The 72,089-nt window shown below is 47.8% G+C and overlaps 2 protein-coding genes across 2 annotated transcripts; both read left to right on the plus strand.

Moving 5' to 3' along the window:
* Positions 1-21,973: 21,973 nt before the first annotated feature.
* LOC136618062 (gastrula zinc finger protein XlCGF66.1-like) lies at positions 21,974-23,677 on the plus strand. The gene is made up of 3 exons (XM_066594301.1): positions 21,974-22,055; positions 22,127-22,234; positions 22,306-23,677. The coding sequence occupies exons 1-3, from the start codon at positions 21,984-21,986 to the stop codon at positions 22,438-22,440; spliced, it is 315 nt and encodes a 104-aa protein (XP_066450398.1). The 5' UTR covers positions 21,974-21,983; the 3' UTR covers positions 22,441-23,677.
* Positions 23,678-24,011: 334 nt separating this feature from the next.
* Positions 24,012-41,753, plus strand: LOC136617658 (zinc finger protein 300-like). The gene is made up of 3 exons (XM_066594276.1): positions 24,012-24,695; positions 25,454-25,544; positions 40,598-41,753. The coding sequence occupies exons 1-3, from the start codon at positions 24,507-24,509 to the stop codon at positions 41,662-41,664; spliced, it is 1,347 nt and encodes a 448-aa protein (XP_066450373.1). The 5' UTR covers positions 24,012-24,506; the 3' UTR covers positions 41,665-41,753.
* Positions 41,754-72,089: the final 30,336 nt, after the last annotated feature.

A 72,089-nucleotide genomic window follows, 5' to 3' on the forward strand; every position in this document is an offset into this window, starting at 1 on the left:
TTGGATGTAAGCTGTCTGTTTAGAAGGGATCGTAAAAACCGGAAAGGCGGAAGGGCCTGTCTTTATGTAAAATCCTGCTTAAAACCCACATTACGGGAAGAAATATGTGAGAGAGATGAAAATGTGGAGTCTTTATGGGAGAAAATACAGTGGGGAAAAAAGTGTTTAGTCAGATACCAATTATACAAGTTCTCCCACTTAAAAAGATGAGAGCGGCCTTAATTGACATCATAGGTAGACCTCAACTATGAGAGACAACATGAGAAAACACATCCAGAAAATCACATTGTCTGGTTTTTAAATAATTTATTTGCAAATTATGGTGGAAAATAAGTGTTTGGTCAATAAGAAAAGTTCATCTCAATCCTTTATTGGCAATGACAGAGGTCAAACGTTTTCTGTAAGTCCTCACAAGGTTGGCACACACAGTTGCTGGTATGTTGGATCACTCCTCCATGCAGATCTCCTCAAGAGCAGTGATGTTACTCCCTCCAAAAGTTTTCTATAGGGTTGAGATCTGGAGACTGGCTAGGCCACTCCAGGACCTTGAAATGCTTCTTATTAAGCCCCTCCTTTGTTGCCCTGGTGGTGTGCTTGGCATCATTGTCATGCTGAAAGACCCAGCCACATTCCATCTTCAGTGCCCTTGCTGATGGAAGGAGGTTTGCACTCACGATACATGGCCCCATACATTCCTTCATGTATACGGATCAGTCATCCTAGTAACAGCCCCAAAGCATGATGTTGCCACCCCCATGCTTCACAGTAGGTATGGTGTTCTTTGGATGCAACTCAGCATTCTTTCTCCTCCAAACACGACGAGTTGTGTTTCTGCCGAACAGTTCTACTTTGGTTTCATCTGACCATATGACATTCTCCCAATACTCTTCTGGATCATCCAAATACTCTTTAGAAAACTTCTGGCACTGCAGGTGCCTGGTGGCATAGTGTGTTACTGATGGTAGCCTTTGTAACGTTGGTCCCAGCTCTCTGCAGCTAATGCACTAGGTTCTCCCGTGTGGTTCTGGGATTTTTGCTCACCGTTCTTGTGATGATTTTGACCCTATGGGGTGAGATCTTGTCTGGAGCCCCAGATCGAGGGAGATTATCAGTGGTCTTGTATCTCTTCCATTTTCTAATTATTGCTCCCACAGTTGATTTCTTCACACCAAGTTGCTTGCCTATTTCAGATTCAGTCTTCCCAGTCTGGTGCTGGGCTACAATGGTGTTTCTGGTGCCCTTTTACAGCTCTTTGGTCTTCACCATATTGGAGTTTGGAGTGTGACTGCTTGAGGTTGTGGACAGGTGTCTTTCAAACAGGTGCCATTACTGCAGGTAATGAGTGGAGGACAGAGGAGCCTCTTAAAGAAGAAGTTACAGGTCTGTGAGACCCAGAAATCTTGCTTGTTTGTAGGCGACCGAATATTTATTTTCCACCATAATTTGCAAATAAATATGTTAAAAATCAGACAATGTGATTTTCTGGATGTGTTTTCTTATGTTGTCTCTCATAGTTGAGGTCTACCTATGATGTCAATTACAGGACTCTCATCTTTTTAAGTGGGAGAACTTGTACAATTGGGATCTGACTAAATACTTTTTTCCCCACTGTACATGGAGGGAAGAACAATAATAAAATCCTCAAAGGATTTTTCTTTAAACCATCAAATATAGAAGCCACAGAAAAAAATCTGTTTCTGAGGCAAATAGATGAAGCAGCAAATCACAATGAGGTAATTATTATGGGGGACTTTATCTGGATATAAACTGGGGAGACGAAACTTGCAGATGCCATAAAGGTAACAAGTTTCTGCCAAATACTAAAGATAATTACCTTACCCAACTTGTACAGGACCCGACCAGAGGGAATATTGTGGACTTATAATTAACCAACAGATCTGACAGCATAATGGGGATGCAGTTTGGGGGTACCTGGGAAATAGTGATCATAATATAAAATTTCCACTTGTCTTTCACAAGAGTTTTATAGGGGAGCTACAAAAATACTAAATTTAGGAAGGCAACATTCGATCAGCTCAGAGATGTCCTTAATCCAATAGACTGGGGTTAATTTCCTCGAAAAGAAGAGTACAGACAATAAATGGGAAACTTTAAAAGCATCCTAATTACTTACTGTGAGCGGATCATGCCTTACAGGAATAAAAGGGTAAGAATAGAAGACCAATGGGGCTAAATAAAGATGTAAAGGAGGCAATAAACAGCAAAAAGAAAGCGTTTAAACTACTAAAACAAAAAGGCAGCAAAGAAGCGCAGAAAACCTATAAGGAAAAAATTTAATTATGTAAAAATCAGATAAAAGCAGCAAAGATGGAGACAGAGAGGCTTATTGTCAAAAAGAGTAAAACTAACCCTTAACTGTTCTCCAACTATATAAATAGTAAAAAGATGAATACTGAAAGTGTTGGCCCTTTAATAAATAATGTAGGAGAAACTGTAGAGGTTGATGTGGAGAAAACAAATCTACTAAATAGTCTTTGTCCAGTGTATTCATAGAGGAATATAAAGTGTCAATGAGTGATGAACTCTCCACTAAATTTCACCAGTCTAACCCAGGAAGAAGTGCAGAGCCATCTTAAAAAGATTAAAATAGCCAAATCGCTGGGTCCCGATGGCGTACACCAGAGTTCTAAGGGAATAAAGTAATGTGATAGACCCTTGTTTCTTATAATTAAGGACTGAATAGTGGTCTGTTCCACTGGATTAGCACATAGCTAATATGGTGCCGATATTCAAGAAGAAGTCAAAAATTGACCCTTGGAACTACAAAAGGGTAAGTCTTATTTCTATTGTGGGTAAAATGTTTGAGGGGTTTGTAAGAGATGACATCCTGGAGTACCTTAAGGAAAATAGCTGTATATCTCCGTATCAGCATGGGATTTTGAGAGATCGTTCATGTTAAACCAACTTGATCAGCTTCTATGAGGAAGTAAATTCTAGACTGGACCGAGGAGTCACTGGATCTTGTGTATCTTGACTTTTCGAAAGTGTTTGATACTGTGCTGCACAAAAGATTGGTATATAAAATGAGAATGCTTGGGCTGGATGAGAATGTGTGTAAGGGGGTAAATAACTGTCTCAATGATAGAGAGCAGAGGGGGGTCATAAATGGGACATACTTTGATTGGATCATCATTACTAGTGGGATACCACAGGGGTTAGTATTGGAGGGGTCACTGTTACTATTGGGGTACCGCAGTTGACAGTATTAGAAGGGTTACTAGTGGGGCCCACAGGGGTTGTGCAGTAAAATGTCAATATTTGCTGATGATACAAAACTATGTAAAGTAACACACAAGAGGACAGAACGCAATTGCAAGAGGATCTGGGTAAGTTTGTTTTTTGGCAGAAAAATGTCAGCTGAGGGGGTAACACTGATAAATGTAAGGTTCTGCGCATGGACAGGAAATACATGTCACCATTACACACTACATGGGAACGCCAACCTGGAGAAGGACTTGGAGGTTTGATAACTGTAAGCTTAACTGGAGCAACCAGCTGCTGTCAAGGCAAATAGGATCATGGGGCATCAGAAGAGCTCTAGGGGCGAATGATGAGAACATTGTTCTTCCTCTCTGCAAGTCACTGGTCAGACCACACAAGGAACATTGCGGACAGTTTGGGGCTCCGGTACTCAAAAAGGACATATCAGAGCTTGAAAGAGTTCAAAGCGGACTGCAATACCCAGAGAAGCTGTCAAAATTTGGGTTATTTAGTTTGGAAAAGAGACATCTTAGGGGTGAGCTGATAACTATGTATAGATATATCAGGGGTCAGCACAGAGATCTCTCCCATCATCTATTATACCCAGAACTGTAGCAAGGGGGCGCTCTAATAACTATGTATAATATATCAGAGATTCAAGCTTCAGAGCACTGGAGTTCTGTAGAAACTGTTTGGGTAAGAATACAAGGAGAGAACAGAAAGATGGCCAAGCTCTCAAAGAAGCCCAACATAGTGATCATGGGAGATTTTACCCATCCAGACATTTGTTGGGAATCTCTCAGGTAAAAGTAATGGATCCAACAAATTCTTATCTGCTCTTGCTGACAACTTTATCTTCCAGAAGGTCGAAGAGAAAACAAGGGGATCTGCTATCTTGGACCTAATTCTTACCAACAGGGACGGAATGGTTGATCCTTGGATGTTGGATAACAAGAGGAGGAAGACCTGAGAAGACTCAGACCTCAAGGTTGGATTTCAGAAAGGCAGATTTTACTGAACTCAGAAAGAGGATAAGAAGAATCCAATGGCTGGATGTTCTTTTGAGATTCTCAAAGCACAATTGTTAACAATCCCTAAAAGAAGGAAGAACGGGAAGCATTTAAAGAGACCCGGATGGATGAACACAGAACTTGTACACATGTTAAAGAGGAAGAAAAATCTGTTTTATCAAATGGAAAGAGGGGGAAATATCTAAAAAAGAATATAATGCGGTCTGCAGAAACTGTAGGGGGAAGTGTCAGAAAAGCTAAAGCTAATAATGAATGGAGGCTAGTAAGAGAGGTCAAAAGCAATAAAAAAGAATTTCGAGGGTTCAATAGCAAAAGAAAAGTCAAAGATGCTATTGGATGCTTACAGGATGACAACGGTGAATTGGTTAACAATGATGTTGAGAAGGACGGACTTTTAAATTCCTATTTTTGTATGTTTTCTCTCAGAAAGTAGATGTAACATCAGCTGATCTTCCCTGTATTATTGGGGGAATAAAAGAATGTAGGCTATCTATAAGCAGAGAGATGGTGAGGGAACACTTAGCTAACTTAAATGAATTCAAGGAGATTGAGAAGTCCTAAAAGATTGGAAAAGGGCAAATGTTGTCCCTATCTTCAAAAAAGGGACAAAGATGGATCCAGGAAACGACAGGCCTGTGCGCCTGACCTCTATACTGGGAAAGATCTCTGAACACATTATTAAACAGAATGTATACAAGTACTTGGATAAAAATGGAGTAATTAACCAGAGCCAGCATGGGTTTGTAACAAACAAGTCATGCCAGATGAATCTAATTTCCTTCTATGATAGTATCTCTGACTAGGTTGATCAGGAAATGCGGTGGATATAGTATATCCTGACCTTTTAGTAAAGCATTTGACAAAGTATTTCATATCATACTTATTGAAAATATGACCATATCTGGGATTGACAAGACAACTGTTAGGTGGATTCACAACTGGCTGAGTGATCGTACTCAAAGAGTGGTCATAAATGGCTGCACATCCAAGTGGAAGAATGTATCAAGTGGGGACCACAAGGCTCTGTCCTAGGACCAGTGTTTATTCAACATTTTTAGCATTTTGCCTCCCAAAAAATGCAACAAAAGTGATCAAAAAAGCTGTACATTCCCCAAAATGGAACCAACAAAAACTACAGCATGTCTCGCAAAAAATAAGCCCTTATAGAGCTCCGTACATAGAAAAATTAAAAAGTTACAGGACTTTGAATGCAGCTATAGAGGAAAAAAAATAGATTTCCAAAAAAAAGGGTGTTTATTCCAAAAAAGTGTAAAAACTAGGGATGAGCGAGCGTACTCGGAAAAGCACTACTCGCTCGAGTAATTTGCTTTATCCGAGTATCGCTGTGCTCGTCCCTGAAGATTCGGGTGCCGGCACGGAGTGGGGAGCTGCAGGGGAGAGTGGGGAAGAACGGAGGGGAGATCTTTCTCTTCCTCTCTCCCGCCCGCTCTCCCCTGCTCCCCGCTGCGACTCACCTGTCAGCCGCAGCGGCACCCGAATCTTCAGGGACGAGCACAGCGATACTCGGATAAAGCAAATTACTCGAGCGAGTAGAGCTTTCCCGAGTACGCAAGCTCATCTCTAGTAAAAACCTAATAAAAATATAAGAATTTTGGTATCGTTGTAACCGTACCGACCCGCAGAAAAGATTTTGTGTCATTTATGCTGCATGATTACCACTGTAAAAAAAAAAAAAATCTATGGCAGAATTGATGCGTTTTCTCTCCCTGTTTATCATAAAAAAATACGTTTTACGATATAGTCTATGTACCCAAAAGTGGCACCGATTAAAAACTACAGCTCGCCATGCAAAAAACAAGCCCTTTAACGGCTGCGTCGCCGGAAAAATAGAAAAGTTATGGCTTTTGAAAAATGGAGATGGAAAAATACCAAAAATCGCTTGTTCCTCAACGCCAAAATAGGCCATGTCATTAAGGGGTTAATAGATCATAGACTGAACCTGAGTCAACAATGTGATGCAGGGGCTAAAAAGGTAAACACAATTCTGGGATGTATTAAGAGAAGCATAGAGTCTAGATCACGTGAGGTCATTATCCCCTCTACTCTTCCTTAGTCAGACCTCATCTGGAATACTGGGTGCAGCTCTGGGCACCCCACTTTAAAAAAGACAAACTGGAGCAAGTTCAGAGAAGAGTTACCAAGATGGTGATTGGTCCACAAATCATGTCCTATGAGGAACGGTTAAAGGATCTGGGAATGTTTAGCTTGCAGAAGAGAAGGCTGAGAGGAGACCTAATAGCTGTCTACAAATATCTGAAGGGCTGTCACAGTGCAGAGGGATCAGCCATATTCTGATCTGTACAAGGAAAGACTAGAAGCAATGGGATGAAACGGAAAGGGAGGAGACACAGATTAGATATTAGACAGTGAGGGGGATCAGTGAGTGGAACAGGTTGCCACGGGAGGTGGGGAGTTCTCCTTCAATGGAAGTGTTCAAAGGCTGGACAAATATCCATCTGGGATGATTTAGTAAATCCTGCATTGAGCAGGGAGGGGGTTGGACCCGATGACCCTGGAGGTCCCTTCCAACTCTACCATTGTATGATACCCAGGACTGTAACAAGGGGGCGCTCTAATAACTGTATAGATATATCAGGGGACAGTACAGAGATCTCTCCCATCATCTATTCTACCAAGGACTGCAAAAATGAGGTGGTCTGATAGCCAGTGTGAGCTGGTTCTCAGGGAGTGCTGACATGTCTGGAGCCTCTCCCAGAGGAAGGAGGTGGATATCTAGGCTGCTAATGCTGTCATCTGTAGCACCAGCAAAAGACAGTGAAGAGCAACTGGCCCTGAATGCTAATCGGGAGTTAAGGAGATCTCAGTGCATAAAGGAGAAACCAGCCAGACACAGCTGCCCAGCGGAGGAACTGTGGCTGTGGGGCGAGAGGCGGAGCCATGACCGGTGGCACAGTATAGCGCCCGTGTCTCCCGACATATTAAGGAATATGAGGCAATCTGTTAAACTCAAACAGCTGCAGAAGGAACTCTAAGGGCAAAAGGGCTGGTAGAATCCAGCCAGAAGAATAAAAGGCAATATTATATTGAAGAAATGAAGCGTGTTAAAGAGGAGATCATCTTGAGCAGCAGTGGGCCAATGGCAGAGCATTTACAAAGTAAAGAGCGCTTTGACAGCTGGCGCTTTTATCAGGAATGAAGCTTCAGAGCCCCACCTCTCCAGTAGCTAGCATGACAGGCAAAAGTGGGGTCTCCAAGCAGCAGGAGATGCCAATGTTATAGGCAATGTCAGCAAACCTACAAGGGTCGCAGCGGGAATCCCAGCGCAAAGGGGAGGCCCACCTCAACATTGTCAGAGGAGAGTGGGAAGGAAGGTAAGGCCGGCGGCTTTGTAGTGGCCCCGTACAACGGGGCCACTCCATAACAGTATGCATGCAATAGTCTAATGTCAGTGTCTTCTGTGTAGCAAGAATGATGTGCATTGCATAGCTGCAGCACTGAAAGAGTTAACTGTCTTGTATGCAAGTTAACTGTCGGGGTTATGTATTTTTTTGTCTCTCACGTGACCGTACTTTATATATGAGAGAGATTCTGTCTGGGCGAGGGAGTAGCTAGTCTGTTCTGTTCTGGACCTGCAGCAGAGAGGTCTTCAGGAGTTCCACACAGGTACCTTCAACCTGTGTGGTTCAGAATGGAAGAGGCAGAGAGAATAGCCTAACGACTGTCGTGGACTACTACCCCCCCGCCCCCAAGAGTTCGGCAGCGTGAACCTGACCTTGAGTGTGGACTGGTAGAGATTAGGAGAGACAAAGTGTGGTACCGGGCCAGGACCTACAGAGAACTGTGGCTGTAGTTTCTCCTGACGTCCTGTGAGTTCTCCCTGTCGCACCACCTGTCCAGGAAACTGCTGAACTAGTGGGTTATACACTTCTGTATGGCCATATTAATGCACTTTGTAATGTACATCGTGCATTAAATATGAGCCATATAGAAGTTATTCACTTACCTGCTCCGTTGCTGGCGTCCTCGTCTCCATGGTGCCGTCTAATTTTCAGCGTCTAATCGCCAGATTAGACGCGTTTGCGCAGTCCGGGTCTTCTTTTCTGAATGGGGCCGCTCGTGCCGGAGAGCGGCTCCGTGTAGCTCCGCCCCGTCACGTGCCGATTCCAGCCAATCAGGAGGCTGGAATCGGCAATGGACCGCACAGAAGAGTTGCGGTCCACCGAGGGAGAAGATCCCGGCGGCCATCTTCAACCGGTAAGTAAGAAGTCACCGGAGCGCGGGGATTCAGGTAAGCGCTGTGCGGATTTTTTTTTAGGTCCCTGCATCGGGTTTGTCTCGCGCCGAACGGGGGGGCTGTTGAAAAAAAAAAAAAAAACCTTTCGGCACGGGACAACCCCTTTAAAGTTGAGTAAAACGACTGGTCGCCTGTCCGTTTCCAGAGGCCGTGTCTTAAAAAGTACCCGTGTGTGGATTTACTTCAACAACCAGGAGAAAGGATTTACTCCACCATCTAGAAGAAACGGTGGCGTCACGAGTGACTAAAAAGACTCCCTAAGTGGGTTCCTGTTCATTAACCTACCCTTGGACATGTCACTGGTTACCCTCCAGGTGGGAGATGGTAGAGCCACTGTGACAAGGCCAAACTTTACCCCTCTGTCTCATAGGCCGTGGCGCTGCAGCTTCCTGTTGGCAGAGATGCGAAAGATGGAGGCTCCCATGGAGCTACCTACCATGTTTCCCTGAAAATAACACCCTGCCTTATATATTTTTGCCCCAAAAAGGCACTAGGTCTTATTTTCAGGGGGGTTCTTATACTTACCTAGCAGGCTCCGTCCATGTCCCTGAGCCGTGGCATTGATTGGTCAATTCATAAATCTCGCCTCCACAACGTGATGGCTGTGATTGGTTCTCAAGCTCTACTCAGCTAATCAATGCAGCGCTGGATGAACCAATGACAGCCATCACATTGGCTGAGCAGCACTTGAAAAACAATCAGTGCAGCGCTCGATTAAGCAATCAGTCATCGCTTCATGGAAGCAGGATTTATTAATCCCTTAACCAGGAAGCGATCTTCTGTGGGCGGCAGAGGAGTGCGTGGAGCAAGCCAGAAAAATCAGAGTAGGGCTTATTTTTGGAGAAGGTCTTATTTTCAGGGAAACAGGGTAACTTTAACATCGAATATGACCTGCCTCAGGAAGATCGCCGGATCTGGCAGAAGCAATGCAGGAAGAAGCAGGTGGAGGTAGTGAATACCTGCTATGTACCCAGCTCCTGGTCTCTAGACAAGGCTGCACTGGCAGGCAGTGTGGATGCCCAAGGGTCTTAGGTTCAGCCTGCCCGGATAGCTGCGGTGCCAATGTCTGGGCGGAACAGGATGATAGAGGAATGTGTGGAGGATTATCTAGTAACATAATATGTTAGGCTGAATGAAGACAATGTCCATCTAGTTCAGCCTGTTTCCACCCCTTCCTTGTTGGTCCAGAGTAAGGCAAGTCCTTCCTGACTCTACAATGGCAGCCAGAGTAATCCCTGGATCAACATTTGAGAACATCAACCCCACTGGTCACCTAATGTCTATATCCTGTAATATCATAGTAATCTGCCAATCTGATCCGCGATATGTTGAACTTGAGTGCCAGGACGATGGTGTTTGTGGCAGATTGCCCTATCTGTCCCCCTTATAATTGAGTCCCCCACCACTAGGACCTGTCCAGCCTGCCCTGCGCTCCCCTTCCCCGTCTCACCGGAGCAGTCATCTCCCTGGCATTCAGAGGGCATGTCGTGCTGCAGCGGTGCTGGCTCTGTAATGGCATCCCCCTCATCTGCCAACTTTACAGACTTGTTGGGTTGTGCCAGTTCAGGACCAGGCCTCCCTATCTTGACCTCATGCCTGCGGGAGGTGTGCAGTGATTGGTGGACCCTGCCACCCAGAGTGCTCTGCAGCAGCGGTGGTGCTGGCTTCTGGGCAGGGAGACAGAAAAGGCAAAACCGAGTTTACAACCCAAATGATATGCAAAGGTGCAGGGGAAAATGTGCATAATTCAAATGAGCAAAGTTCTACAGGTGGCAAAATGGCTCTGGAGGTTTCTGTTCAGTGCATGTGGCCAGGGGGCCCTCTATGCGAGTCCGCCCAGTGGCAGTTACAGCTGCTGGGGGATCTGTGCAGGGGCTCTACCAAGGTAAAAGTAAAATGGGGACCCCGGCTGAGACGTTTGGGGTGTCAGAAAAAGAGGTCCAAGAGGGGTGTTCAAGTAATGTGGATGGAGGTGTGAGTGGGGAAAATAAAGCAGCAGGTGGGAATGGGAAAAATGAGTCAGAAGGCCTAAAAAATGGAAGAGTGAGTCGAAAAAGTGCAGCTAGAAAATCTGCGAGCCAGCAGATTGATGGAGGTAGCAAAAAGGGAGAAATGATTGAGTAGGAATGAAAGAGGTGAGCGGGGTCAGGAATGTGATAAGGCAGTTGTAGAGGTAGAGGAAAATATGGTTGGGGCTATGCCAGGTTCATCCTCCCAGTGGCCCCTGGCGTGAGGAGTTATGTCAGTGTGGTCACTGAAAACAAAGGTTTGTTCCGGTGTCACCAGAAGAGCAAAATGTGATTGTTCCCAGCAGGAGAAACGACGTCATCCTGTAGATAGGAGACCTTTTAGTGGCTACAAAAATACATGATGTTACAGCGAGATCCGAGCCAACGCAGGGCCCTGCTTCAGGCTTATAGATGGGATGTGAAGAGGCCTGGATATTTATACACACTTATAACACACATACTTATGACACGGCACAGACATGGATATATATATATATACATATGACAAGGCACAGACGGGGATATATATATATATACTTATGACAAGGCACAGACGGGGATATATATATATACATATGACAAGGCACAGACGGGGATATATATATATACATATGACAAGGCACAGACGGGGATATATATATATACATATGACACGGCACAGACATGGATATATATATATACATATGACAAGGCACAGACGGGGATATATATATATATATACATATGACAAGGCACAGACGGGGATATATATATATACATATGACACGGCACAGACATGGATATATATATATATATATATATATATATATATATATATATATATACATATACACTTATGACACGGCACAGACATGGAGACATATATATACACTTATGACACGGCACAGACATGGAGACATATATATATATATATATATATATATATATATATATATATATACACACATATATACTTATGACAAGGCACAGATATGGAGATATACACACATACTTATGACAAGGCACAAACATGGATATATATATATATATATATATATATATATATATATACACACACACACACATACTTATGACAAGGCACAGACATGGATATATATATATATATATATATATACATATATATATATACATACTTATGACAAGGCACAGATCTCGATATATATATACTTATGACATACATACTTATGACACGGCACAGACATGGATATATATATATATATATATATATATATACTTATGACACAGCACAGACATGTGTGTGTGTGTGTGTGTGTGTGTGTGTGTGTGTGTGTATATATATATATATATATATATATATATATATATATATATATATATACTTATGACAAGGCACAGATATGGAGATATACACACATACTTATGACAAGGCACAGACATGGATATATATATATATATATATATATATATATATATATATATATATATATATATATATATATATACACACACTTATGACAAGGCACAAACATGGATATATATATATATATATATATATATATACAGACATACTTATGACAAGGCACAGACATGGATATATATACATATACTTATGACAAGGCACAAACATGGATATATATATATACATATACTTATGACAAGGCACAGACATGGATATATATATATACTTATGACAAGGCACAGATATGGAGATATACACACATACTTATGACAAGGCACAGACATGGATATATATATTTACTTATGACAAGGCACAGACATGGATATACACACATACTTATGACAAGGCACAGACATGGATGGATATATATATATATATATACACACACACACACACATACTTATGACAAGGCACAGACATATATATATATATATATATATATATATATATATACTTATGACAAGGCACAGACATGGATATATATATATACTTATGACAAGGCACAGACATGGATGTGATTGGTTTGCACTTAAAAGGAATTCTGCAACAGCAAACAAACTTTTTTGTCTAGGGACTGATAACAGAGTGAAAGTTTTATGGTCCCTGAATTACTGTTGGGGGGTCAGGCCAGGAATGCTACAAGAGGTGCACAAACATTTTTAACTAGACACTGATAAGGAAGTAATAATAATAATAATAATCTTTATTTGTATAGCGCCAACTTATTTCGCAGCGCTTTCAGGCATGGATAAATGTAAAACAATACAACAATTACAATATAAGGTACATTGGGTTAGACACAAATGGGTTGGGGGGGTACAGGAGGTGCAGGGGGTGGGGAACACAGGCAATAGGAAATTTTATGTACAGATCATTTATCAGAAGGCAAACAGGGTGGAGCACCATAGGGAGGAGCGAGGGACTAGGTCAGGAGATTTGGTATGCTTCCCTGAAGAGGTGCGTTTTTAAGGCACGTCTGAAATTTCGTGCATTAGGAATTGTCCGGATGCCTCGGGGTAGAGCATTCCAGAGGATGGGTGCTGCTCTAGTGAAGTCCTGTAGGCGAACATGAGAGGTTCGTATTACAGGGGTGTTTAGTCTGAGTGTGTTAGCCGATCGGAGTGAGTGGGCTGGGTGGTGTACTGACAGGAGGGAGGCGATGTATGGTGGTGTACTGACAGGAGGGAGGCGATGTATGGTGGCGCAGCGCCATACAGAGCTTTGTGAGTGAGGTAGAGGAGTTTACATTTAGTTCTGCAGTGGATGGGCAGCCAATGCAGCGACTGGCATAATGCAGAGGCGTCTGAATAACGACTGGATAGAAAAATGAGTCTAGCTGCTGCATTTAGTATGGATTGGAGCGGAGCGAGTCTAGTGCGGGGGAGGCCAATGAGTAGCGAGTTGCAGTAGTCAAGCCGGGAGTGGATGAGAGCAACCACGAGCGTCTTTAGCGTGTCCGTGGTTAGGAACGGACGTATTTTAGCAATATTTCTGAGGTGCATGTGGCATGTTTGGGCCAGAGATTGGATATGGGGGGCAAAGGAGAGGTCAGAGTCCAGTGTGACCCCAAGGCATCGGGCATGCCGTCTGGGGGTTATGATGGTGCCAGACACTGGAATGGAGATGTTGAGGGGAGGTCGGTTAGAAGGTGGAAAGACAAGGAGGTCAGTTTTAGAGAGGTTTAGTTTGAGAAAAAGGGAGGACATAGTGTTAGAGACAGCGGACAGACAGTCGGTGATATTTTGGAGGAATGGTCCAGAGATGTCACGAGAGGAGGTGTATAGTTGGGTGTCGTCAGCATAGAGATGGTATTGGAGGCCGAATCTGTGGATGGTTTGTCCAATTGGGGCAGTATAGATAGAGAAAAGAAGGGGACCAAGGACCGAGCCCTGGGGTACCCCGACAGCGAGAGGAAGTGGAGCAGAGATAGAACCAGCAAAGGAAACACTGAAAGAGCGGTCAGAGAGGTAGGAAGAGAACCAGGAGAGAGCAGTATCCTTTAGACCAATATAGCGGAGCATAGTGAGAAGGAGATTATGGTCGACAGTGTCAAATGCAGCAGACAGGTCAAGGAGGATTAGTAGGGAGTAATCACCTCTCGACTTTGCAGTCATCAGGTCATTTGATACTTTTGTACGGGCAGTTTCGGTCGAGTGTAGAGAGCGGAAACCAGACTGGAGGGGGTCGAGGAGTAAGTCGTCAGAGAGAAAGCGAGTAAGCCGGGAGTAGACCAGGCGTTCCAGTAATTTGGAGATAAAGGGGAGGTTTGAGACGGGTCGGTAGTTGGCAGCATTAGTCGGGTCCAGGGTTGGTTTTTTAAGCAGAGGGGATATAATGGAGTGTTTGAATGAGGAGGGAAAAGTGCCAGAGGTTAGGGAGAGGTTGCAGATTGTGGTAAGGTGAGTAATGAGTGCTGGGGAAAGGGAGCGGAGGAGGTGAGAGGGGAGAGGGTCGCTGGCGCAGATGGTAGGGCGGGCAGCGGAAAGGAGCCTGGAGACTTCTTCCTCTGTCGTTGGTTCTAGCGTAGATAGTGAGTAGGTGCTGGGTGCAGTGCTGATGAAGCTGGGATCAGGGCCAACCATGCAGCTTTCAGAGATTTCTTTTCTAATGTGGTCGATTTTTTTTTCTTTGAAATAGGCAGCTAATTCTCCAGCAGTCAGGTCTGTCACCGGGGCCTGTTCCTTGGGGCTGAGGAGGGAGTGAAAGGTCTCAAAGAGTTGTTTGGGGTTGTGGGATAGTGAGGAGACAAGGGAGGTGAAATAAACTTGTTTGGCATGGTGAAGGGCTAGGTTATAAGTTTTAAGCATGAATTTGAAGTGGAGGAAGTCTGCTGGCAGCTTTGACTTTCTCCACAGCCGCTCGGCGCACCTAGAGCACCGCCGGATGAAGCACGTTTGGGACGTGAGCCAGGGTTGCCGTGGTCTGCGTTTGACAGCTCGCGTCACGGGCGGTGCCACTTCATCCAGGGCACGGCTGAGGGTGGTGTGGTAGTATTCAGCTGCCAGGTTAGGGCAGGGGAGGCAAGAGATGGTCGATAGGGAGGACTGAATAGTTTCGGCAAACTGTTTAGTGCGGACAGACTGGAGGTTCCTAGAGGTGCGATAGATAGGAGGGTCAGGAGAGATGCTAGGGTGCCTGATGGAGAAAGAGAGAAGGTTGTGATCCGAGAGTGGAAGTGGGGAGTTAGTAAAGTGAGAAGCAGAGCAGAGACGGAGGAAAACTAAATCGAGAGTATTACTATCTCTGAGTGGGGGAGTCAGAGATTAGTGATAAGCCAAAGGAGGAGGTAAGTGTTAAAAGCCGGGAGGCAGATGAGGAGCTAGAGTCATTAGTAGGGATGAAATCACCAAGGATGAGGGTTGGGATTTCACAGGATAGGAAGTGGGGGAGCCAGGCAGCAAAGTGGTCTAGGAACAGGCGGGTGGGACCTGGGGGGCGGTAAATAACTGCGACACGCAGAGGCAGTGGGCGGAAGAGTCGCAGGGTGTGGACTTTGAAGGAGTGAAAGGTAAGCGAGGGAGCTGAGGGAATGACCTGGAAGGTACAGTTTGGGGAGAGGATGATGCCTACTCCTCCGCCGCGTCTGTCATCCGATCTGGGGGTGTGGGAGAACTGCAGGCCATCATAGGACAATGCAGCGGGGGAGGTAGAATCGGACTGCTGTATCCAGGTTTCCGTGAGGGCGAGCAAGTTCAAGTGTTTACTGGTGAAAAGGTCATGGATAGTTGGGAGTTTGTTACACGCAGATTGGGAGTTCCATAGGGCGCATTTGAATGGGGCAGGGGGGGCATTTTGGTAGAGAACAGTAGGGGGTGGGCCTGGGTTGGGGGAGATGTCCCCTGCAGCTTGGAGTAGCAGGGTAGCAAGGGTGAGCGCATGGCTAGGGGATTTGTGTGGGTGTCTGAGGTGTTTCTTTGCAGTATTAGGGGGTTGAAGGCGTCTTAGGAAGTTGAACAGTGCCTGGGAGCCATACATGGGTAAGGAGAGGAGGGAGGGGCTGATGTGGATGGAGTGTGTTGGGGCCGGGCGTTGGAAGAAAGTGTGAAGGCTTGAAAAGAGGATAGTGAAGGAGATTAGTGCAAAGAGGAGAGCATTTCCCTCCAGGCTTTGGACAGTTGTGTATGATACCTGTCTCCTGCTCTGTCCAACTGCGCTGTATAACTGCATCATTCAACAGCATCAAACACTTAGTGCTGGACACATCAGGTGAGGCATGGAGGGTAGAACTGACTTTAAAGTTCTGGCTATAGGACTTCAGCTGGGAGGGACTTGTTACATTTCACTAGTCAACCAGCTGACCCACCTTTAGATGGCTAATGAACAAGATGGGGGGGGGGGCGCTTTATTGCCCTCTTACAAAAACAAACTGTGTCCAGCAACACTAAGATGAGACGGGGAGAAAACTATTTGGGGGCGGTGATGAGGAAAATACATAGAGTACAAATAGAGTCAATTCAATTTATATGAAGCAATGGGACATACCACTGCACACAGATTATGACAAATTTAAAGGTATCACAGCAGGGTCACTGGAAGGAAGGCGGAGCAATCAAATGCAGATGGAGTGGAGCAATGGATGAGTGAAAGTTTATGGTCCTCGAATTACTGTTGATGGGGGTTTTCACCAGGCCAGCAGCCTTATCTGTGCTATAGATGTCTCACACCTCCCAGTCACCCATAAATCCTCCTGAATAATTTAACCCAGTATTCAGCGTGTCAAGTTATCAATTTATATTCCCAAATTCCCCAAGCCATAGAAGAATTTGGGAATATAAATCGATGCGTTTTTGCACCGGAGGTCCTCTTAGGGGATCAGCACTGCTCTGTTCCAGGCCGAAGCACACTTAGTGCTGTGTCAAGTGTCCGGGAGGCTGTGGAGCAAGGTAGGGCTGGAAACTGGAGGGACTTCTTGCTGTCCTTGGATCACACAAAGGCTTTTGATAGGGTTAATCGTGAGTACCTTTGATCAGTCCTACTGAAATACAGTCTACCACGGGGGTTTGTTAATTGGCTAAAGACTTTGTATTTGGAGGCTGAGAGTTTCCTGCTGGTAAACGGTTGCATCAGGTGCCCCTTTGCAGTGGGGTCCAATGTCCATCATGGCTGTCCCCTGATTTCCCTGCTGTACATGTTTGCGATCGACCCTTTTTTTTAAGGAGGTTGGGTCATACACCGTTTGTGGGGCTCAGGGTGGCGCTGGAGGGGCCTTTCAGGAGAAGGCAGGATGGGTGGTGTCGAAGGTAGATGGGTATTCTGAGGCTTCTGGATCCTGACTCAATTGGGTAAAAAAGTGTGAAAGGCTGGGAGGAGGAGATCCTGATTTTAGTCTCCCAGACACCCGGAGCCCAAAGATTCCGAAAAAGTTCTGGGCATCCATTTTGATCCAGATGATTACCCTGCAAAAAATTGGGAGGGTAGGCTGAAAGATGTGTGGTGCGAATATAATTGGCTATTTGTAGCCCTCCATCTTGGGCCATCTGCAAGCGAAACATTCCCAGAGCCTTAAGGCCCAATGTCCATGGGCAGATTTTATTTAGAAAAGCCGCGCGTGGCCCCCGCATGGGAGATCCATCTGTCTTGCTGCCCATAGGGATGCATTAGCATCCGTAGGGCAGCTAAAAGCATGCGGATGGGTTTTCTTCCCAGCATGTGGGTCACACGCATGGAAAGAAATCGCAATATGCTCCATTTTCCTGCGGGTCTGCTGCACGGACGGCTCCCGCGGCTTCCATTGAAGCCTATGGAAGCTGTCCATATCCACGGCACACTCGCAGCTGAATTTCTGCTCTGCCGCGGAACCGTGGGAAAGCACAAATTAAAAAAAGAATGTGCACGGCGCATGCGCGTGGCACGTTGCTGGCATGCCGAGCACTTCCGCCAGGTCGAAAAAAGAACCACCGGTCATGACGTAGGGGAGATCCGCAGCGTCCAGACAGGTAAGTAATAAGGATTTTCTGGCCTCATGTCTGCAGGAGAGGAGGGATCCGCGGTTGTATTCTGCATGAAGAATCCGCACGGGCCCGAATTTTCTCGTGGACATTAGGCCTTAACCGTTCCTCATGGGACATGATTTGCAGACTGCTCTCCCCCATGCTTCACTGCTGCCTGCAGACACTCATTATTGTATCACTCTCCACCGTGCTTCACTACTGCCTGCAGACACTCATTATTGTGCCACTCTCTCCCATGCTTCACTGCTGGCTGCAGGCACTCCTAATTCTACCCCTCTCCACCATGCCTCACTACTGCCAGCAGACACTCGTACCGCTCTCCACTATGCTTCACTGCTGCCTGCAGGCACTCATTATTGTACCATTCTCCACCATGCTTAACTGTTGCCTGCAGACACTCACTATTGTATGGCTCTCTACCGTGCTTGACTTCTGCCAGCAGACACTCATTGTACCGCTCTCCACCATGCTTCACTGCTGCCTGCAGACACTCATTATTGTACCATTCTCCACCATGCTTAACTGTTGCCTGCAGACACTCACTATTGTATGGCTCTCTACCGTGCTTGATTGCTGCCTGCAGACACTCATTATTGTACTGCTCTCCACCATGCTTCACTGCTGTCTGCAGACACTGATTATTGTACAGCTCTTCAGCTTGCATCACTGCTGCCTGCAGACACTCATTATTGTATCACTCTCCACCATGCTTCACTGCTGCCTGCAGACACTCATTGTGCCACTCTCTTCCATGCTTCACGGCTGCCTGCAGACACTCATTATTCTACCCCTCTCCACCATGCCTCACTACTGCCTGCAGACACTCATTATTGTACCGCTCTCCACCATGCTTCACTGTTGCCTGCAGACACTGATTATTGTACCACTCTCCACCATGCTTCACTGCTGCCTGCAGACACTCATTATTGTGCCACTCTCTTCCATGCTTCACGGCTGCCTCAGACACTCATTCTACCCCTCTCCACCATGCCTCACTACTGCCTGCCGACACTCATTATTCTACCGCTCTCCACCATGCTTCACTGTTGCCTGCAGACACTCATTATTGTACTGCTCTCCACCATGCTTCACTGCTGTCTGCAGACACCGATTATTGTACTGCTCTCCACCATGCTTCACTGCTGTCTGCAGACACCGATTATTGTATTGCTCTCCAGCCCCTTCACTGAACAACCTGCCCTCTGTTACTTCTGTTTTAGCCAAATATTCCACATTGTGACTCCTCAGTCCAGAGCGCCCGCTGCCATGTTTCTTTACCACAGTTCCTACGTTTTGGTGCATAGTTGAGTTGCTCTGCCTTGATTCTACATTGAAAGTATGACCTTTTAGCATAATTCTTCCCTAAATACTACACCGTATTCCTCCAATTAGTAGCTGGGTGTACCTGGTCCCACTGGGTTCTGCCAGTTCTGAACTCGTGACACTGCTGCACATCTTCCAATTTCAAAGGGAAGTAAGGATGGTGTCTTTCATCTGCTGCACTAGGTTTCCTTGGCCGACCACTGTGTCTACGGTCCTCAACGTCCCACGCTTCTTTGTGCTTCATCAAAAGAGCTTGACCATCAGATATTGAACCCTCCAACTGCTGTTTAATCGTTATCGAGCAGAGACCTTGCTGATACAGTATAACCACTTGTGATTTCTTGCTGTGCTCAGTCTTGACATGGTGTATGACCTATGACATGCTGTCTTCCACAACCTCACCTTTGTAGCAGAGTTTTGCTGTTCCTCACCCAGTTTTAAACCTCCTACACAGCAGTTTCTGTTTCAGTTAATGGCTCATTATCACCTGTCTGATATACTTGGTTAATCATACATCTAACTGTAATCCTACAAAATCCCTGACTGTGTACAAGTGTCCCGAGAAGAACTGATGGAGGTGAAGAGTGTCACACCGAATATGGATGGGGGTTACATTTCTCTTCTTCAGTCGCTTAGATGATTTTTGTCAGTTAACAAAATACAATTAACGCTTCTATTTCTGGAAGCTTTCTAGCTCTGTATTTCGTCCACATCTTTTGCAGACTGCTGTGTATATGTATATATCCTCTGATAATAACACAGCACACCAGGATCGGCTCTGTATATGCTACAAGAGTTGGAGGACCTATGATGACATCACTGTCATGTGGTCAGCGGGTGGGGCTCAGCCATAGACAATATTAATAACAAGTCCTTTAAAGGGGTTGTCCCGCGGCAGCAAGTGGGTCTATACACTTCTGTATGGCCATAATAATGCACTTTGTAATGTACATTGTGCATTAATTATGAGCCATACAGAAGTTATAAAAAGTTTTATACTTACCTGCTCCGTTGCTAGCGTCCTCGTCTCCATGGTGCCGACTAATTTTCGCCCTCCGATGGCCAAATTAGCCGCGCTTGCGCAGTCCAGGTCTTCTCCTGTTCTCTATGGGGCTCCGTGTAGCTCCGTGTAGCTCCGCCCCGTCACGTGCCGATTCCAGCCAATCAGGAGGCTGGAATCGGCAGTGGACCGCACAGAAGAGCTGCGGTCCACGGAGGCAGAGGATCCCGGCGGCCATCTTCACAGGTAAGTATAGAAGTCACCGGAGCGCGGGGATTAAGGTAAGCGCTCCGGTGAGCTTTCTGTACGTCCCTGCATCGGGGTTGTCTCGCGCCGAACGGGGGGGGGGTTGAAAAAAAAAAAAACCCGTTTCGGCGCGGGACAACCCCTTTAAGCCTAGTTTACATTAGTTACTCCACAAAGAAAAAATGTTTCTTTTCTCTGTTATTCCACTCACATCTACACTGTTCTTTACACTGCCCTCTACACTATCATCTACACTGCCCTCTACACTGTCCTTGCCCTTTACGCTGCCCTCTACGCTGCCCTCTACACTGTTCTTTACACTGCCCTCTACACTGCCCTCTACACTATCATCTACACTGCCCTCTACACTGTCCTTGCCCTCTACGCTGCCCTTTACGGTGCCCTTTACGCTGCCCTCTACACTGCCCTCTACACTGCCCTCTACACTGTCCTTTACACTGTCCTCTACACTGTCCCCTACGCTGTCCCCTACGCTGTCCCCTACGCTGTCCCCTACGCTGTCCCCTACGCTGTCCCCTACATTGTCCTCTACGCTGCCCCCTACGCTGCCCCCTACGCTGTCCCCTACGCTGTCCCCTACATTGTCCTCTACGCTGCCCCCTACGCTGCCCCCTACGCTGCCCCCTACGCTGCCCTCTACACTGTTCTTTACACTGCCCTCTACGCTGTCCCCTACGCTGTCCCCTACGCTGTCCCCTACGCTGTTCTTTACACTGCCCTCTACACTGTTCTTTACACTGTCCCCTACACTGTTCTTTACACTGCCCTCTACGCTGCCCTCTGCACTGTTCTTTACACTGTCCCCTACGTTGTCCCCTACGCTGCCCTCTACACTGTCCCCTACACTGTCCTTTACACTGTCCCCTACACTGTCCTTTACACTGTCCCCTACACTGTTCTTTACACTGTCCCCTACGCTGTCCCCTACGCTGTCCTCTACGTTGTCCCCTACGCTGCCCTCTACACTGTTCTTTACACTGTCCCCTACGCTGCCCTCTACACTGTTCTTTGCTCTGTCCTCTGCAGTATGCTTGGCTCTGGACCCCTACCTCTACACTTTCCTATACACTGTCCTCTGTGATGTCCACAATGCTGTTCTTTACTCACCTACTGCCATCTACATGACTAGGGAACCGCACGCCCATGATCACATGACACTGACGTTTCCACAGGTCCTCCAGCTGCTACAGAGTCTGCAGATTCAGACGGTGCGCTGTTCTCTCTGTTATCGGGTAGTATCAGAGGATATATATATATATACAGCAGTACAGTAAGCTGACAACGGGGTTGTGCTCTCTGTTATCAGCCAATATCAGAGGAGATTTATATATATATAAACAGTACAGTAAGCTGACATGCAGGTTGCACTCTCTGTTATCAGCCAGTATCACAGGATATATATATACAGCAGTACAGTAAGCTGACATGGGGGTTGCGCTCTGTTATCAGCCGGTACCATGTGACCTCTCTCTCCTCAGGCCCCCATGGACGGCACGGAGATGAGCGGAAGGATATTAGCCGTCACCTGGGAGATCATCTACCTGCTGACCGGAGAGGTGAACTTCCCTCCATTCCTCCCATCTGTCTTGTATTTGTGCCATCCCTGAGCGTCTCCCTCCATCCACAGGAGTACACAGCAGTGAAGAAGACAGCGACTCCCATCATCCATCCTCACTCCCTGATCCAGAAGCTTCTAGAACTCACCAACAAGATGACGGAGCTGCTGACAGGAGAGGTGACTGCGGGGAATGTGGGGGGACATTCTAGCGGGGGGCTCTGGCTGATGACTGGATATTGTGTTGTCAGGTTCCTATAAGGTGTCAGGATGTGGCCGTCTATTTCTCCATGGAGGAGTGGGAGTATGTAGAGGGCCGGCGCGATGTGTACGGGGCCGCCATGCTGGAGGCGGGGTCACCAGGTAAGAGGAGTGGGAGTATGTAGAGGGCCGGCGGGATGTGTACGGGGCCGCCATGCTGGAGGCGGGGTCACCAGGTAAGAGGAGTGGGAGTATGTAGAGGGCCGGCGGGATGTGTACGGGGCCGCCATGCTGGAGGCGGGGTCACCAGGTAAGAGGAGTGGGAGGATGTAGAGGGATGTGTACGGGGCCGCCATGCTGGAGGCGGGGCCACCAGGTAAGAGGAGTGGGAGTATGTAGAGGGATGTGTACGGGGCCGCCATGCTGGAGGCGGGGTCACCAGGTAAGAGGAGTGGGAGTATGTAGAGGGATGTGTACGGGGCCGCCATGCTGGAGGCGGGGTCACCAGGTAAGAGGAGTGGGAGTATGTAGAGGGCCGGCGGGATGTGTACGGGGCCGCCATGCTGGAGGCGGGGTCACCAGGTAAGAGGGGTGGGAGGATGTAGAGGGATGTGTACGGGGCCGCCATGCTGGAGGCGGGGTCACCAGGTAAGAGGAGTGGGAGGATGTAGAGGGCCGGCGGGATGTGTACGGGGCCGCCATGCTGGAGGCGGGGTCACCAGGTAAGAGGAGTGGGAGTATGTAGAGGGCCGGCGGGATGTGTACGCGGCCGCCATGCTGGAGGCGGGGCCACCAGGTAAGGGGAGTGGGACTATGTAGAGGGATGTGTACGGGGCCGCCATGCTGGAGGCGGGGTCACCAGGTAAGAGGAGTGGGAGGATGTAGAGGGATCTGTACGGGGCCGCCATGCTGGAGGCGGGGTCACCAGGTAAGAGGAGTGGGAGTATGTAGAGGGATGTGTACGCGGCTGCCATGCTGGAGGCGGGGTCACCAGGTAAGAGGAGTGGGAGTATGTAGAGGGATGTGTACGCGGCCGCCATGCTGGAGGCGGGGCCACCAGGTAAGAGGAGTGGGAGGATGTAGAGGGCCGGTGGGATGTGTACGCGGCCGCCATGCTGGAGGCGGGGTCACCAGGTAAGAGGAGTGGGAGTATGTAGAGGGATGTATACGCGGCCGCCATGCTGGAGGCGGGGTCACCAGGTAAGAGGAGTGGGAGGATGTAGAGGGATGTGTACGGGGCCGCCATGCTGGAGGCGGGGTCAGCAGGTAAGAGGAGTGGGAGTATGTAGAGGGATGTATACGCGGCCGCCATGCTGGAGGCGGGGTCACCAGGTAAGAGGAGTGGGAGTATGTAGAGGGATGTGTACGCGGCCGCCATGCTGGAGGCGGGGTCACCAGGTAAGAGGAGTGGGAGTATGTAGAGGGATGTGTATGCGGCCACAATGCTGGAGGCGGGGTCACCAGGTAAGAGGAGTGGGAGTATGTTGAGGGATGTGTAGGCGGCCGCCATGCTGGAGGCGGGGTCACCAGGTAAGAGGAGTGGGAGGATGTAGAGGGACGCGTACGCGGCCACCAGGCTGGAGGCGGGGTCACCAGGTAAGAGGAGTGGGAGTATGTAGAGGGATGTGTACGCGGCCGCCATGCTGGAGGCGGGGTCACCAGGTAAGAGGAGTGGGAGTATGTAGAGGGATGTGTACGCGGCCGCCATGCTGGAGGCGGGGTCACCAGGTTAGAGAAGAGTGGGGGTATGAAGAGGGCCGGCGGGATGTGTACGCGGCTGCCATGCTGGAGGCGGGGTCACCAGGTAAGAGGAGTGGGAGTATGTAGAGGGATGTGTACGCGGCCGCCATGCTGGAGGCGGGGTCACCAGGTAAGAGGAGTGGGAGTATGTAGAGGGATGTGTACGCGGCCGCCATGCTGAAGGCGGGGTCACCAGGTAAGAGGAGAGGGAGTATGTAGAGGGATGTGTACGCGGCCGCCAAGCTGGAGGCGGGGTCACCAGGTAAGAGGAGTGGTAGTATGTACAGGGCTGGTGGGATGTGAACGCGGCCGCCATGCTGAAGGCGAGGTCACCAGGTATGAGGAGTGGGAGTATGTAGAGGGCCGGCAAGATGTGTAGGCGGCTGCCATGCTGGAGGCGGGGTCACCAGGTAAGAGGAGTGGTAGTATGTACAGGGCTGGTGGGATGTGTACGCGGCCGCCATGATGGAGGCGGGGTCACCAGGTAAGAGGAGTGGGAGTATGTAGAGGGATGTGTACGCGGCCGCCATGCTGGAGACGGGGTCACCAGGTAAGAGGCGGTAGGTATGAGGTCACCTACATTCTCCCATCACTGTGTGTTTCCACAGATGGAGCCGGGAGGAGAAACCCACCAGAGAGATGTCCCCGTTCTCTATATTCCCAGGACCGTATAGATGAAGATGTCCTAGAGAACCAGCAGGTAGGTGGTGCTGAGCCCTGTAGTACATTTATATTGGGGGCGGAGCTCTCTGGCCCTGCTGTATATAGGGGTGGAGCTCTCCGCTTCAGCTCTATATAGGGGGTGGAGCTATGTTCTCCTGCTCTATATAGGGGGGTGGAGCTCTGGTCCTGCTCTATATAGGGGGTGGAGCTCTGGTCCTGCTCTATATATGGGGTGGAGCTCTGGTCCTGCTCTATATATGGGGTGGAGCTCTTTAGTCCTGCTCTATATAGGGGGTGGAGCTCTGGTCTTGCTCTTTGCAGGAGGTTGAGCTCTATGGTCCTGCTCTATATTGGGGGTGGAGCTCTTTAGTTCTGTTCTATATAGGGGGTGGAGCTCTCTGCTGCTCTATATAGGGGGTGGAAATATGGTCTGGCTCTATAGAGGGGGTGGAGCTCCGGTCCTGCTCTATATAGGGGGTGGAGCTCTTTAGTTCTGCTCTATATAGGGGTGGAGCTCTGGTCCTGCTCTATATAGGGGATTGAGCTCTGTGGTTCTGCTGTATATAGGGAGTGGAGCTCTCTGGTACTGGTGTATATAGGGGGTGGAGTTTTGTCACAGCTCTTTATAGGGGTGGAGCTCCGTGGTCCTGCTCTATATAGGGGGTGGAGCTCTGTGGTCCTGCTCTATATAGGGGCTGGAGCTCTGGTCCTGCTCTATGTAAGGGGTGAAGCTCTTTCCTCCAGCAGGCATAGATTCCACCATATTGTACTGAATTATTCCATATGACACATCAGGGTGAAGATGATATTAAAGTGGAGGTAGAAGAAGAGAGGATGAGGGGCGATCACCCGTGGAAGAGTGAGGTGGAAGAGGACGTTCCCGCAGGTAGGTGATGATGAGCTGGGGGGTTCCTTCAGGTTCGGTTGCTCCTCAGCGCTTTAGTAACCCCTTCTTGCAGCTTTTCTGACAGCCCCATTTTCCTTTACTCTGACACGGCACTTTGTGGTAATAACTTTTGGCGCGCTTTTCCTTATTAGAGTGATTTTTCAGAGGTTTTCCCATAATGCATCATACTTAAAGGGGTTGTCTCATGAAATCAAGTGGGGTTATACACTTCTGTATGGCCATATTAATGCACTTTGTAATGTACATCGTGAAGTTATTCACTTACCTGCTCCGTTGCTGGCGTCCCCGTCGCCATGGATCCGTCTAAAATCGCCGTCTTCTGGCGATTTTAGACGCGCTTGCGCTGTGCGGTCTTCTATGCGGTGAATGGGGCCGCCTGTGCCGGAGAGCTGGTCCTCGTAGCTACGGCCCGTCATGTGTGCCGATTCCAGCCAATCAGGAGGCTGGAATCGGCAATGGACCGCACAGAGCCCACGGTGCACCATGGGAGAAGACCCGCGGTGCATCGTGGGTGAAGATCCCGGCGGCCATCTTAGTAAGGTAAGGAAGAAGTCGCCGCAGCGCGGGGATTCGGGTAAGTACTAAACGTTTTTTTTTTTTAAACACATGCATTGGGTTTGTCTCGCGCCGAATGGGGGGCCTATTGAAAAAAAAACAAAAACCCGTTTCGGCGTGAGACAACCCCTTTAATGTTAGGGGTAAGTTTTTGTTTTTTTTTGTTTTTTTTCAAACTCCTTTTTATTGGTATTTAGGAAGATCATACATGAACAAGTCAATCATCAAAGATCATGTCCATAGGACACCCATTTACAGTAGTGACATTGCCGCTAGATGTTAACATAGATTTCTGTTCGGTGTTTACAATGTAGATAACTTATATCTTCTATTTTCCCCAAACTCCCCCCTCCCCTAATTCCCCAACTCTCTTAATACAATGTTACAAAATCAATAAGATGGGTGCACTTGGAATAATCCCCTTATCCACGGTTATCTCATCAGCACCCACCCCTCCCTCTCGTCCTGCCATCTGATCTTAGGGCTTCCTGGTTGGGTGGTATCCTTCTGGATATACGGGAGCACCACGAGGTGTTAGTGAATTGGTTTCTGGAGGATTGAGGAATTTCTCTATAAATCCTCTCCACATTTTAAACCATTTTGGGCCTTGGGATTCTACTTTCTATCTCTATGCTGTTTTCGTTGGTGTCCAATGTCTTTAGCTGACCTCTTGCTGATCAGTAGAATAGTGTGAATCATTTTAGATTTTCTCGTCTGGTGGGGTAAATGGTGAAATACAAATGTTTGCAGAGTCAGCTGTAGGAGCCGCCCCCCTATATCCTGAATTAGCTTTTGTGCATCATCCACCCAATAGTTTTGGATTTTAGGGCAGTGCCATATGCCATGCAAGAAGTCAGACTTTGGGTGAGATCACCTAGGGCAGGCTTGTAACCCTTAGGATTAGGTGGCTTGTCAAACCCATATATAGCTCCATGGATTATTATAAGTAGGTTCCCCTCCATCTCTCATTATGTATCGCCTGCTTCACAGACGACCAACTCTCAATCATTTTCTCGGGTGACTCCGTATCTTGGAGTTCTCGTGCCCATTTTTTGAATTAATTAGGGTTTGAATTGTTTTTCATCCCCCTCCCTCTCTAAGTTTGGTATATAGGTTTGAGATTGAATGTTTATATGAATAGTCTTTATCTATTGGGTTATGTATTGACTCTTTAGCTATGTCGGCTAGTCTTTCCCTGAGGAAGCTACGTACCTGTGCAAATGGTAGGAAGTGAGACGGAGGTAGGTTGTATTCCTCGCAAACTTCCTTAACCCCTTGAGCGGCACGCCCGGAAATTTTCCGGGACGAGCTCCCCAACCCATAGCGATATAGCCGGGAAGATTTCTGGGCTATGTATCGCTATGGGAGCTGCAGAGCACAATGCCATAAGCTGTGACAGTGTGCTCTGCCTGCACAGACCCACACAGAGCAGTGCAGGACTTTGAAATAAGAAGCTGAGAGATACTGCCGATCTGCCGGCAATCTCCCGCTTTTAATTTTAAACTCTTGCACTGCTTTATTTACAGGTTGCCATAGAGACCATTGGCTTGTCAGAAGCAAGCCAATGGTCTCTGTGGCAGGGAGAGCTGGTGCTTGGCTGTCAGAGGATAGCCGGGCACCGGCTCTTACAGCAGAGAATGGAAAAAACCTCCGATCTCTGCTGTGTTAACCCTGTACATGCTGCAGTCTATGTGACTGCAGCATGTAAAGCGCTGACAGAGGGAGGGGGCTCCCTCTGTCAGAGGACAGCCAGGCACCAGCTCTTATTGCAGAGATCAGAGAAAACCTCTGATCTCTGCTGTGTTAACTCTTTACATGCTGCGGTCTATGTGACTGCAGCATGTAAAGGGCTGTCACCATCGGACCCCCGGAATGTGATCAGGGGGTCCTGATGGGTCTCTGTGGAAGTCCCCGTAAAGGGACAAAAAAAAAAAGTTTTAAAAAAGTGAAAAAATTATTTAAAAAATAAAAAACAAAAACATTTGTCTCCCTTTAATTTGTAAAAAAATTAAAAATAAAATTACACATGTGGTATCCCTGTGTCATAATGACCCAGAGAAGGAAGTTAGTACATTATTTAACCCCTTAATGACATGGCCCCTTTTTTTCTTTTTTCCCCATTTCTTTTTTTCCTCCCCCTGTTTAAGAAATCATAACTCCTTTATTTATCCATCGCTGGCGCTGTATGAGGGCTTGTTTTTTGCGGGACAAGTTGGATTTTTCAATGGTGCTATTTAAAGTACCATATAATGTACTGAAAAACTTTTACAAAATTTTAAGTGGAGTAAAATGGAAAAAAAATGCCATTCGGCCATCTTTCAGTGCGTTTTCTTTTTACGGCGCACAAACTGCAACAAAAATGACCTGATAACTTTATTCTATGGGTCGGTACAATTACTGCCATACCAAACTTGGATAGTTTTTTTTTTGCTGTAGTACTTGTATTTTTTTTTAAATACATTTAATTTTTAAAAATTATTTTCTGCTGCATCTTCTGCGCGCAATAACTTTTTTATTTTTCCATCGACTTACTTGATTTTTATTGCATTGTTCTGGGAGACAGGGTGACTGAAAGTGCATTTGTGGCGTTATTTTTTTTTCGAACTACGTTCACTGTACGAGGTTAATAATGCACTACTTTGATAGATCGGTCATTTACGGACGTGGTGATACCAAATATGTGTTTTTCTTTTATGATTTAGATTTTTTATTATAGATACGGCAAAAGGAGGTGATTTAAACTTTTATTACTCTTTTTTTTTTTTTTTAAAGTGTTAAAAAGTAGTGAAAAAGAAAAAAAATTATTACAATTTGGTATTGGCATAATCGTACTGGCCTGAAGAATTACTTTAATACATTATTTATACTGCTCAGAGAATGCAGTGGAAAATAAAAAACAGCCAGAATTACAGATTTTGTTAATCTTGCCTCTAGAAAAAATGGAATAAAAAACTATCACAATTTTACATGTTCCAAAAAAATGAGATAAATGAAGACTGGAGTTTATCCTGCAAAAAACAAGCCCTTCTGGGGCTCTGGCGATGGGAAAATAACATTAATACGGCTCTTGGAATGCGGCGACACAAAAGCAAACCTTTAAGGAAAAAAAATGTTTTAAATGTACAAAAATAGCAAAACCTAAAAAAACTGTATAAACTTGGTGTCGCCGGAATCATGATAACTCAGAGAATAACTTTATCACGCTATTTATTCTGCACGCTGAACGCCGTAAACATGAAATCCAAAAAACGGCAGAATTTCTTTTTTTCCCCCAATCTCCCTACAGATTTTTTTTTTAAAGTTATGCAATACCTTATATATATCCAAAAATGATGCCATCAAAAAGTACAACTTGTCCTGTAAAAACAAGCCCTCCTTTGGCTGTGTCAATGGAAAAATGAAAAAGTTATGGCTCTTGGAACGCGACTGGAAAATGAGTTGAAATTAAACGATTAGACCATTTAAAGAACCTGCCCTGGTGGGTCTAGCAGGGGGTAAGAAACCTGCCACTGAGGGGGTTAAAGAACCTGCCCTGGTGGGTCTGACAGGGGGTAAGAAACCTGCCACTGAGGGGTTAAAGAACCTGCCCTGGTGGGTCTGACAGGGGGTAAGAAACCTGCCACTGAGGGGTTAAAGAACCTGCCCTGGTGGGTCTGACAGGGGGTAAGAAACCTGCCACTGAGGGGGTTAAAGAATCTGCCCTGGTGGGTCTGACAGGGGGTAAGAAACCTGCCACTGAGGGGGTTAAAGAACCTGCGCTGGTGGGTCTGACAGGGGGGTAAGAAACTTGCCACTGAGGGGGTTAAAGAACCTGCCCTGGTGGGTCTGACAGGGGGGTAAGAAACCTGCCACTGAGGGGGTTAAAGGTCTTATATCTAGGACAATCTGGGTGGATGAGATGGCGAACTTTCGTAATCCCCAAATTTGTGGCGCCAAATTTCAAACATTCTATTTTCTCTCCCCTCCTTAAATTCTGGGTGTTGCCACAAGTCCATGTGCTTGGAGAGCCTAGACGGCAGACCGTGGGCCTTTCGGACTATTTTCCAAGCTGCTATAGTGTCTTTTGCCATAATTGAGTGTTTACATTCTATTGGAAGGCTGGAGTAGCTTGTATGTAGTAAGGTGTTTAGACTCCATGGGGTGAACCGTTCCCTTTCTATGTCCGTGTTCGAGTAATCATTAGAGTTCCGCAGCCAGTCCAAAGAGTGCCTCATGAGACTGGCCACGTTGTACAATGGAATGTCTGGGAAGTTAAGTCCTCCTCCACTTTTGGGGAGCATTAAGTTTTTCAAAGCTATACGAGCTCTTTACCATGACCACACAAAGGTCGTGAAAGCTGTTTGTAGTTTCGCTAGATCTCGCCTTTGGAGTAGGAGTGGGATTGTCTGCAGTGGGTAGAGAAGTCTTGGAAAACTGATCATTTTGATCAAGTGGCATCTGCCCATGAAGGGGAGCGGGAGATGACTCCACCCATCTAGCTCCATTATTGTTTTAAGTATTGTAGGGGGATAATTTAGTGTATAAAGAGGCTTTGGCTTTTTGCCTATGTTTATGCCCAGATACTTGATATGGGTCTTTGCCACACTGACAGGGTAGCTTCCAGTATTTGCATCTGTGAGTTTGCCCCGAGTAGAGATATCTAACAGCTCACATTTCGTGGTGTTTATTTTAAACCCTGACAGTTTTCCAAAGGCTTCCGTGGTAAATCGGATTTTGGTCGGGAGAGCGCTATCAGTATATCGTCCGCAAATAGCATGCTTTTTATAGTTCTCCCCCGGACCTTTATGGCCTCAATCTCAATATTGCCCTCTAGCTTTCGTGCTAGTGGTTCGATTGCCAGGTTAAATAAAAGTGGTGATAGAGGGCATCCTTGCCTAGTCCCTTTCTGTAGAGGGAAACTTGATATAAAACCCGGGGTGTAAATTCGTGCTTGTGGAGAGGAGTAAAGTTTCCACAGATAGGCGCAAAGGGGCCTTTGAAGCCCATCCTATCCATCACTTCCCTCAGCCAAGACCATGAGACATTGTCGAAAGCCTTTTCGGCGTCTATCGTGAGAAGCGGAAGGGTGAGCATTCGGGTGTATCTTGATATCGTCCAGGACTGTCAAGATCTTCCGTATATTTATTATAGCTGAGCGTCCTTTCGTAAAACCTGCTTGCATTGGAGAGACTGAATGCGGCATAATGTTAGCCGGGCGGTCTGCCATAATTTTGGCCATCCTGCATATATCCGTTAAATATTGTCTCCAGTAGTGGGGTCGTCTGGTCTTTTAGTATTTTATAAAATTCGCCCGTATATCCGTCTGGCCCCGGGGCTTTATTATTTCCCATGCTTTTGATACCTTCTTTAATTTCCCATTGGGATACAGGTGCGCTTAATGTATTGATTTGCTCTTCAGCTAGTCTGGGCCACACTACATCTGAAAATAAGTCTTCCCCAGTAGCGATGTGTGTTTGCGGTTGAGAGTAGAGGTTTGAGTAGAATTCAAAAAATATATTATTAATTTTTGGGGGCGGGACTGTCGTTTTCCTGTAGGTTCTTTCAAGCATGTCATATTGGACCTCTGAAAAGGCCCTCTTGCTAAATTGGCCATAAGTTTCCCTGCTTTGTTCCCATATTTAAATAGTTTAGCTTCCTTTCGCGAATATGTTAGCGCTTCCCTCTTTTGTAGCCAGGTCTCATACGATTCCTTTGCTGATATCCACTTTTGTTTGTGTTGGCTATTTGGTTTTTCCTGGAACTGGGTATATGCCTCGTGTAGTTGCTTACTGAATCTACTAATATTGTCTTTGATGTTTCTTTTCAAAGAGCTCACGTATGCAATTATCCTGCCCCGGATGACTGCCTTGGCCGTGTCCCAGAGCAACTATAAATACTCCGATAAGTACTCCAACCACCACCCCTTTAGTAGGGCGCAGAATGTCTCGTCTTCTGCTAGATATGATGGGAACCTCCAGATATAATCTGTGCCCCTTGGGATTTCCTCGCATAGCGACAGTATCACTGGAGCATGGTCAGAGATCACCATGTCTCCTATTGAGATTTTTGTGAGTTTTGGTAACAAAAGGGATGGCCTAAGTATGTAGTCTATTCTAGACCATGAGTTCTGCACATGTGAGAAATGGGTAAATTCTCGACCCTCCGGATTAAGTTCCCGCCAGGTGTCTTTGAGGCCAGTTTTATTTATAAAATTTAGCATATTGGACTCGTGATATCTAATGCGTTCGCTTTGGGTTGTTTGGCTGCGTCTATCTTCTCCCGTTTTAATAACCGCCTTAAAGTCCCCTCCTATTACTTTACGTTTTTCGGTGTCCGCTAGTAATTTGTCTGATAGGTTGATCAAGAACGGTTTGTTATTAGCATTTGGACCATAACCGTTGTAGATGTTAGAGCTTTCCTTTCCTGTTTTGATCTGCAGAAGTGCTATTCTCCCCTCCGAATTATGCCATTGACCTTCTACTTCAAGGGAGCCAGGGAATCTGATAAATTATATTGTGCCACGTGCACTAGTAGAACTGGAGGCACTCTGAGGGACTGGCAGTATGGTTTTGTGGCGTTTCCAACCCTCCTTGTCTGAACCTTGCTGGGCTTTATGATTTTGTTCAGGGAGAGGCAATCTCCACACTCCCTGTCCCCTATGGAGCTTTACAGTGTTAGGGTAATAAAATTCTAAGTACAGCACCAATCAGGCCCACCCCACTTGCCCGCTGCCGGCGATAAGAAGAAAACACCACACGGAGGTCTGGTATAGTTTCTCACACGGGACATGGCTCTCGGCTGTGTTTTATTACAGATTACATGAGATCTTATACCCTTTGTCCCATCACCAGCAAGGGGTGATGGGCTCATAACCATATATGGGAAGTCCGGATTTCCGGCCTGAGACACTGAAAACAGCCGTTATCTTGATATGGCGCCTCTGGCTTATGTACAGAAAATCACGTATTCAATTAACTCCAGTACAAAGAATCACCCACTCAATTCTAAGAAAACGGCCAAGCATGCATTCTCCATATATGGGAAGTCCGGATTTCCGGCCTGAGACAGTGAAAATTATGTACATAGTGGAACATCTTGATACGGCACTTCTGGGAAAACAGCCAAGTACATGCGGCCTTCATGTCTGGTTCTTCTTTGCTGTGTTTAAGATACATTTTGTTCAAGATACGTTTTTGTCTTCGCCTGGCAAGGCCTCTTGGAATATCTGATGTAAGGCGACATATAAGTTTTTTTCATTTGGAATTGAATAGAACTTGCATACAGGTATAAAGCATAAAAAAAACCATATGGCAATATATACATATACCCTCACAAACCCCCCTAAAAAACTTAATATGGAGATCAAGCACCAGACCTTGCACTCTTCCTCGGTCGCCTCTCCCTTGCGTCAGGGTTTCTCCACTGCCCGTAAGTCCCTACTTCTAAAAGGGAGGGATCCCTACCTCACCTCAGAAGGAGGCCATGGATTCCCTGGGCTTATTTCCGGGCATCCATACCCTCTATCTGTACGAGTTAACACCCCGCAGGGTGTGCCCTCGCCGGAACCTAAGGTCTTCTGCACTTTCCCTAGGCAATTGGGAATTCCACTGACAGTCCATCTTAGAAGACCGGGGCGGCGCAGTACTAGTACATTTCTCCATTCTTCTGGTAACGTATCTGGTTGGCATTATCGGAACTGGCTCTTCATCTTTTTCAAACAAGGGAAACGTTGGTGTCACATTATGCAGTCCCTTACTCATACTCTTTTTGATCAAAGGGATAATACACATACAGGAAATTACATACCCCACCTCTTTCTGCTAAAATCATATCCAGGGCCACTCTATTTTGGAACGCCATGGATGCAGTGGGCCCTAACTGGTCAGCTAACCCTTGTAAAGCATCTCTGGTGTAGTTTACAAACCTCTGCTGATTGTAATAGATATAATTCATCCAATCTACATTATTATTAACAGTGACAATAGCAAATAAGGACTCAAAACCTGCTTTAGCCTGATCTCTAGAATCAAATTCATCTGGCACCCCCCTTGGCACTCCTATTGCATCTAGGTATGCATGTGGATTAAAGTTACCACCTGGAGTGTCAACGTCTCTCTTAGCACGATGCGGTGTTGGATTCTCACCCTCAGTGTAGGCTTCATATTGCACATTTGATTGTATTAATTTGTTCTGAAACAGGGGGCTAGTGTACAGTAGTCAAAGGTGTGTGTTAGAGGAATTGTACCACATTATAGCATGTAAAGGATATGCAGGATCATTAGTTTTTGCAGTGCGAAGTGTGGATCCAAGTGGGCTTTCCTTCGAGCTTGACTGCAGTTGGGGTGGTGAGCAACATCTGGTAAGGACCTTTAAACAGGGTTTTTCGCTCAAACTTTTTTACATAGACCCTGTCACCTGGTTTTAGATTGTGACACTCATCTGTAGGACCTGGGAGAAAAGCAGAGACTGCAGAATGGATTACTAACAATTCCTTGGAGAGGCCTATGACAAAATTAACAGGAAAATCATTCCCCAAACTCTGATACTGTGGCATGTACCCTCCTAGAAAAAGAAAAAACTAATGAAAGACACTCAATTCAAAATTTGCCCATTTTCTTCATTGCCTTTTGTATCTACTTTCCTCCTACTCCGTGGATGGTAGGGTGTGTGAAAAACCTGGAATATACCCAAAACAGACATGATGTATTGCATTATTTCACCTGTGAAGTGTGTACCTTTGTTTGACTCAATCACTTCTGGTACCTCATATCTGCAGATTACCTCATTCATGAGCTTCTGTGCGGTTACCTGCTTATTTACTTTGGTAACAGGGTAGGTCTCCAACCTGAAAAGAAATCAACAACAAGCACATATTCATGCTTCCCAACAAGTGGGAGCTGAGTGTAGCCAATTTGCAATCCCTGAAATGGGTAGAGTGGTCTAGGCAAGTGTGGTGTGGCAAATTTACTTCTGCCCTGTTGCTTACGGCAAAGATCATGCAAAATTGGACAAATGATGCAGCAGCTACAGAAAACCAAGGAGCCACCCGTCCTTGTTCAAGCATCGACATCATTACTGCTTTGAGAGGTGCGTCTTTCGGTGCGTCAGCTGGGCCATCATGGGGCACAGGGACTATGGTGGGCAAGTGCTGTTGACTGTTCACCATACGCCGTCCCTTTTTAGTCCATTTGTCTTTTTCTTAACTGTAAAGTCTATAGCATATCAAAGTCCAAGTTCATATCAAAGTCCAAGTTTTGTCAAAGTCCAAGTTTTGTCAAAGTCCAAGTTTTTATCAAAGTCCAAAATTTTTATCAAAGTCCAAAGTTATTATCAAATTCTTCTTTTCTTCTTTCTTCCACGGCTTGAGGGCCGCTGCCTTTGCTGTGTGGTCTGTGATGGCGTTGCCTCTTGCTTCTCCGGTGTAGGAATTGGTGTGAGCTTTCCACTTTGTCAGGTAGAAGTAGGGTCTCCGTGAGACTGCACCGCTGCATCATTCTTAATTGGCTGTCCTGCTGAGGTAAAAAGCTGTCTGGCCTTCCATGTTGGGCCGTAATCATGAGCTATGCCAAATGCATACCGGGAGTCAGTGTAAATGTTTGCCGTCTTACCTTCCTCCACTCTACACGCCTCAGCGAGGGCTTTTAGTTCCGCTTCTTGTACTGCGACATGCGGAGACATTCTGCTTTTAGGACATCTTGTTGTGTAACCACTGCATATCCAGTGTGGAGTCGTCAATCACCCTGGGTACCATCTATAAAAAACAAATCAAAATATGCATTATTAACAAGGGCTTTCAGTAACTTTTTTAAAACTTAAATTTTCTTGTTGCATCAATGCTAGACAATCAGGCTGGTATTCTATTTAAAAAAGATCAGAATCTTGTTGCAAAAAATTAAAAAATGGCTTGCAAAAAATTTAAAAATGGCTGAATTTAAAAATGGCTGACTTGCAATACCTAGATCACCTATGCCTTCTCCTCCCCCCCTTTAAACCAGGGTACTCAATTGGAACAATAGTACCCGGTTTAAGTTAGTACCACATTGTAAAAAGATTTGATGGATGCAGATAAGGCCTGTAAGATGTTAGCATGTATAACAGAAACATGAGTTACACCGGGGCAGAATAATCTACAAAACATCTACTAATATTGGAAATGTGAGATCCCTTTAAGTGAATTCATTATTAGTCTGTTCCTGCCTGCAATGGAATGTATTCTGCAGAGAAAAAACAAAACAAAAACTTTTACTAGCTGCTCAAGCTCCTCACCCCCTCCCTTGGACAAGAAGGATGAAACATTACGTACTATTACATCATCTAGCTCCACCCCTTCGATATTGGCTCCGTGCGTCCGTCTTCTCAGCTCCATTTCAGCGTAACAGTCCAAGCATCCACATCTCAACCAAGCAAAGTCCCATGCATGGGGAGGACTTTTATCCCCAGTCATTACCTGCATCACACATTCCACACAGCCCGAACACGGGTCACCAACTCTCATCCATCCATGCTCTCAAGTCTGCTCCGTCACCCCCCTTGGAGGTGTACCAGTACACACAGATGCACGGACAAAAAAAGTTTGGCAAACATACATACATCAGTTGAAAAACATTGAGGTGAGTGCTATAATGTTATAAAGTACATGATTCTATTGAGATGAGATTGTGAATGAGCGCTATTTATGACAAATTATGTGAAAAAAAGTTTGCTGATACATTCTATATTTCTTATTTACTGAAGCTATTATATGCTGTATTAAACGCTGAAGTATTTTAGAATCTCTGGGTATTTTTCTGCCCCCCTTGTGACCCTGAGCTCAGAGTGAATCTGAAAGCCCCCACCTTTTTAAAACATCTCTTATCTCTCTACGAATATGAAACACAGACTGAATTGTTTTAGCGTAAACTATTGCCTGCATTTTGAAATCATAATTACAGCGCAACATGTTCTTCATTTTCAACCCCTGTATAAGTAAGAATGTACCTTAGAAATTACTATATTTCCTGTCTACTAAGACAGTATAATTAATTAAATTCATTTCAAGCCTCCATTCCATTTACGCAAGCAGAGATATTATCCAGGGTTATTATTGCATTTTCTCTCGCTTCGTTATCTCTTGACCTTGAAGACTAAACAGACTGAACACAAGGTCGCAGCTACATGTCAACAAAACTCTTCTCCCCTAAAAGCAAGCTCATTTAACTATTTGCACATACAGTATATATATATATATATATATATATATATATATATATATATATATACACACACACACATATATATCCATATCTATTATCTATCTTGTATTATACACATTTTTCTCCTTTCTTTGCCAACAAATCACATGCATTGTAACTTTCTTCTCGACTTTGCCTGCTCCCCTTATTTCTCTCCCCTACCTAACTGCTAATATAACCTTCAATAGACACTCTCCTTACGCCCTCTTGATCACTTACTGTACTTTTCAACATTTCACTTACGGATATTTTCTTAAACAAATAATGTGTATATACTTAACTTTCTCTGACTGTCTCTCTCTCTCTCTAGCACTTTCTAGAAAACCTTGATCTTCCAAGGCACCTCTCGGTCCTAAAGACCTCCCTCCCAGACACCATTTTGTAATCTGCCGTGCGGGTCGGTGTCACACATTTTCATTAGAGTTTTCTTACATTTTACAGATTCATCCACACGGCGGCAGCCCTTGAGGGGCTCTATCTTCTTTAATAAGATCTTACGCATATTAGAACATCAACAATAATAATAATAACACGCTCCATAGAGTGCATCCCTCTTAATTTTCAAATTGTCAGCCCCTTATATACCGGCAAGACAACCGAGGGTCCCTTCTCCTTATGGAACCAGCCTCATAAAATGCATCCCTCTCTGCTAAACCATTAACAACTAACTAAACTAAACTGAGGGTCCCTTCTCTTGTGAGACTAAATGAAAAGAAAGAGAAAAAAAAAAAAAATTTCTGCAGATACAACAATCTCCACTATTATTAAAACGTTAAAACTTCAAAGTACAAATAAACTACAGACTAGTTTCCGGGTGACCGATTGGTGCACATATCACGGTCAGTGGTCCATGACGGCAAACCCGAAGCCCACACGAGTTACCGTGTAGAACTCTTAACCCAACCCGTCCGGTCACAAACCACAGATAGTCAGTCCCGCTGCAAAACTCTCAGTGTAAAACACAACATAAATATATGCTGGCCTTACCTGGAGTTCTAAGTGAGTTGATCAGGCTCGGTTTGCAGCAGGACGGCTTCCCCGTGGCGTGGATCCGGGTGAATTGCGCTGTAAGCTCCTGGTTTTACCGCCCCAGTTGGTTGCGCCATTTGTTAGGGTAATAAAATTCTAAGTACAGCACTAATCAGGCCCACCCCACTTGCCCGCTGCCGGCGATAAGAAGAAAACACCACACGGAGGTCTGGTATAGTTTCTCACACGGGACATGGCTCTCGGCTGTGTTTTATTACAGATTACATGAGATCTTATACCCTTTGTCCCATCACCATCAGGGGGTGATGGGCTTATAACCATATATGGGCAGTCCGGATTTCCGGCCTGAGACAGTGAGGCGCCTCTGGCTTATGTACAGAAAATCACGTATTTAATTAACTCCAGTGCAAAGAATCACCCACTCAATTCTAAGAAAGCGGCCAAGCATGCATTCTCCATATATGGGAAGTCCGGATTTCCGGCCTAAGACAGTGAAAATTATGTACATAGTGGAACATCTTGATACGGCACTTCTGGGAAAACGGCCAAGTACATGCGGCCTTCATGTCAGGTTCTTCTTTGCTGTGTTTAAGATACATTTTGTTCAAGATACGTTTTTGTCTTCGCCTGGCAAGGCCTCTTGGAATATCTGATGTAAGGCGACATATAAGTTTTTTTCATTTGGAATTGAATAGAACTTGCATACAGGTATAAAGCATAAAAAAAACATATGGCAATATATATATATATCCTCACAACAGGAGTCTCTTGCTAGCAAGGGTAGGGACTAAAATGGCCGCCGCCGCCACCACCACCTGGGGGGAGGGGGACACGTGTCTCCTACTGTCCTCCGCTCCTATCGGTTCTCAGCGGCTCCATCCACTCTGCAGCAGGAGCAGCATCAGGAGCTGTGTTGGCTGGACTCCGTGGAGCTCTAATCCTCTGCGGTGATCTACCCGAGCGGGTTCCGAGGGTGCTGGTAAGGGTTGCTGTGGAGTAGTGCTTTGCCGCGCGGCCGGCAGGCAGCGGGGCTAGTGAGGTTAGCGCCGCTGTCTCCCTTCACTCTCCGGTGATTCATGCTGCTTCCCTGAGGCAGCGGTAAAGCTCTTGAAGGGCCAACAGCAGCTGTGGTTGGGGTAGTATCTGGAGCGGGGTTGCCGGAGCTCTGTGTTCCTGCTGCTTACTCCATGGCGCCAGAACCGGAAGTCCAGAGGTGAGTTTTGATATACTTTTATGTTCATAGAAAACATGTAGAAAATAGCAACTTGTGAATTTCTCAGCTTGTAGGACAGATAGTCGTAGCACACAAAGTAGTCAGGGAATAATTTACTATATGTTGGCGTCCTTTTATAAATGTCCCTTTGCATATCAGAAATCTTATAAGTATTGCAGCAATTGTTCCCATTAGAGAGCGCCTCCCATCCGGACAGGAAGTGGGGTCCTCCCAGATCTCTTTGAAGGCGGCAACAGCCTTCACCTCCTCATTTTCTGTTTCCTGTGAGTGGGAGTGGTTGGGAAAAGGATTCCCGGGATTCCTCCAGATCTCTAACAGTAGGGAACTGCAGGGACTCTGTGCCCCAAACTATGTAGGCACGGAGGTTACCTGTCTGGTGTAAGCACCTCCAGCAGCCACTGGATAGGTCTGAAGAGATGGGCGCCCAGAGGCTCTCCAGCCCGTCCCGTGTGGAATCACCGTGCATGAGGGGTTGGATTCCAACTGTGCCTTAACCCTGCGAGAATGCAGAAGAATACGGCGGCTGTCTGTGTGTCAAACCTCCAGATCCAGGACCTGATGACAACACAGTGGTCTGGAGGGGTAAGAGGGGCTTCACTTCTGAGCTTTGGCTGGGTCTATGGCCTCTTGGGCATGGTCTGTGGCCTAAGAGCTCTTCGTCCAATAGAGCCAGCAGAAGCTCAGATGTTGCTCCCGGTTATGAGCCTCTAGATCGGCAGATTGCTACAAGGTCTGGTAGGACCAGTGTGAGGTCAGTCTATACTTCTGGCCTGCAGTTATTAGATGGGCAGTCTAGCGCCTTGTCATATGGGAGACCCAATAACTGTGTAATGATTTCTGGTTTCCTGTCGAAATTGATCTGGGTAAAGAGTATAGAGAAGATTTATGAAAACTCCCTATAAGAAAAACTGTCTCTATTGCCCATAGCAACCAATCACAGCACATCTTTCAAATTTCAAGAGCATTAAAAGGAATAGAAACTGTGCTGTGATTGGCTTCTATGAGGAATTAAAATCACGAAATTCATGCTTTATTCCTCACAGACAAACCCGGTGAGACCTCTGAGGGAAATTTCCTGTTATCAGTAAATTATAAGGTGGAAGATGAAGTTATCGTGCAGCGCTCTTCAGGAGAAAACCTCATTACCCTTAATGTATCTCCAGGACTTCACAGTACAGATCCATCATATAATCCCCCTAATCACGAGGAACCTTCTCCTGACCAATCACAGGTTGTTACCCCAAGTGTGGGGCGGAATGGGGGGAAAAGGTTTCAATGTGGTGAATGTGGAAAGCAATTTACAAGAAGCTCAGGTCTTATTATGCACAGAAGAATTCACACAGGAGAGAAGCCGTATTCATGTTCACAATGTGGGAAATGCTATACTCGTAAGTCAGGCCTGGCTAAACATGAAAGAGGTCACACTGGTGAGAAACCATTTGCATGTTCAGAATGTGGAAGATCTTTTAAGGATAAATCAAGTCTTGTTACACATCAGAGAATTCACACAGGAGAGAAGCCGTATTCATGTTCAGAATGTGGGAAAGGTTTTACAGATAAATCATATCTTGCAATACATGAAAGAATTCACACAGGAAAGAGGCCATATGCATGTTCGCAATGTGGGAAATGTTTTACATATAAATCACATCTTGTTGTACATGGGAGAAGTCACACCGGAGAGAGACCGTTTTCATGTGCAGAATGTGGGAAATGTTTTCTAGATAAATCAAGTCTCGTTACACATCAGAGAATTCACACAGGGGAGAAACCATTTACATGTTCAGAATGTGGGAAATGTTTTATGCAGAAATCACATTGTGTTAGACATGAAAGAACTCACACAGGAGAGAAGCCGTTTTCATGTTCATTTTGTGGGAAATGTTATACAGATAAATCAAATCTTGTTGCACATGAGAGAAGTCACATAGGAAAAAAGCCATATTCATGTCCAGAATGTAAAAAATGTTATACAGATAAATCAGATCTTAATAGGCATCGGAGAATTCACACAGGAGAGAAGCCGTTTTCATGTTCTATATGTGGAAAGTGTTTCACGAGGAAATCTAATTTTGTAACTCATCAGAGACTTCACATAGAAAAGCTGTAGTCATGTTAGGAAAGTGGGAACTGTTAAAGATGTCAAAGATGAGTTTTAGCCATCAGTTATTCACAGACATTAAACAGCCAATAAGAACATTTATTCTTTGGGTGGAATCATTCTGGATCTGCCCAACACTCAAATTCTATGTTCTTAAGGTGACCTGTGAGCGCGATCCATGGAGGAAAAGTATTGTGGATGGACGGAAGAAGAAAAGATCCTGGTTTACTACAGCAACACTAAATGGTCTCCATGAGCCTTTCTTTTTATTACTGTAGTCATAAACCACCCAAACTGATAGGGGGGATCATGGTGAAAATGTAAGGACAAATGTGGACTTCAAGGTAGTGTGGAAGCAAGGACACTGAACACAACTGATTGCAGTGAATAACCCAGTGACTTTACTAAACAGAAATAATACAGCGTAAGCAGTGCAAATGAAAACCGTGAATGTCATTAAATACAGAAGTTCTATATATGAGCCTTGGGCTTGGTGCTGTTCTTCAAATGCTGCTTTTTAAGTGCTAATTCAAAAATTGAGCCAGAAGGTAACAAAACGTCTCTAATCTGCATCTTCCACAACCGCCTTCACACTCCTTATGTTTAAGCCAGCAGTCCTTTTTGTGCGCATGGCGCTTAAACGCCTTCATTACCCCCAAACCCCGAACTTAGAAAGGGTCTACTTATTTCTTTGTCCCTTCTACCATGTCACTGGACTTTCACTGCTAACTTCTTCCTAAATCTCAAAGCCTAATTTTACAGACCCACTGCACACCCTCTCCTATCTGCACCTGCTATATCCCCAAATCATGCCTCCTATCACCGACTCACATCTGTAAATTCTTCTCTCAAACCTCAAAAAGGTCTATCTGCCCCCAATCCTCCCTTCTGTCTGCCATAAATTTCCTGGTATTCACACTTTCCTTTCTGCGTATAACAGACACGTGGGTGACCTCCTCTGACACGGCCTTCCTGCAGCTCTCTTATAGTGGCCCTCAATTCACCCACACTCCTCGCCCTGGAAACAAAGATGACGGAGGAGATAACTGCACCTTAACTCTCATTATTAGAGATGAGCGAGCACCAAAATGCTCGGGTGCTCGTTACTCGGGACGAAATTTTCGCGATGCTCGAGGGTTCGTTTCGAGTAACGAACCCCATTGAAGTCAATGGGCGACTCGAGCATTTTTGTATCTCGCCGATGCTCGCTAAGGTTTCCATTTGTGAAAATCTGGGCAATTCAAGAAAGTGATGGGAACGACACAGCAACGGATAGGGCAGGCGAGGGGCTACATGTTGGGCTGCATCTCAAGTTCCCAGGTCCCACTATTAAGCCACAATAGCGGCAAGAGTGGCCCCCCACCCTCTCCCAACAACTTTTACTTCTGAAAAGCCCTCATTAGCAATGCATACCTTAGCTAAGCACCACACTACCTCCAACAAAGCACAATCACTGCCTGCATGACACTCCGCTGCCACTTCTCCTGGGTTACATGCTGCCCAACCCCCCCCCCCCGCATGACCCAGCGTCCACACCACTCACAAAAGTGTCCCTGCTCAGCCTTCAGCTGCCCTCATGCCACACGCTTGTTCATCTTGATGAGTGTAAGCCTGTCGGCACTGTCGGTTGACAGGCGGGTATGCTTATCTGTGATGATTCCCCCAGCCGCACTAAACACCCTCTCTGACAAGACGCTAGCCGCAGGACAAGCAAGCACCTCCAGGGCATACAGCGCGAGTTCAGGCCACGTGTCCAGCTTCGACACCCAGTAGTTGTAGGGGGCAGAGGCGTCACGGAGGACGGTCGTGCGATCGGCTATGTACTCCCTCACCATCCTTTTACAGTGCTCCCGCCGACTCAGCCTTGACTGGGGAGCGGTGACACAGTCTTGCTGGGGAGCCATAAAGCTGGCAAAGGCCTTGGAGAATGTTCCCCTGCCTGCGCTGTACATGCTGCCTGATCTCTGCGCCTCCCCTGCTACCTGGCCCTCGGAACTGCGCCTTCTGCCACCAGCGCTGTCGGATGGGAATTTTAACTTCAGCTTGTCCGCCAGGGTCCTGTGGTATAGCATCACTCTCGAACCCCTTTCCTCTTCGGGTATGAGAGTGGAAAGGTTCTCCTTATAGCGTGGGTCGAGCAGTGTGTACACCCAGTAATCCGTAGTGGCCAAAATGCATGTAACGCGAGGGTCACGAGAAAGGCATCCTAACATGAAGTCAGCCATGTGTGCCAGGGTACCTGTACGCAACACATGGCTGTCCTCACTAGGAAGATCACTTTGAGGATCCTCCTCCTCCTCAGGCCATACACGCTGAAAGGATGACAGGCAAGCAGCATGGGTACCCTCAGCAGTGGGCCAAGCTGTCTCTTCCCCCTCCTCATGCTCCTCCCCCTCCTCCTCAACGCGCTGAGATATAGACATGATGGTGCTCTGACTATCCAGCGACATACTGTCTTCCCCCGCCTCTGTTTCCGAGTGCAAAGCGTCTGCCTTTATGCTTTGCAGGGAACTTCTCAAGAGGCATAGCAGAGGAATGGTGACGCTAATGATTGCAGCATCGCCGCTCACCATCTGGGTAGACTCCTCAAAGTTTCCAAGGACCTGGCAGATGTCTGCCAACCAGGCCCACTCCTCTGTAAATAATTGAGGAGGCTGACTCCCACTGCGCCGCCCATGTTGGAGTTGGTATTCCACTATAGCTCTGCGCTGCTCATAGAGCCTGGCCAACATGTGGAGCGTAGAGTTCCACCGTGTGGGCACGTCGCACAGCAGTCGGTGCACTGGCAGATTAAACCGATGTTGCAGGGTGCGCAGGGTGGCAGCGTCCGTGTGGGACTTGCGGAAATGTGCGCAGAGCCGGCGCACCTTTCCGAGCAGGTCTGACAAGCGTGGGTAGCTTTTCAGAAAGCGCTGAACCACCAAATTAAAGACGTGGGCCAGGCATGGCACGTGCGTGAGGCTGCCGAGCTGCAGAGCCGCCACCAGGTTACGGCCGTTGTCGCACACGACCATGCCCGGTTGGAGGCTCAGCGGCGCAAGCCAGCGGTTGGTCTGCTCTGTCAGACCCTGCAGCAGTTCGTGGGCCGTTTGCCTCTTCTCTCCTAAGCTGAGTAGTTTCAGCACGGCCTGCTGACGCTTGCCCACTGCTGTGCTGCCACGATGCGCGACACCAACTGCTGGCGACGTGCTGCTGCTGACACATCTTGATTGCGAGACAGAGGTTGCGGAGGAGGAGGAGGGTGGTTGAGTGGAGGAAGCATACACCGCCGCAGATACCACCACCGAGCTGGGGCCCGCAATTCTGGTGGTGGGTAGGACGTGAGCGGTCCCAGGCTCTGACTCTGTCCCAGCCTCCACTAAATTCACCCAATGTGCCGTCAGGGAGATATAGTGGCCCTGCCCGCCTGTGCTTGTCCACGTGTTCGTTGTTAAGTGGACCTTGCCAGTAACCGCGTTGGTGCGGGCGCGTACAATGTTGCGGGAGACGTGGTCGTGCAGGGCTGGGACGGCACATCGGGAAAAGTAGTGGCGACTGGGAACTGAGTAGCGCGGGGCCGCCGCCGCCATCATACCTTTGAAAGCCTCCGTTTCCACAACCCTATATGGCAGCATCTCCAGGCTGATAAATTTGGCTATGTGCACGTTTAACGCTTGAGCGTGCGGGTGCGTGGCGGCGTACTTGCGCTTGCGCTCCAACACTTGCGCTAGCGACGGCTGGACAGTGCGCTGACAGACATTGGTGGATGGGGTCGAGCACAGCGGAGGTGAGGGTGTGGGTGCAGGCCAGGAGATGGTAGTGCCTGTGTCCTGAGAGGGGGGTTGGATCTCAGTGGCAGGTTGGGGCACAGGGGGAGAGGCAGTGGTGTGACCCGCAGGCGGTGACCGGCCTTCGTCCCACCTTGTGGGGTGCTTGGCCATCATATGCCTGCGCATGCTGGTGGTGGTGAGGCTGGTGGTGGTGGCTCCCCGGCTGATCTTGGCGCGACAAAGGTTGCACACCACTGTTCGTCGGTCGTCTGCACTCTCAGTGAAAAACTGCTAGACCTTTGAGCACCTCGGCCTCTGCAGGGTGGCATGGCGCGAGGGGGCGCTTTGGGAAACAGTTGGTGGATTATTCGGTCTGGCCCTGCCTCTACCCCTGGCCACCGCACTGCCTCTTCCAACCTGCCCTGCTGCTGCACTTGCCTCCCCTTCTGAAGACCTGTCCTCAGTAGGCGTAGCAAACCAGGTGGGGTCAGTCACCTCATCGTCCTGCTGCTCTTCCTCCGAATCCTCTGTGCGCTCCTCCCTCGGACTTACTGCCCTTACTACTACCTGAGTGATAGACAACTGTGTCTCATCGTCATCGTCCTCCTCACCCACTGAAAGCTCTTGAGACAGTTGCCGGAAGTCCCCAGCCTCATCCCCCGGACCCCGGGAACTTTCCAAAGGTTGGGCATCGGTCACGGCAAACTCCTCCGGTGGGAGAGGAACCATTGCTGGCCATTCTGGGCAGGGGCCCGGGAACAGTTCCTGGGAGTCTGCCTGCTCCTCAGAATGTGTCATTGTAATGGAGTGAGGAGGCTGGGAGGAAGGAGGAGCAGCAGCCAGAGGATTCAGAGTTGCAGCAGTGGACGGCGCAGAATTCTGGGTGGTCGATAGATTGCTGGATGCACTTTCTGCCATCCACGACAGGACCTGCTCACACTGCTCATTTTCTAATAAAGGTCTACCGCGTGGACCCATTAATTGTGAGATGAATGTGGGGACGCCAGAAACGTGCCTCTCTCCTAATCCCGCAGCAGTCGGCTGCGATACACCTGGATCAGGAGCTCGGCCTGTGCCCACACCCTGACTTGGGCCTCCGCGTCCTCGCCCGCGTCCACGTCCTCTAGGCCTACCCCTACCCCTCACTCAGCATGCTGTATTACCAGTAGTGCAGAAACAGAACGCTGTAATTAAATGTGCCGCTTATTGGCCTGTGGTTGGAGGCTGACTTCGCTTACGGAACGCACAGCAGAGCCAGGAAACAATTTTGCGCACGCCTGTAGTGAGACGTAGGTGCGTATGACTGAGCTACTGGAATTCACAGCGCAGAAGCAGTCAAGTGGCCAAAGGCCACAAGTAGGCCTTATGTATTTTGCTTCTATTTTTTTTAAATGCTGAGCTGATACAGCAGACAGATACTGTAGGCAGCGTATAATATTATGTATACTGCTTCCCTCTGGCGGGATGACGGCGATCATGTAACAGAGACAGCAGATCCAGGAAACAATTTTGCGCAAGCCTGCTGTAACGCTTAGCTGCGTATTAATTACCACTACTACCCCCAGCAGATAGATACTGTAGGCAGCGTATAATATTATGTATACTCTTTCCCTCTGGCGGGATGACGGCGGTGATGTAACAGAGACAGCAGATCCAGGAAACAATTTTGCGCAAGCCTGCTGTAACGCTTAGCTGCGTATTAATTAGGACTACTACCCCCAGCAGATAGATACTGTAGGCAGCGTATAATATTATGTATACTCTTTCCCTCTGGCGGGATGACGGCGATCATGTAACAGAGACAGCAGATCCAGGAAACAATTTTGCGCAAGCCTGCTGTAACGCTTAGCTGCGTATTAATGAGGACTACAACCCCCAGCAGATAGATACTGTAGGCAGCGTGTAATATTATGTATACTCTTTCCCTCTGGCGGGATGACGGCGGTGATGTAACAGAGACAGCAGATCCAGGAAACAATTTTGCGCAAGCCTGCTGTAACGCTTAGCTGCGTATTAATTAGGACTACTACCCCCAGCAGATAGATACTGTAGGCAGCGTATAATATTATGCATACTCTTTCCCTCTGGCGAGATGACGGCGATCAATTTTTTGGAAAAAGCCCACTGCCTATATAGCCTGAATATCTCTTTCCCTGCCTCACCACTACGTCCCTATACTCTGTACAATGACTGCAGACTGCGGACGCAATGCTCTGCACGGCCGATATACAAAAAAAACAACACTGTGCAACACTGCAAAAAGCAGCCTCAACAGTACTACACATGGTCAGATGTGGCCCTAAGAAGGACCGTTGGGGTTCTTGAAGCCTAAAATACTCCTAACACTCTCCCTATAGCAGCTCCACCATCAGCAGCACTTTCCCTGATCTCTGTCAGCATGCATCTGTGGCGAGCCGCGGGAGGGGCCGACTTATATACTCCGGTGACACCTGATCTCCCCAGCCACTCACTGCAGGGGGGTGGTATAGGGCTTGAACGTCGCAGGGGGAAGTTGTAATGCCTTCCCTGTCTTTCTATTGGCCAGAAAAGCGCGCTAACGTCTCAGAGATGAAAGTGAAAGTAACTCGAACATCGCGTGGTACTCGTCACGAGTAACGAGCATCTCGAACACGCTAATACTCGAACGAGTATCAAGCTCGGACGAGTACGTTCGCTCATCTCTACTCATTATCCCTCTACTAGTGGAAGTTCACTCAGTCCACATCTATTCTCACTCTAAGGTCCAAGTGGTCATCATCTACTGGTCTGACCACCAACATCCTTGACCACTTTGCCATCTGGGCCCTGCACTCCACTGGCATCCCCACTGACATCATGGGTGACTTCTATTCCTATTGACATATCCCTCTCAGCTGCCTCCAAACTCCTATGACTTACTGCCTCCTTTGGCCTCTCACAATAGTCATCCACCCCAAGTCACAAAGATGGAGACACATTGGACTGAATCTTCATCCACTTTTGTTCCCTATCTAATCTCTCTAACTCACCTCTCCTGCTATCTTACCTTCACTTCTCTCTTCTCCTCAACTTCTCCCCCTGTCCAGAAACTAGCGCATCCCTATAGGAACCGCCAGTGCCTTGACAGTTGCATGCTCTCCTGCTCCAATCGACCTCTCTCTGCCAGATCATCACTTCAAGACACAGATGCGGCTGCTGTCTTCTATAACGCCACAATGACCTCCGTCCTGGACTTGGCTGCCCCTCTCACACACATGAGGACCCGGTGTATCAACAGGCAACGCTGGCCACTGACCAGACCACAAAATAGGTGATCCGCTAAGGCTGTAGATAAGCATTGGAAGAAAACCCAATCTGAAGAGGACTTCACAGTGCACAGAGTGTTTTCAGCTTCAGATCTGCACTCACCAAACAGTACTTCCCCGCTCTCATATCCTCCCACTCTCACAACCGTAGGCAGCTATTGAAGGCCTATTTTACTTTGGTTTAGTAAATGGTTGAGTAGACAGAAAAGCACTGGGGAGAGGCAAGGGGTGGAGCAGACAGCCCACTCTTTCCTCTACTGTGAACTGGGCTTGTAAACAGACAGAGCAGTGCAGAGGACAGTGTAGAGGACAGTGCCTAAATAAGTAAAATAGCTGTAGAAGGAATTGTATTTTCTTGATCACAGTTCACTAGAGTCAGTTACCTGACTAATGTGAACACAAGCACAAAAATTTGAAAGCAAGTCAAGTACTGAGATCTGGGTCCTGGGCCAGTTTCTTGACTAATCTAGGCCTTAAGCCTGATTTACATTCTTCAAGTTAATTGGACCAGTAACTCCAGAAAAACAAACAATCCTTTCCTCTGCTGTTATTCAACTTGCCTCTGTGCTGTCTGATGTATCGGTTGTCTCTCCCCAGCACTGGCTTGTTTACGGTCCACTAAACCACTGCATTTACTAATTTGTCTGACTACATCTGCATAGAGAAACCAGAACACTGCAAGAGTGAGGCAACGGATGCAAAGTCACCCGACACCACGATCCACGGATCCAACCTGCAATCCCAGGAGAGGGATGTGACGGCATCCACGGTGCACATATAAAAGTCTTTATCCCACCAAGAAATGCAACAGCAACATTTCGTCCAGAAGGTCTTTGTCAGGCGTACACATATATTTGTGTGTGTGTGTGTGTGTGTGTGTATATATATATATATATATATTAGCAAAGCGGGGGTTCGCTGGCCACTGGATCGCCGACCTATTGGTCCAGAATGAGCATCAACTGTGTAGAAAACACTCTGGAGACATGGACTTTCTTTATCTGGCGCCCACCAGCCTTTATTCAGCATCACAGCATATCACCAACACAGTCCATATAAGCACCCCACCTGGGTGTGAGTTTAGGGTTGTCGTCCCTCTCAAACACAAGGCCTAATCTAAACCTCACTGGACCCAAGCTTGCAGCCCTCCTAGCTCTGCTGTACTGTCACTTCCTCCCCTTGCGTCTGGCAGGAACTGGATTTTATGTATCCAATTCCTGCTACACCCATTGGGTATTAACCCTCTCTACTCCTCTGCAGGTGTCAGAATGCCCGTTTATTGTCCTCTACAGGGCATTCTGTGTAATGCACCACTAATATATATATATATATATATATATATATATATATATATATATATATATAGTCACCCAAGAATGTATTAATCATGAAAGCCACTCCCAATAGAAAGCCAGATAAACTTACATCATCTTTGCTCAGCCTTCACTACAGCATGCATATCCAACATGGCGCCATTCATACCATTAGGCATGCATTATTACTGTGCAGCCACGGGCATTAAATCTCCAAATCCTGCGAGATTACGCTCGCCTATGTGTTGCAACCTCATGTCACACCATCGCCCCCTAGATTACTAATTCAGTACATCACCAATGTGCGAGAATGCAAAAAAAACTTGCGTGGGGACAATATGGAGGGGGGACCCCATACATCATAATGAATCTGTACCCCCAATGACTCGCATGCGAACAATACTGCCAACTGTTAGGTTGTGCTGCTGGGACCTGTAGTACTATGGTCTCTAGTAGCACAGCCCCACAGGTGGGGAATGATTGAGCTGGCTGGGTGTGGTGATCTTCTGCTAGCCAATGCCCGGGTCTTTGCTCACATATATACCTCGCGATCCGCCACGTGTTCCATGGAACGATCTCAGGCCACATCACCACCATACTGGGAAACAGGCAACGGAGGCGCAAAAAAGTCATATTGTATATCCCTCTTCAATTCCTGTGCAGGGCAGCTCGTGTGGTCATTCTGGCCCACATGTAAAAGCAGTACATCTGGACTTCTATCCCTACTTGAACAATTACTCACCTCCTGGAAAACCGCCTCCACAAGATTCCCATCCTACCCGGCCACTGAATCACTGCTGCCCAAAAGACAGACAAATGGCCCAAAAGACACAACAGGGCTGGGGAATGTCTTCCTGTGTTAAAATGAAAACATACACAAATGTAATTCCATATTTCCCACATCCTAAACTAATAATCAAACTAGCATTAAATTTGACGACTCTACTGCAAGACCCCTCGGGCCAAACATATGTCCTATACCTATTGGACTCCCATTTCCCAATTCTCTTAACCACCTCAGGACCCAAACCCCTCTCAACCGCCTCAGTCGCAGCCCCTATAGGAGTGGAACGAGTAACCCGCTCCTTCCAAACCTAATTCCTCTAACACCTTTTCAAACACCTGGCTAAACTGAAACCTGGAGGGGAAAGTTCCGTACTCCAGCCTAAACAATGCCCCCCCTCCAACCACCAGAGCCCGATAGCCCAAAAAACAGCTCAGCAGGCACATTACTTCCCCCGGCACTCTCGGTAATGACACTCGCCTCCCTCTACCCAACTGATCCATTTTTGACCTACACAATCAGATCTCCAACCTCCTACAGGTGTAACTGACATCGACCAAACCTCCACCAACCTTTTTGCTGGGTGACACCAATTCACCCACTCTAAACGTCCCGAAAAAAGTGAATGCAAAAACACAACGAAAAAGACTCTTCTCAAAATCATCCCTACAAATTCTTTCCAAATTCCCATCCATGCGTTCCAGCATGAGAAATGTAACTGGCCGCCTTCCATCCTTAGCCGTTTTACCCCTCCGAAACCCCCTCAATACCCATCTTACCAAAAAAGTCTTTCTAATGTCCCATAACCACCCAAGCTGAAAACCAAAACGCCAAAGCCGACACCATCTGATTCACCTTGCCCACCGACCACCCCTTAACCGATGCTTCCCCCAAGAATCCTAAGAACACACCAACCGAATCAGCTTCTTCCACTACCCATTGCTCACATTCACACCACACTGCTTCGTATGCTAACCACGTTCCCCTTGCCAACAAACCCTGAATCAAGCACTCTGCTGCATGCTGACCAACGGCCAAAGCTCCGAAAGACATGAGCATCCCTCTTTCACCCCATCTGGCACCAGGGAACGGAAACGATCCCACTGGGAAAGGAGAAAGGGAATCTGCTATAGAATTTTCAACCCCAAGAACATGCACTGCCACCGCCCATGCGTTCAATGACAGACAAGATAACACCAAATGGCGTAATAAATCCACCATGGGTGGTGAGCAAGCAGACACTGAGTTACTAGCCTGCACTATCCTGAGATTACCACAATGAAAACACACTTTTTTGTTTGTGAATCATTTTCCCCAGTGTGATTCCACCACCACTATTGGAAACAACTCCAAAGAACCAAATTACTAACCAAACTGGCTTGTACCCACTGCACAGGCCAGGGGGCCACACACCACTCCCTTTTAAAAAAGGCTCCAAAACCCACCGCCCCAGCTCGCAATCAAAGTTATCCACTGACTTCTCCAAAAACAGTGATCGCCCAATGTACCCAGGAAACTGGACTACGCATCCAAGTCCGCTTTCATTCCTGCAGTCACCCAAAGAAAATAGTTCCCAGAATTCACCCCCGCCGTTGCTTCTGCCATTCTATGACAAAAAACTCGTCCCATTGGCTCAATTCGTCACATAAAATTCAACTTCCCTAACAATGACTGCAAAATGTCATTTTCCTAGCCCGTCGTACCCCTTGCAAGTAGGGTTGCCACCTGGCCGGTATTTTTCCCTCCGGGCTGCAGCTGGTATTTTTTTTTTTCACCGGCCATATTACAGGCCGGTATTTTGGTCAGGCCCGGTCATACCAGTATGCTAATGTGATTCACACTAAACGTCATCTACTACCGAGAACACACTGGCCTGAAACCCGCACATGCGCAAAAATGCTGCGATAAGCCATGCCCCAAGCCACGCCCCCAATACCATGGCCGGTATTTTTTCGTAACAAAGGTAACAACCCTACTTGCAAGTCCTGCCGTAACGTATTCAATTTTTCCTCTGGAAGGCGGCATTGCATCCTTTTGGTATTAATCGTGATGCCTAAAAAATTAATGCACATAACCAGGCCCTCTGTATTTTCAGGGGCCAACGGTTGGCGACCCACTGCACCATGGCTAAAAGGGAGGCACAAACCCCGGAACCAGCAGAACTAACACATAAGAGGTCATCCAAATAGTGAATGATCGACTTTAATCCTGATACATTGCGCACTACCCATTCCAGGAACGTATGCGCAAGAAATACAACAGCCCATCGGCCGACACCGATCAACATGAAAATTCCCTCCCCAAAACCCCCCAATAACCGCACACTCTTGGGTATACTGGAAGTAACTGAAACGCTGACTCCACATCTGTCTTAGCCTACAGCGCCCCACTTCTACAACGCTCTACCCTTTGTACAGCTTCATCAAACAAGGTATATACCACTGAACAAATCTCGGGGTCTATCCCGTCATTCACAAACGCCCCTTTTGGATAAGGCAAGTAAAGGATCAACCAAATTGTTCCAGGTACCTTCTTAGGTACCACCCCTAGCAGGAAGACCACCAAATCAGGTAATGGGAAAAAAGCAAAAGGGCCGCGCTACGCTTCAATACGACTTGTCGCTAACCACTGCCGGATAACGTAACATCGACAATAAATTCTTAACTGAAAAGGGAATCCGAAAACCCTCCGAAAGCCGAATAACCCTCCGAACTGCGCTTATTCTGCCTCAGCGTACCGACTTAGAAATAGGGCCATCTTGTGAACCCTCACCGGCATCCTCCCTCTTGCCATCACAGCTCATACCTTGCCAGAAACATCCAGTTGACCTGTGTGACTGCCACTGTAGATGCAGCAGCTCTCTTGAACTTACACTGGCCCTCATTAAACTGCCAGCAAAACTCTGCCTTTCACCCCTCTGATGAACCTGCTGAATTCGAGGAATTGGCCCCACTGGTTGTGCCGGTAACCACCTCGCCGTCCCCTGTGAAAAGACTGCCCGTAGCGCGTTGAAGCTATCAGCTCTAACCACAGACTGCTATCTTTCTGATCCCAGCGGATATTCAGTCTCACCGCTTTGCGCAGACTAAACAGCTTGTCATACCGCAACCATGCCTGACCCTGTAAGTCCTGCAGGCCTCCCCTATGGAGTCGTAGTACCAAAATAGTGCCAAACAATATTCCGGCGCTTTCTACCCAATCACCCCTGCTACAATGGCAAACGCCTGCAAGTAGTTAGAAAATGTTTGGGGGATCGATCCCCGCCTCTCCTTTCCCTCATCCTCCTTCTTTGACTCTGTTCCACATTTTTTCCCCGGAGACCCTATACTCACCTGTCCAGATCGGCCGTGAGTGTCTCAGCCAGCGAATCGACGCTCATGAGCAGTGCGGCGCATGACGTGCCAATGCTGGGCGGTGACACAGCATCGGCAGGTATTCTCGCGGTACTTCCGCTGTACTCACATCGACAGCAGTGGAAGCCATCCGCGCCATTTTCTGCACAGATTAGAACATGCTGCAATTCTCCCCTGCGAGCGGAAAATCGCAGTTACTTTCGGATTGTGCTCATGGGCAAATCATTTGTCATAGCATGTGGACGGATATTGCTGCGGAATTCGCGTCGGGTGTCTGACCACGAATTCCGCAGCGATAATCCATCCATGGACATTAGCCATTATTAGAAAGCCCCCTTATTACACTCCTGGTATGATAGATGATTGCAGAGATCTCTGTACTGACCCCTGATATATTATACATAGTTATTAGAGTGCCCCCTTGTTACAGTCCTGGGTATAATAGATGATGAGAGAGATCTCTCTACTGACCCCTGATATATATTTATACATAGTTATTAGAGTGCCCCCTTGTTACAGTCCTGGGTATAATAGATGATGAGAGAGATCTCTGTACTGACCCCTGATACATCTATACATAGTTATTAGAGCGCCCCCTTGTTACAGTCCTGGGTATAATAGATGATAGGAGAGATCTCTGTACTGATCCCTGATATACCTATACGTAGTTATTAGAGCGCCCCCTTGTTACTATCCTGGTTATAATAAATGATGGTAGAGATCTCTGTACTGACCCCTGATATATCTATACATAGTCATTAGAGCGTCCCCCTTGTTACAGTCCTGGGTATAATAGATGATGGCAGAGATCTCTGTACTGACCACTGATATACCTATACATAGTTATTAGAGCGCCCCCTTGTTACAGTCCTGGGTATAACAGATGATGGGAGAGATCTCTGTACTGACCCCTGGTATATCTATACATAGTTATTAGAGCGCCCCCTGGTTACAGTCCTGGGTATAATAGATGATGGGAGAGATCTCTGTACTGACCACTGATATATTTATATGTAGTTATTAGAGCGCCCCCTTGTTACAATCCTGGGTATAATAGATGATGGGAGAGATCTCTGTACTGACCCCTGATATATCCATACATAGTTATTAGAACGCCCCCTTGTTACAGTCCTGGGTATATTAGATGATGGGAGAGATCTCTGTACTTACTCCTGATTTATTATACATAGTTATTAGAGCGCCCCCTTGGACTGGGGGCACCTTACCTTATTTATCGCTCGCTTACCTATAACCAAAAAACATACAAACACACTTCTTGGTGAAAAACGTGGGTTGGCCACAGCTTTATTAAATAATTCCAACATATAATTTTAACTTTACTATTTAATTTTAACTTTACTACCTTTATCTGACTCTAACCTCCCATGCCTAATTGAACTCTTGTTAATACTGTAACGGCCCAGAGGACGTCCGTAAGCCCCTATACATGGGCCTGTAAACCTTCCTTTTGCGCCGTAGCCCGCATGGGAAGCTCCCGGCCACACGGCATGCGCCGTACGCCTACGGCGCATACCGCCCTCTCCCCCCCCCCCCCCGCCAACCCTCTCCAGTGCCATCTCCACCCCATCCTGCAGTCCGGACAAGAAGGTGTCCAATCCCACCTCATTGAGGTGTACGCCGTCCATCCTCAGCGCGCCTTTTTCCTTATCCTCCAGCTCCCAGTGGCGGACTGCCACTCCACCCAGCGATTGCACGAACCTTGACATGCGCAGATTAATTACCTTCCTTACTCGCTCGATGGCGTCCATATCCCTGGCACCTCTCCAAAATCTCCGAGCCACTATATCCGACCAGACCAAGGTGCAATCATTAAAACAGTCCCGGAAACGAAGCAAGTCCTGCTTCATGAGTACCAACAAGTCATTCATCTTAGTGCTGCCTAAGTCGTTCCCCCCGGCATGAACGACCAGTATAACTTTCCGGGGGGTCCACTTGCTAATCCTTAGCACCAATTGTAACAGACGGGGCCATTGCAGCCCCCGCACTCCAACCCAATTTACCAATGCTCCGCTCAGACCCAAGTTCCTTCCCATGGGTCGTGTTGCCGCTCTCTTCTCGGCCCAATATATGAACGAGTGTCCCAGGATCCACACATGCCATGGTTCGTGTGCTGCAATAAAGAAATGATATAGAAAAAACAAAACCCTAATGTATCCGAAAATTATATAACTGCAAGGCTATTGACCGAAAACCGACTATGGCCGACATCTCAATCTACAACAACGCCCCTTCAATCACCCGATCTGGCCTGACATACGACTTATAGGCCTGTGATTTCCATCTTCCCAACTTTTTTAAACCGTCCTCTGACATGCCGTGCGCTTCCGCAGTCGTAGCAGCCCCGATCCTGAAGGAATGGGTTCCAAATTCCGTCGGATTCAGTCCCAACTCCTTCAACGCCGAACGCAAAACCGCCGAAAACTGAAAACGGGTAAGCGGTGCCCCCGATGCATGGGCCAAAAATGTGCAGACAGCCGGGCGCCTCGTGATAAAAAGCCTCAAAATGCCCACCGGGCACCATCTGTCCTGGGAACTGTTAATGGTCAGCCAGTCGCCTCTACCATACAAGTCCGTTTTCGACTTCCTGACACAAACTTTGACAGCCGACGCCGTGGCAATCACATCCTTTTGACCCAAACCCCCGGTTTTCGCTTTGCTTGCTGGAACCAGTTCGCCGATGCGCAGCGCCGCGAAAAAAGCGAGCGAAAATGCTGATCTAAACAACAATACTTCGTATGCATCCGAACACACTCTATCCAATGCCGACAGTAGCTTTACTAGCAATTTATGCGTAATGGGTCGCCGTGTGTCCGCGATTAACTTCTCCTTTCTCCAACCCCGAATAATCTGTTGGAACACGAAATCTTTCGTCACATCCGCCACCCCGTGTAACTTTAAGAGGAAGGCGACCCCAGCCAGATGTTTCTTAGCCACACACACGGACGACCCATTATCCCGCACTCTCGCTAACAAGTCTAACGTTGCCGCCCTCGCTCTAACACCCCCTACCACCGTTCCTCCCACCAATCTCAACCACGTTGCCCAAACCGCATTATAACTTTTCCACGTTGACACAGCCACCGATGACTCCACCAGCCTCAGCAGCTCTCCTCGGCCAGGTTCCACAAGGAAGGCGGGCACCGTACCCCCTCAGCATCCGCCCCTGGGTGCCGCTCCCTGAACCGGTCCATCTGTGAACGAGAGAGTGCGTCAGCCGCTCCGTTTTCACAACCTGGGACGTGCTTCGCACGCAAATAAATATTACTTTGCAAACACCGCAATACCACGTGTCTCAACAACGCCAACGCCGAATTTTGCTTGTTTATGGTTTGCACCACCGCCGCATTGTCGGACCAGAAACAGATCTTACGGTCCCGTAACTCTGGTTCCCATACTTCGATAGCTACCACCACCGGAAAAAATTCCAGCAACGTAATATTCTTTGTCCACTTTCTCTCTCTCCATAGCCTAGGCCAGGGTTCCCTGCACCAGTGGTTATTATAAATCACGCCGAAACCGCCCGATCCCGCCGCATCGGCGAACAAACTGATCGCCGGGCCTTCCACATCCTCCTTGGGGCATACCACATGCCCGTTGAAAGAATGGAGGAAGACCCTCCATATGTGCAGGTCTGCTTTCATTCCTGCTGTCACCCGTATGAAATGATGCGGCTCGCGAACACCCACCGTCGCCAATGATAGTCTCCTAGAAAAAACTCGACCCATTGGAATAACCTTGCAGGCGAAGTTCAATAAACCCAAGAGACACTGCATCTGCCGCAGTGTCGCTTTTTTGCATTGGGCCACGTCCCCCACCACTTGGCGTAGCTTCGCCACTTTTTCTACCGGTAGCCGGAAAACCATATTTTCCGAATCAATCTTGATGCCTAAAAAGGTCAAGCACGTGACCGGGCCCGTCGTCTTTTCCGCCGACAGCGGGACCCCTGCTAAACGCATCAGCCTTTGAAAATTCGACAATAATAAACCACAATCCCCTGATGTCTCTGAACCGACGAACAAAAAATCGTCCAGGTAATGTATTACCGATGTGATGCCCGTTTCATAACGTACCATCCATTCCAAAAATGAACTAAACAACTCCATGAAATGGAGCATCCCATCGGCAAACACATGTCCACGAAAAACCTGTCCTCGATCCTACAACCTAGCAAATGAAAGCAGTCCGGGTGAACCGGCAGCAGCCGGAACGCCGATTCTATGTCGGTTTTTGCTAACTGAGCAAATCTGCCCGCCGACCTCACTAAACGTACCGCGCAGTCGAACGACGTGTAAGCCACGGCTGCCTCTGCTTTTGAAATACCGTCATTTACCGATCCACCGCTTGGGAACGATAAATGATGGATGAGTCGAAACTTGCCGGATTCCTTTTTAGGCACAAGACCCAACGGGGACACCCACAAGTTTTCGAATGGAGGGACATCAAAGGGGCCGGCCATACGGCCCAGCTCCACCTCCTTCATCACCTTCTCCGTCACTAACTCAATGTCGTCTCTTGCCGACTTTAAGTTAGGGCATAGTGTCGTAATTGGCTGGTCAAAGAAAGGTATTCTGAAGCCTTCCAAAAATCCCGCTCTAAGGATTTTTGCTTCCTGTTTCCTGTGGTATCTGTCTAACCACGGATCCAGGAATCAGCTTCTCACCGGCGTTCGCAGGGCCGCCGGCACCACCCACCGCGGGCGTTGCTCTTTGCTTGCGGAAACAGCGCACTGCCGCGTGCTGACCTCCGCAAACCGAGCAATCGTGTCTAAACTTGCATGTGGCGTAAAACCTGCAGTGGCCTTCGTTGTATAACCAACAAGAGCCGTTTGGTCTAGAGGAAGCCGCGGGCTGCTGGGATGTGCTCCCCGCGGCTGCCCCTGGAAAGGACGCCTTAGCCGGACGCTGCGCTAAAATCAATTGTATCCACACATCAGTGGCTTTGGAGGCCCAACTGATGTGACTTTTTCCCGAAATACGACGCCTAAAGTCCTCGTCATAGCGCCACCAGGCCGCACCCCCGTGCAGCCGATAAGCGCTATAGATGGTGTTTAAGTACACCATCATCTCCGGACCTTTTGCAGGCTGGTGCTGGCACGTAACATGTACCATTACCATATACGCCTGCAGCCAGTTACCAAACGTCTTCGCTATTTTAGGCTTCTTGTCAGATCCACGCTCTGAACTCCGCTCCTTATCCACCATTACGTGGTCCGCTGAAAGCAAGGACCATATATCTATGTAAACACCACTCTTAATCTTTTCCAGCAAATCATCAGTCAAACCGACCCCTAGTGGGGCGACACCACAATATAGCGAATCACCAAATTGCAAACCCGCTGACGGGTCAACATCCGAACCCGCTGCTGAGCTAACCCCAGTACTACCCACAGGCGGGCCTGAACCCCCTGGAGCACAGGACACTAAAAGCCCTTCTTTAGGTTCCATCCTGCTCAGCAGCGACCGCAACAAACCAACCACATCGCTTCTCTCCGCAACCGTTGCGGGATCCATAACACATTTTAACACATCACATATTTCGGACTCACCAGCTGGACCGACCTCCGGCGTTGCCAAGGGTGATGTCCCTGCTGTACCGCTCCCGCGGCTCCTGACCGATTCGTGTCTGGGCTGCTGATCTGTTGGATACAGAGCCCCTCCTCTGCTTTCGTACTGCGCCATGCCAGGCTGTTCCCGCCTTGAGCGACTCTGAAAGTGGTCCCGCCACCGTTGACGTTCCCGGTCCTCGCGATAGAGGGATAACTGCGGGTCCGACTGCCGAGGCTGTTCCACAAATCGCTGCGGTTCCTCTAGCCCGCTGCTGGTACTCGACTCGCGCGCCCTATCACTGCCGACGCGTGCCAATGCTGTCTGCTGCGCTCGCTCCCGCTCTACCCGCTCCTGCCTCTCTTGCCTGGCTCGCGCCTTCTGCCTCTGCCTCGCCCCCTGGCCCTGCCTCTTGGAGCTCCTACGCGGAGGCTGAGGTTGTGGATAGGTGTAATCTGCGTATCCAGCTGGTGGGGCAGTATATCGGGGGTTAACATAGCACCGCCGGTAGGAAACCGTTGGTTCGTAGGGGTCATGGTATGGCAGATGGCCTGGCTGCTGCTGCCTCGCTACGGCCATATTCTGTGAAGGGGTTAATACGTGTCGGGGTGGCTGTTGCTGTGTGCGACTAATAGGCCTGCTGGCGGGAATGTACTGTCGCCTCCTTGCCCCTTTTTCCCTAACTACGTGGCCTTCTTCATCTGAACTGGCTGGTTCCCCTATGGGCTCCCCTAAGCTGCTCCCCCCCTCCCTGCTGCTGCCATACTCACTGCTGAAACTCTCTGGACTATGTGTAGGGGGATTGTAAGTGGGCCTGCTGGCTGCCTTTTCCTTTCCCTTCCCCCTGCCCCTGCCCTCTCTACTCTTGCCTGTGCCTAAGCTGCTGCACACCTCCCGCGCTACCCTCCCCCCCCACGTGCTGTGCCGCCATCTTGGGAGGACGAGCGGCCTAACCGCGAGCTTCCCTGCCGCTCTTCGCTCAGCCTGAGCTCACCTGCTGCCGCCGCTGTGGTCCTGCGCCCGGATGCGCGCTCGTGCCGACGTCCGGAGCCTGTCCCAGCTGTAGCAACAGGTCCTGCGCCTTCAGTGTCCCCGAGGACTGCGACCGTAGGGCCTGTGCTGCCGGTCTCCCTGTCGCGCGCCGAGGTACCGGCGCCCCTCCTTCGCCAGGGCTTCCGGACCCTCTCGGGCAATCGCCGACACGGCTGTCCCTCCGTCCTCCTCTCTTCCTCGCTGGGCTCGGGCTGAGCCTTGCCGGCGGTTGCTTCCTTCTCCGCGGCCGACCTCGCGGAGCCTCTCCCTGGATGCCGCCATCTTCTCCCGATGCCTGGCGAAGCTCCTCCTGCCCGGTGGTCGTTGCCTGGACCGAGGGTGTCCGGCATGTTGCCAGCAGCTCCTCAAGCCACCGGGTCCCGTCCTTCTTCACCGCTTCCTTGATCATTCCTTGTAAGTCCTCCATAATTTGTAAATCCACAGGTGTCTTTTCCTCTGGGCTGGCGCTGACACGGTCCTTTTCCTCCGCTGCACGCTTCTTCTCCCGATAGTCCCGTACTCTCTTCGCCTCCCCGGCCTCTTCTTCCACCCGATAATCCCGCTCTTTCCCTTTCGCCGGCCACACTTCTTCCACCCGATAGTCCCGGTCCTTCTTTTCTTTACTCCGGCCACCTCTTCCACCCGATAATCCTGGCTTTCCTCCTCCTTCTTCCGGCCGCCTCTTCACTCCGCTCCCCTGTTCTTTTCGCAATTTCTCAAGCTTACTCCCGTTATCTTCTACCGCTCCTTCTCCTACGCTGGCTCTCACTCATACTGATTTTTCCCGCTCCCTGCTCCCTTCTCTTCCTGCCTATAGCTCCTCCCCTTCCCCTCTAACCGCTCGCTATTCAACCTGTCTATCACCTTCCCGCCCCGCCCCCAGTCCCACGCCGCCTCATTAAACATTTTGCGGCATACAATTACATTCCTGGGTATAATAGATGGTAGGAGAGATCTCTGTACTGACCCCAGATATATTATACATAGTTATTAGTGCGTCCCCTAGTTATAGTCCTGGGTATAATAGATGATGGAGAGATCTCTGTACTGACCCCTGATATATCTATACATAGTTATTAGAGCGCCCCCTTGTTACAGTCCTGGGTATAATAGATAATGGCAGAGATCTCTGTACTGACCCTGATATATTATACATAGTTATTAGAGCGCCCCCTTGTTACAGTCCTGGGTATAATAGACGATGGGAGAGATCTCTGTACTGACCCCTGATATATCTATACATAGCTATTAGAGCGCCCCCTTGTTACAGTCCTGGGTATAATAGATGATGGAAGAGATCTCTGTACTGACCCCTGATATATCGATACATAGTTATTAGAGCACCCCCTTGTTATAATGCTGTGTATAATAGATGATAGGGGAGATCTCTGTACTGACCCCTGATATATCTATACATAGTTATTAGAGCGCCCCCTTGTTACAGTCCTGGGTATAATAGATAATGGCAGAGATCTCTGTACTGACCCTGATATATTATACATAGTTATAAGAGCGCCGCCTTGTTACAGTCCTTGGTATATTAGATGATGGCAGAGATCTCTGTACTGACCCCTGATATATCGATACATAGTTATTAGAGCACCCCCTTGTTACAGTCCTGGGTATAATAGAGGATGGGAGAGATCTCTGTACTGACCCCTGATATATTATACATAGTTATTAGAGCGCCCCCTTGTTACAGTCCTGGGTATAATAGATAATGGGAGAGATCTCTGTACTGACCCCTGATATATTATACATAGTTATTAGAGCGCCCCTTTGTTACATTCCTGGGTATAATAGATGATGGAGAGAGCTCTGCACTGACCCCTGATATATTTATACTAGAGATGAGCGAGCACCAAAATGCTCAGGTGATCGCTGCTTGAGTCGAACTTTTCGCGATGCTCGAGGGTTCGTTTCGAGTAACGAACCCCATTGAAGTCAATGGGCGACTCGAGCATTTTTGTATATCGCCGAGGCTCTCTAAGGTTTTCATTGGTGAAAATCTGCAAAACCCAAGAAAGTGCTGGAAACGACACAGAAACAAATAGAGCAGGCGAGGGACAACATGCAGGGCTGCATCTCAGGTTCCCAGGTCCCACCATTAAGCCACAATAGCAGCAAGAGTCTGGCCTTCCCCCCCTAACAAATTTTACTTCGGACAAACCCTCATTAGCAAGGCACACCTTAGCTAAGCACCACGCTACCTCAAAACAAGCACAAGCACTGCCTCCGGGACACACCGCTGCCTCTTCTCCTGGGTAACATGCTGCCCAACCCCCCCCCCCCTCCGCACGACCCAGTGTCCCCAGCGCACACCAAAGTGTCCCTGCGCAGCCTTTAGCTGCACTCATGCCACACGCTGGCCTCACAGCCACAGCACCCTCATGTCTATTTATAAGTGTGTCAGCCATGAGCAGGAACCGGAGGCACACACTGCAGAGGGTTGGCAGGGCCAGGCAGCGACCCTCTTTAAAAGGGGCGGGGCGATAGCCCACAATGCTTTACAGAAGCAATGAGACATCCAATCCTGTGCCACCTCCGTCAGGAGCTGCAAATGTGGACATAGCAATGGGGAATCCATGTGCCCACACAGTATTCATTCTGTCAAGGTGTCGCATAGCTCAATCGACACCGGAAGGGGAAAGCCATCTGCACTCTGCCCCCTACCCAAGTCAGTCAGTGCCTTTGTGCCAGACAGGTCAAACACCGCGATGGGAACTAAATTTGAACCAACAGCATAGGTGGGTCCTAGGAAACCCAAGACATGAACAAAAAATTGATCTGAGCGGCCAAACGTGGCAGACTTGCACCGCGCCCACGACATAGGCCTCGGCCCACAGATTCAGCAATCCTAGGCAGGAAGCGGACTGTCACTGCACCCAGGACATAGGCCTCTGCACAAACCCTCAGCAATCATGGGCCTACTGCGGACTCCAATGCTAGCGTAGCTGTGCACGTCTCATTAGCGCTGTATTGCTCCTGTAGTTTGTCCCATTGCAGTGCCCCGGATAGTAGAGCTAACGTCAGATTAAATACAAGTGGGCTTCGGCCCACACTGCATTCCCCAGTCAGACCGGGGTTTTTTATAAATAGTCACAGGCAGGTACAACTCCGCAATGGGAATTCCGTGTGCACCCACAGCATGGGTGGCTCCCTGGAACCCACCAGTGGTACATAAATATATCCCATTGCAGTACCCTGGACAGCAGAGCTAACGTCTGATTAAATACAGGTGGGCTTCGGCCCACACTGCATGCCCCAGTCAGACCGTTTTTTTAAAATAAGTATACACAGGCAGGTACAACTCCCTAATGTGAAGTCCGGGTGGACCGACAGAATGGGAGGGTCCCAGGAAGCCACCGGCGGTACATAAATGAATCCCATTGCAGTGCCCTGCACAGCTGAGGTAACGTCAGATTAAATGCAGGTGGGATTCGGCCCACACTGCAAGCCCCAGTCAGACTGGGGTTCTTTATAAGTAGACACATGCAGTTACAACTCTGTGTGGACCGACAGCAAGGGTGGGTGCCAGGAAGCCACCGGCGGTATATAAATATATCCCATTGCATTGCCCAGCACAGCTGAGGTAACGTCAGATTAAATGCAGGTGGGCTTCGGCCCACACTGCATGCCCCAACCTGACCGGGGTTTTTAATACATAGACACAGGCAGGTACATCTCCCTAATGTGAAGTCTGTGTGGACCGACAGCATGGGTGGCTCCCTGGAACCCACCAGCGGTACATAAATATATCCCATTGCAGTGCCCTGGACATCAGAGCTAACGTCAGATTAAATACAGGTGGGCTTTGGCCAAGAATGTTTTCATTGCTGGAGGAGGAGGGCGGGAAAGTTTTTGAGGCAGTACGTGTCCTGTCCCCGTGTCCGTGGTTATATGCACCTTCCCAGTGACCGCGTCGCTGAAAAGTTGTCGCGCCTGTGGAACCTAGTAGCGCGGCCTCGCCACCATCATGTCTTTGGGAAGTCATGTCTTTCAGTAGTATCAGTGTAGACAGACCCCAATAACAGTTCAGTAGTATAAGTCTAGACAGACCCCAGTAGCATTTCAGTTCCAGCAGTATTGACAGACCCCAGTAACATTTCAGTAGTATCAGTTGCGACATGCCCCAGTCACATTTCAGTTCCAGCAGTGCAGACAGACCCCAGTAACAGTAACGTTGAAGCAGTATGGGCAAAGCAGCAGATTCACATTTCCCTTGCAGCAGTGTAGGGAGAGCACTGCATTTGTAACATTTCAGTAGTAGCAGTATAGTCAGACCCCAGTAACAGTTACGTCGAAGCAGTATGGGCAAAGCAGCAGATAAACATTTCCCTGGCAGCAGTGTAGGGAGAGCATAGTATTGGTAAGATTTCAGTAGTAGCAGTATAGACAGGCCCCAGTAAGATTTACATCGAAGCAGTATGGGCAAAGCAGCAGATTCACATTTCCCTGGCAGCAGTGTAGGGAGAGCATAGTATTTGTAACATTTCAGTAGTAGGAGTATAGTCAGACCCCAGTAACATTTATGTAGAAGCAGTATCGGCAGAGCCCACTATTAGTTACATTTCTGTTATAGCAGTATAGACCTGCCCCACTAACATTTCCGTTGAAGCATTATGGGCAGAGCCCAGTATTAGTAACATTTCATTAGTAGCAGTACAGACAGGCCCCAGTAACATAAACGTTGAAGCAGTATAGGCAGAGCACAGTATTTGTTACATTTCAGTAGTAGCAGTATAGACAGGCCCCAGTAACATTTACGTAGAAGCAGTATGGGCAAAGCAGCAGATTCACATTTCCCTGGCAGCAGTGTAGGGAGAGTACAGCATTTGTAACATTTCAGTAGTAGCAGTATACGCAGGCCCCAGTAACATTTACGTAGAAGCAGTATGGGCAGAGCCCAGTATTAGTTACATTTCAGTTATAACAGTACAGACAGGCCCCAGTAACATTTCCGTTGAAGCAGTATGGGCAGAGCCCAGTATTAGTAACATTACAGTAGTAACAATATACACCAACCAAGGTAACATTTCAGGAGCAGAAGTATCGGCAGACCGAAGTAACATTTCTGTTGCAGAAGTCTAGTCAGACCCCTGTAGCATTACTGTGGCAGAAGTATAGGTAGGCAGAACAGAGTTACATTTCTGTAGCAGAAGTGTAGGCCAACCCCAGACACAGTGGTGTACCATGAGTGCAGGCGAAGCTATTAAAAATTACTTGGATTACATTGTAGGCGAGGGCCCGAAAAATTGGTGTACCGACAGTACAAATGTACCCCAGAAAAATTGCCCATGCCCAACCCAGAGGGCAGGTGAAACCCATTAATCGCTTTGGTTACTGTGGCTTAATTTTTAACTAGACCTGGAGGCAGCCCAGTCTAAAAAACAATAGGTTCAGGTGGAAGTTTCAATGCTTTAATGAGAATTGAAACAGAATGTGTCATTTTCATGGAGTGTGGAGGCTGGGACAAAGGAGGAGCAGCAGCCAGAGGATTCAGAGTTGCAGCAGTGGACGGCGTAGAAGACTGGGTGGTCGATAGATTGCTGGATGCACTTTCTGCCATCCACGACAGGACCTGCTCACACTGCTCATTTTTTAATAAAGGTCTACGACATGGACCCAAAAATTGCGATATGGAGCTGGGGACCCCAGAAACTGTCCTCTCTCCTACTCCCGCAGCAGCCGGCTGTGATTCACCTGGACCAGGAACTCGTCCTATGACCACACCCTCACTTGGGACTCCGCGTCCTCGACCACAACCGCGTCCACGTCCTCTGCCCCTACCCCTACCCCTCAGCATGCTGGATTAAGAATCGAGCAGAGACAGAGCGGTGTAAAAATGTTTGTGAATTATTGGCGCGCAGTTGGTGGCTGCCAGCGGTAATATAACGCAAAATGAAGCCAGAGATAAATTATAAGGAAGGCTGCACGCAGGATAGGCTGTGAACTATGCAGTTTGGATGGATGTGAAGTCCCACAGGCCACGCAGGCAAATGGACTGGGTCACCGGTAGCCGTAAAAAGGAATTTAAAAAAAAAATCTCCTTATTTTACTCTGCAATGAAGGCTGAGGCTAGGCAGTGTGTATTGCACTTTCAATCTATGGGCGTCGGGCAGACCGTGAACTTCTGAGACAGCACACGTATAACAGAACGTTGTAGAAAATGTGTGGTTTCTTGGCGTACACTTAGAGGCAGACTGCAGTGAGGCAACGCAAAGTGCGGACAGAAATATGTTTAAATGAAGGCTGCACGCAGGCTCTGCTGTGCAATACAGAGGTACTACAACTCCCAGCAACCACGGAGTTAAATGCACACGGTCACAGGTTGCCCTAAGAAGAACCGTTGGGGTTCTTGTAGACAGGATTCTACACTACCACTGTCCCTGCCTGACCAATACTGCCCCTATACTCAAGTACAGACTGCAGCCTGAGAACGCTACAGCCTGCACGCCCGATATACATTAAAAAAAAAGTGCAAAACTGCTCCCAGCAGCCACAACAGTAATGCACTAGGTGAGCTGTGGCCCTAAGAAGGACCGTTGGGGTTCTTGAAGATGCTAACACTGTCCCTATAGCAGCAGCACTTTCCCTGATCTCTCTTAGCATGTGTCTGTGGCGAGCCGCGGGCGGGGCAGATTTAAATACTCGGGGGTCACTTGATCTCACCAGCCACTCACTGCAGGGGGGTGGGATAGGGCTGGAATGTCACAGCAGGAAGTTGTAATGCCTTCCCTGTGTTTCTATTGGCCAGAAAAGGGCGCAAATTTCTCAGGGAAGGAAATGTAATGGAGTCGAGTGCCGCGTGGTGCTCGTCTCGAGTAACGAGCATCTCGAACACCCTAATGCGCAAATGCGTATCAACCTTGCTCGCTCATCTCTAATTTATACATAGTATAATAGATGGTGAGAGAGATCTCTGTACTGACCCCTGATATATCTATACAACGTAATTAGAGCACCCCCTTGTTACAGTCCCGGGTATAATAGATGATGGGAGAGATCTCTGTACTGACCCCTGATATATCTATACATAGTTATTAGAGCGCCCCCTTGTTACAGTCCTGGATATAATAGATGATAGGAGAGATCTCTGTACTGACTCCTGATATATTATACATAGTTATTAGAGCGCCCCCTTGTTACAGTCCTGGGTATACTAGATGATGGGAGAGATCTCTGTACTGACCCCTGATATATTATACATAGTTATTAGAGCGCCCCCTTGTTACAGTCCTGGGTATAATAGATGATGGGAGAGATCTCTGTACTGACCCCTGATATATCTATACATAGTTATTAGAGCGCCCCCTTGTTACATTCCTAGGTATAATAGATGATGGAGAGATCTCTGTAACTCTATTTTATTACAAAAATGAAAAACATAACAAAACAAGCCTTTTGGACTAAGCCAAGAAAACAACAGAAATGTCCAAGAAAACATTAACAGGTTTGCTTTAAATTGTATCCATCGGACCTCCAGTATGCGCCCACTTCAGACTTGCATTGTATCCCTGATCTTCCTTGTAAGCCAGATCTTTTCCGGTTACAGACCTTTTGTTCGGACTCCAGGTGTTCCTCAGGTATTTACCGTCCGTCCAGAAACAGAATAGAAAACGATGCAATTACTAAGGAGGTCATACTCCACCAAGACCGATGCTGCACAAAGACTCTACAGAAATTGTAGCAGAAGCCACGGCAGAAGCTGCACCGACCCATCTCTCTTACACCGTGAATATACACATCATTTGTGATCATTATACTCTCCATAATACACTTTACCATACACTATATGTACTCCCCCCCCCCCCCCCCGCTCTGTCCCCCATGTGGCCTAAATATAAAACCTAAAATAAAAAAACACATCTCAAAAAGAAAACATAACCCAAATACCCGCATACAGACATGATGCACAGAAACATAAAACTTTTAATTTAGTATTTTTTGTTTTTTTAAAAATATATATGCACATTAGAGATGAGCGAACGTACTCGGTAAGGGCGATTTCGCAATCGAGCACCGCGATTTTCGAGTACTTCACTACTCGGGTGAAAAGTACTCGGGGGCGCTGTGGGTGAGCGGGGGGTTGCAGAGGGGAGTGGGGGGGAGAGGGAGAAAGAGAGAGCTCCCACCTGTTCCGCGCTGCTACCCCCCACTCTCCTCTGCAACCCCCCGCCCCACAGCACCCCGAGTACTTTTCACCCGAGTAGTGAAGTACTCGAAAATCGCGGTGCTCGATTGCGAAATCGCCCTTACCGAGTACGTTCGCTCATCTCTAATACACATATATATATTTAAAAAAAATTTTATTTTTTTTTTTACTTTCTTCTTCTTAGTTTATACTAATAGCACACCTTATACCCTACATACCACACACCTTATACCCTACATACCGCACACCTTATACCCTACATACCACACACCTTATACCATTAAGAAGCTCAAGTTCAGTGCCTACAAGCCCTCTTTTCTTCCTCTATTTAATAAAACAAAAAGCTATCAAGTGAACAGAAAAAAAAGGAGACCCCAGGCTAGGGCACTCCAAAAGAAAGACCCCTCCATAGGCGAGAGGCCCTGAGTGCACCCAACCTGTTGAACTGCAAAGAACACACCTTCACCAGGTCACCGAGGATGTCCCTACACACCACTTCCACAGGGAGGATTTTATGACTCGTCGAAACTAAACACCGTACGTGCCACGTGTAGTACCTAACCACTAGACTAGCTAGATATAATGTGCACCTGTCCACCCAGATCTCTAAATGCCTCATAGGCTCACTCAGGATAGGAGAGGACAGCCAGCCTAGGCCAACTGATGGAAGCCCCTACCCTTCTGTAGACCTCTGTATTAAAGGGACACTGAAGTAAGAAATGCTCCATAGTTTCCACTACAGAGCCACACTCCTCCCGGGGACAGTCCCTCTCTTCCACCTTTCTGTACTTCAAGTTATCCCTCACATACAACTTACCATGGAAGGAGCGCCATGCCAAATCCCAAAACTTTAATGGGACCCTTACTGAATTTAACAAAACTAACCCTACCTCTAGGTCCTGACCTGGGCAGTCCCTGAGGGCCAGTGGATTTTGGAAGCGGGTGACCAGAACCCTATTGTCAAGGAATCTCCTTGACAGAGTCCTAATCTCCTCAGCCCCCAAGCCCCAGAGACGGATGACCTTCAGAACCGGCGCAACATAAGTCGGGAGATGTCCATGGGTTGAACGAAAATCTTTCACACGCCCTCCTGTCTCCCATTCCAGGAAGAAAGGCCGAAACCATGCCTTAGAGGTGACTATCCACAAAGGAGCCCTTCCTGTATTCCAGAAGTTTGCTATATTGATTTTAAGAAAGGTATTCACTAGGCATACCATGGGGTTGACCATACACAACCCCCCTAGTCTCCTTGTGCGGTATGTGACCTCCCGCTTTACTAGGTTTAGTCGGTTCCCCCACAACAGCTGGAAGAACAGACTATAGACCCGTGTCCAGAGAGGCTCCGGCAAGAAACATACACTGCCCAAATAGATTAACATCGGGAGCAGGGAAGTTTTGATAAGGCTAACCCTTTCTCTCAGGGACAAAGACCATCCCTTCCACTGGTCAACCTTCTGACTGGCATCTTTCAGTTTACCATCCCAATTTCTCCCTGGGTAATCACCCTTGCCAAATTGGATGCCTAAATCTTTTGCAAATTCTTGAGGCTCCGGGAGACTGAAATCAGGATCTCCTCCCCCCAGCCAGAGACTTTCACACTTGTCCCAATTGACTCGGGATACGGAAGCCTCCGAATACCTAAGCACCTCCGACATCACCCATCCAGCCTCCTCCTTGGATGAGACAAAGACAGTGACATTGTCAGCGCCCTAAGTGCAGACCCCATATAGCAACAGGCTCAAAGGATAACCCTGGCGGACACCGAAGCCCACCCCAAAGAGGCGCCTAACCCAACCATTCACCAGCGGGAAACTCTCAGCCCCTGCATACAAAACTTTAAGCCAATCAATAAACCCTATTGGTAAACCGTATCTCAGAAGGACTGACCAGAGGTACTCGTGGTTAACCCTATCAAAGGCCTTGGCCTGATCCAAGGACAGCAAGAACCCTTTCCAATTACCGGCCCTACCCTGTTTCACAGCCTCCCGGACACCCAGTACAGCACTAAAAGTACTTTGGCCAGGAACAGAGCAGTGCTGGTCCCCCGAAAGTAGTTTGGGTGCAAAATGCAGCAGCCTGTTAAAAATGATCTTTGCAAGAACCTCCTCAAAGCTTGTTATAAACGATACTGGGTCAAACTTCTGAGGTTTGAGAGTTCACGGAAATATTTTGCAACCCATTTCTTGAAGATCTCCTACCACTGTGACTTACTGTTACAAAGGCCCATCAGTGGAAGCTGGCTCTGCAGAAAATCTTCAAAGGACTGTCTTATTTCCACCTCCTCCAGGAGTGCCGAATTCAACTTCTATAAACCTCTTCCCATCCGAGGGGTTTCTGAAACATTCAGAGAAAGCATAAACAGTGATCGGAGAATTCCACCTCCACCACCAGAATTGGTGAGGAGACAGCCTCCTTTAAATAAACCAGGCGAGCCTCACTCACTATATTATTAAAAGCGATGCTGTCGTAAGCCAACTTGTCTCTGGCACCTCCCCTTCACAGAGCCTCAAGTCATTATTGAAGTCCCCGCCAAAGATCACCAGTCGGCTCGTAAAAAGAAAGGGCTTGATCCTTATGAAGAGGTCCTTCCTCTCGTTCTTGCTCTGAGGACCATAAATATTTATGAGCCGAAGCTCTTGACCTCTCATAAGGACGTCCAATGCTAGAGACATTAATGGTCGCCAATGTCAACGGGGTGAGTGCCGCCATCAAGAGTGATCGAGTCGGACAGCTCTCTTCTTTACATTACCCGATTCCCCACCAGAACCCCTACCACCCCTTTTTAAACACTCCGACATGTCCATTTCTACAATATTTATATTTTTTACATGATTGTTTATTTTTTTTTGTGAACCTCCCTCCAGATTCGGAGAGGAGCCCTCACCTTTGTCCCATGGCACTGAGTCTCCCCCAACCCCCGGAGGAACTTGTGGCCCCCCCCAGGGGGGAGGAAAGCGACGTCCCCCACTGGCACTACTCTATTCCTGGGCTCTTCCTCCTCTAATGAGGAGGATTCAGGGTCGCCTCCTTCCAGAGTCTGAAAGTGGTTTGTTAAGATGACCAGAGGGGAGCTGGTTTGGCCCTCCTTTAGCATCTGACCTGGAGGGGAGAAGATTTCTTTTTCCCCTTCTTTTTATTCGGTTTACCCTTTTTACGTTTTTCCTTTTGCCATTCCCTACTCTCCTCATCCACACTGTTTT

The sequence above is a fragment of the Eleutherodactylus coqui genome, chromosome 1, assembly GCF_035609145.1.
Source record: "Eleutherodactylus coqui strain aEleCoq1 chromosome 1, aEleCoq1.hap1, whole genome shotgun sequence".
NCBI classification, from domain to species: domain Eukaryota; kingdom Metazoa; phylum Chordata; class Amphibia; order Anura; family Eleutherodactylidae; genus Eleutherodactylus; species Eleutherodactylus coqui.

Coding starts and splice junctions, on each gene's coding strand:
- LOC136617658 (XM_066594276.1), top strand. CDS start 24,507: ATGTGTACGCGGCCGCCATGCTGGAGACGGGGTCACCAGGTAAGAGGC. Junction 24,696..25,453: donor ATGTCCTAGAGAACCAGCAG/GTAGGTGGTGCT, acceptor ATGACACATCAG/GGTGAAGATGATATTAAAGT. Junction 25,545..40,597: donor GGAAGAGGACGTTCCCGCAG/GTAGGTGATGAT, acceptor TATTCCTCACAG/ACAAACCCGGTGAGACCTCT.
- LOC136618062 (XM_066594301.1), top strand. CDS start 21,984: ATGGACGGCACGGAGATGAGCGGAAGGATATTAGCCGTCACCTGGGAG. Junction 22,056..22,126: donor TCTACCTGCTGACCGGAGAG/GTGAACTTCCCT, acceptor CTCCATCCACAG/GAGTACACAGCAGTGAAGAA. Junction 22,235..22,305: donor CGGAGCTGCTGACAGGAGAG/GTGACTGCGGGG, acceptor TTGTGTTGTCAG/GTTCCTATAAGGTGTCAGGA.